This window comes from Gobius niger (assembly GCF_951799975.1).
Source record: "Gobius niger genome assembly, chromosome: 13".
NCBI classification, from domain to species: domain Eukaryota; kingdom Metazoa; phylum Chordata; class Actinopteri; order Gobiiformes; family Gobiidae; genus Gobius; species Gobius niger.
In genome coordinates this window covers 12,640,007-12,712,095 of record NC_136864.1, presented here as the reverse complement: position 1 = coordinate 12,712,095, position 72,089 = coordinate 12,640,007, and the positions used below count along the sequence as shown (strand labels likewise).

Sequence of the window (72,089 nt, the reverse complement as noted above, 5' to 3'; positions counted from 1 at the left end):
GTATTTGATCTCTTATTTGTAATAATATTATTCAAACTCATCTTGGGGGCCAGAGGTTCTGTGCTGGAGGGCTGGATTTGGTCCCCGGGCCTGACGTTGCCTACCCCTGTCATACTTAAGCTCATACCAAAAGTCCTGAAAATGTCAATGTTTTCCAATGCATACCTTGCTTAATGCCAACATAGAAGACTGGGCTGCAATGAAACGTGCCTGCAGCCATTACAAGGCACACACAACATTTATACTTTTGATTTCAAATTCACTGTCGAGTTTGAGTCAATTTGAATGTGATTTTTGCCCTGTCTGATTTCACGAGAGAATGTTTGACCTGCCAAACTTACAAAAAAGAAAGAAAATCAACAACCAAAAATAATACAAGGGATACATATAGATTTTCAATACAAAATTTAAACAGAAAAATGTATTCACAAAACAGCATTGAGTCTTAACACATGGCCAATGCAGGCCTACTTGTACTCACTGGTGTTGTTATACCCATAAAATAATTCCTGTTGACATACAATTGGTGGGATTACAAAGCGTGACACGTGAACTTACGAAATAACGCTGCCCCGCGCCCTTTGCTATGAGCCAATTTCATCTGCAACACTCAAAATTATCATGTCACGCTGTGGCGGGATCAGCGGGTTACATCCCACATTAGCAAAGGGTTAATTACAGTTTAGTGGGTCAACACCATCGCATGTATTCCTATGGAGAGGGGCTTGCGCTACCCATGTCTATAGTTGCACTCTGGGGACTTCATGGCGTTCATCCACCCCCGCCAACATGCCCTCGTCCTGGGGGCTAATGAGTGACCTCGCACTGATGGGGCTGCAGCAGTAAGTACTCGTGTTGTATCTGCGAAACCAACACCTTATGGAGGGAGCAAATATCAGCGCATCGTCGTGCTGTTTGTGTTGCCTTGGAAACTGAACAGCCAATCGCAGTTCAGCATGTTTTGTTTCCCATCGGGAGTTTGTAAACACTGAGGGAGATTTTTTTTTATTTTTATTAATTACTGTTGAGTTTTTGTGAATGCACGAGAATGGTGCGTCTACACTGTTCACCAATTAAGGATAATGCAGACAAATGTGGACACTGTGCACTCAGCAGCCCAGACATGTTTGCTGGTAGAGTGGCTAAAATATTTACTCAAGCCATTTTAATTTGAAATTATTTTACTCAAGAAGAAGTGAGCAAATGAATTACTCAATAGAGTAAAACAGCACCTTTGGGAAATGCACTGTTGGAGTAGTTACTGTTGGAGAGTAATAATATAGTATCTATTATAGAAAACGCTATCTCAATGGCCGCCGCCTGGGCGCCGCCATGTTTATTTCCCATACCGACTTTGAAGCTAAGCAGGGAAGTGCCTGGTTAGAACTGGGATGGGAGACCGTTCCTCGGATGCTAAGCAGGGAAGGGCCTGGTTAGGACTGGGATGGGAGACCGTTTGGGAACACCAGGAAGCCTGGTGACAGTACTGAGTGTGTGCGTGGTTGGTGTTGGGGGGTGTTGGGGGCAGACTGGTTGCCTGTCCATGAATAATGCACCAAATCGTTAGGCGACTTTGAGCGTCTGGAAAAGCGCTATAATGCATTATTACTCTTATTATTATTATTATTACATCCGCTGCCGGCCCCCACGTGACGGTCCCACCGGCCGCGGGCATTGGCCACGGGTCCATATGGACCGCGGTGCTGCTGTCCGAGGACAACCCGCTGTCACAAAAACGCGCCTGCACGAGATCTGACTGCCGTGCGTGTGCGCGCATCCAAACAGGGTGATGTGTGTGTGTGCGCGCGTGTGTGTGTGTTCGTGCGTGTGTGTATGTATGTGTGCGCGCGCGCATCCAAACAGGGCGATGTGTGCGTGTGTGTACGTGTGTGTGTGTGCGTGCGTGTCCAAAACCTGCTCAAACACGAGCCTCTAATCAAACGCGCTGCTCCGACTGATTTATCCTCCGTGTGAGTAAAAGCGACAATGAAACTACAACTTTACGAGCGCATGGCCTGCACTGCGTAGTTTTTTTTCTTTTTTTTTTACTTTCCTGCTGCACCATTTGTTTTCTATTTTGCTTTCACGTATTGTGAGCCCAGAGGTACATTTTATTCTAAAGCAGCTTTGAACGCATTGACAATTTTATTGTAAGGTTATAAAAACTGTCTAATAACGATCATTAGGCTACTTCAGTTCAAAACCTACTCATTATTTGTTTGATTGTACACTACCGTGATGCACCAAACCACGGGACCTGCACCGTGAACCAAACCGTTAGAGCTGAACCCCTAATATTTATCCATAATTATTCCACTGTCTCTTGAATCCTGTTCCCCGAGTTTACCGAAAATATTGTCGTCGTTTATAAGAAAGGACTGCGGGTACATCAAACACTCCAATTGCAGTTTGTTAGAATTTTTTTTTAGCATTCATTATTTTACTCATTTGTAGTGGCCATAGTTTTTGGAATGGGTTGGGAACCACTGGTCTACAGCTGAACTGTGTGACGGGTTGGACATTTCTTTGTAATCACTCACAATCTCAGAATATCTAATGTGGAGACTAGCGAGGCCCGGCCGAAGGCCGGGTCTCAGCTAGTAATAGTATAATCCAGTATGACATAAATCATGACAAACAAAACATGAAGTTATGTAACAAGCCTAGTATTTCCAAAGGAAAATTAGACAGAATATACAAAACAAATCTTTCCACGCTGATATATGTTCCTACCTGAGCTTAGACGAGTTGATGTGTACCTGTCTGGTCTTTGTACGTGCCCTCAGTCACGCAAAAAAACCAAAGACATTAGCATTTAGCCTCTCCCAGCTTATTCCTATGGACCCAAACTGGGGTGAAGTTAGAAGCGACCAAGCTTTTCCATGTAACACGATCCAAGTATAGTTACACATAGTGAAACATGTCGATTTTCTAAGCCGATAAAAAGGGGCACAATATTGTAAGGGATAATAATACCTTAGGATCACTTTGACTTTGCTGCGCGGACATCAAAGTTTAATTTTGTGTAACTAGGCTTGGATCATGTAACTTTTCACATAACTGTATTTAAATAGGGATAATGTGGAAGAGCTTAGTAGCTTCTAACTTCCTCTCAGTTTGGAGCTATAAGAATCTGCTGGGAGAGGCTAAATAAGATAAAATAAGATAAGAGCCTTTATTGATCTCACAATGGAGAAATTTACTTGTGACATACAGCTCTTAGAAACACTCAGGGTGTGCAAATAGGCAGAAAATGTGAGAAAATAAACCAAAAACGATGCACTAGTAAAATAGTGGTATCTTATGTACAGTGACTACCAAGGACTTTGTGGGGACAAAAGTATAACAAGTGCTAACGTCTTTGGTCTTTTTGCGTGTCTGAACGCACACACAAACACCAGACAGGTATGTATCAACTTGTCTAAGCTCAGGTAAAGAACATATCTCAGTATGGAAAAACGGTGGTTTGTTCCTTTAAGTGTTTTACTCAAGTAAGAGTACAGATGCTTTATTACACTGTAATACAGTAGATGTAAAAAGTACCATATGGTCAAACTACTAGGTGCAATTACTTAAAAACATTACCCAATGAAATGTACTTGAGTAGATGACTGAGTACTATAACCTCTGCTTGTTGAAAAATGAAGGAAAAGGAAAATTATTTAGTCCTTTTCACATGACACAAGTCACCCAAAGTGCTTCACACAAGGAATGGGAATTCATCCATTCACTTTGGTGTAGACCAGAAACCCCCCATAGAACCTGTGGCCTCCAAGATGATATTGAGAAATGCTAATATTAATATTGCACAAATCCGAGATCAAATACGTGATAAAGAATTCTCAAAGCAGTGTCAACATATATTTCACATTACCAGGCAAAAACACCCCACTAGATCATTCAAAACGGATATTTCTACAACACTTGAGAGCTTTGGCCCTTCGAAGCTCTGATGAGATTGGGCATTCACAGGGTTGAAAAAATTACAGTGTTAGACCTAATCCTTTAAATGACAAGCAAACTTATATTTCTTCATATTGTACATTTGTTAAACACTTGCCATTGGTCACGCGTCAGTAATCAGTAGTGTATGTTAAGCTAATATCAGTCCATAGTCCACGTCTCACCGTTCGCACCGTCATACTGAGTGCAACATCCAACCACAAAAGGAAGCCAAAATTCAGTCAAACCCCGGCCTTCAAAGCGCTTTTTGAAGTATTTTTGTATATGTGCATGTCCTATCTCTCCTCTCTCCTCATCTCTCACACACGGCGCCGTCTCTGTGGCATTTTTTTCTTTATTTTCATTTCATGTGCATGTGCGTCAGACTTTCTCCATGGCGGGAAAGCAGAATAGGGCGATAGCTTTAGCCTGTGATCTTTTATTCATCCTCTCGCGCGTCCTCTCCTCTCTCCTTCTCGCCGCCTCCGCACCAGGGAGCGGAGCATCTGACAGCCCTTTTCCCACAACCACCAGCTGGAGTGACAATGAGAGGAACCCGGGGGGGGGGGGGACAGATACATTTGTTTGCGTTATGAGCTCATGATATAGGCAGAGAGTGAGGGAGAGATGGAAATAAAGAGACAATGAGGAAAGGGTTCTGGTACTGACCTCGCCAGAACAGCAGATGGTCAGGGGCAGCAGCAGATCACAACCTCGCCGCTCCAAAGTCACAGGCTTTGAATAAGAACGACTTCATGTTTTATTATGGGCCTCGTTAGAAATGCACTGAAACACAACACTGCACAACTTTCAGATCAAACTTGAGGAGAACCTGAAGAATTGGCAAATATATGGTAGTTTACAATTATGGATGTTCCTCTTAGATTGGCTTAGAAAAAAGCTGATCATTTGGCCACTGGCGTTAAAAATGGCTACAGCCTGAAGTCCGCCATATTCCCCAGCCACCAAATATATGTACAATAGTGGAGTTCTTTGAGTATGAACTCCACTGCTTAAATAAATAAGATAAGACTTTATTAATCTCTCTCAGGAAACACTCAGAGGGGTGGAAATAGACAAGGAAAACACACTGAAAACACACTGAAATTTGTTTTTTGTTGACTTAGTTTATTAGGCGGGTAGTACTTAATGTGTACTTATGTGACATCATCACATTCTAAATCGTGAACGCTACCTATTGCAGCTTTCCCTGCTCCGATCCGGAGGCCCCAATAATACACACTAATGGAATCACGAAGAAGAAGCTAACAGGCTAACTGCGGACAAGTGCCACTTAAACAGTATTTACAGCCAAGTGCGAGTGAAAAAAATGATCTCCATTGTGTAATTGGATGTACAATATCCCTCTCTCCCTTTGTCTTTTCTGTCAGCGTAGTATTTACTACTGGACTACGGCAGCTGCAGTGGCGCTTATGGCCTCTAGGGGCATGAGTTACTTAGTGCTGCTTTAACTTTTTGAAGAAATTGTACTTTTTACAGTAGTTTTATCATACAGTAATTTTTGCTTCTACTTGAAAAAAATAAAATAATGAAGTATCTGTATTTCACTGGAGTAAAAATACTACTTTTTCCTCTGTTAGTAAATATTTAAGTGATCAATGCTTCAGTTTGATCTATAAAGTCGTCTAGTGCTCTTTGTTTTCCTTGACTTTCCTTGAATTATCTCGATTTCCACATGATTTCATGTTTTGTTTCACACTATATATGGCGTCATTGAAAATAAATCAGACTTTTTCCGCTGAAACAGTCACTCAGTTACTCACAGTATTCATGTAACATTTTCTCCAAGCACTTTTTTTTTTACTTTTACTTGAGTAAATATTTGAGCCACTACTTTTTACTTGTACTTGAGTACAATATTTCAAAGTAACATTACTCTTACTTGAGTAAATACTTTGGCTGCTCTACATAATGTGGTAACCTGGCAAGAGTCAGATCAACATTACAGTGCCAATAACATTAGCGCTGATATCAATCCCAGGTTGAATGGTTCGGGAGGAGGAAAGCACTTTTAGAGCTGATTGGATCGAGCACATCTTAAATCCATTACATAAAAATGTTATGTGTGTTTGTAAAGTATAGCCGCACACTACATCGTGTTTTTCCATTTGCTAACAGGTCGGCAGGAGCAGTGTAAGACGTGTTTGTGAACACGAGAATTCATCAAGGTTAGCTCAGAGGGTGGGCTGATTTTTCCTTTCCCTAGGTATTATAAAAAATGACATTGACATTTTTGTTCAAAATAAAAAGTATACGCCGCTCTTAAAACATGGGTCAGCAAGCAAACTCCACCTCTATTATCAACTACATTGAGTGTCTGTTGTCTAGTGTCTATTCAGCAAACCTCATCACAAAACATGTAAAATGGTGCTGTTTAGGCTTATTCAACAGAAAACAAGGCTTTGTGGGTTTAAGTGGATCAAGAGCGAAAGGTCAGACTCCAAATGTCAGCTCTGAGAGATCTTTTCACTCCCACACTGCGGTATCACATTTTATTCTCCTTTCACCAAAATAGAGCAAACAGTTCAGTTCAATTGAGATCAACTTATATGTATTTTCCTATACACTTACCCCAGAAATAATAAAGTGGGTAAATTAAGTTGCCTTTATTAAGCTTTGATTGTGAACTATGTGCATCCCATCTTTAAATAGTCTGTGGTTACTTTTCTTTTGTAAGATTTGCAGAGTTCATAGTTAAAGAAAAACGATTTGCGGTATTGGCCCCAATTTTCTCTTGCGATAATCCCTCTCGTCTAAAAGTCTCGTGGTAATGACACAAATTTTCCTCAAATGAGTTCAACAGTTGTTCTCCCAGTGCGGCCCATTCTCTGCACCTGTGCCCCCCTTTATAATAACACAGCCAGAGATTTTTGTGTGTGCGTGCGCATGTACCCGGGGGTCCACAGTGTCTCCTCCCAGTGGCTGAATGGTGCGCTGTCATAATTAGCCGGGGTTAATATCTCGGGCAGCGTTTGTAAATGAAATATGAACGCTTGGATGGTGCACCTGTTCTCTGTAATCACATAAGCTTCACAGGAGTTGGGTTGAATCAAGGTTGAACCGCTTTAAAGTCACCACTGATCTGACTGGAGTTATGATTTTGTTTGGCGTGCAAAACGGTAGCTACGTTTTTCTTGTGGGAGTTGAATTCAATCATTTTATTCCCCCCACTGTATCTGAGGCCAGGTCGCGGAGGTAGCAGCCTGAGCAGAGATGCCCAAACTCCACCTCCTCCAGCTCTTCTGGGGGGACCCCGAGGCATTTTCAGGCCAGTTCAGAGACACAGTCCCTTCAGCGGGTCGTTCCACACGGCTCTACTCCGAGCTCCTCCTGGGTGACTGAGCTCCTCACCCTGGAACTGGTGGAATAACTCATCTAAAGGTTGGTTGTTGAATTGGCACATTATTGCAAACTGCTGTTGTGTCCATGAGCAAGACGACTCATTTACTTTGCGTCTGAGTGAGATATGATTGAAGGCCTTGAGTGGAGGGTCATACATTAAAGAAAGTCTGCTTTCGCTCAATTTTTTTCCAACAAAGCCATCAAAGCATGGAATGGGCTCCCAGACAATCTAAAGACAAGTCAAAGACTGGCTTCTAGACCACCAGTCCTTCTCACACTAAACGAACCAGACAGGTATTTGGCCACCAGATGATACCCTCGCAGTTACCGTCTGATGGCCACCAGATTACTAGTGTAATAATGTTTTGTTAAGTTTATGTCTTGTATTGACTTTGAGAAAAGTGTTGCACTTTATAATTCTGCACTTTATGACTTGTAACTGCCAATATTGCACTTAACTTGCACTTTGTATTTGCATATTGAACTTGTAGTTGGAAATTGCCTTTTGTTTTGTCATTTTAATTGCGTAGGACTACAGATGGAAATTAGCACAGTGCTAAATCTGGTGCAACCATCTTTTTAATGTAACTGCACACTGTCCTTTCAATAAACTAAACTAAGCAAACATGCTGAATGGGCTAATTGTTTTTTGAAAATTGATAATAATTCATTTCAGTGTCGTCAAGCCAAACCTTTTGGTTTTCTGATGTATGACTATTGCAAAGTTGCCATATGGTATGTTGCACAAACTATCTAAAAGATTAAGAAACAAAAAAATCGAATTAGTAAATGGTCTCAATTTATATAGCGCTTTTCCACCTTCATTAGGGACTCAAAGCGCTTTACAGCAAGGAACCACTCAGCCATCCACACTCTCATTCATGCATCAATGTACGCAGACACTGGAGGCAAGTTGGGTGAAGTGTCTTGCGCAAGGACACAACGACAGTGGGCACCTTCAGGAGCTGGAATTCGAACCCCTGATCTAGCGACCACGAGACAACCCACTCTACCAACTGTGCCACCGTCGCTTCTAGCTACAATACGTAATAATAATTATAATATCATCATCTCTCAACAAAAGGTAAACGTTAAAGTGTGCTCTGAACCTGTTTAAAGTCACAGGAAACTGTTATTAATTCTAAATATGAGCTTTAACTGCAAATAGGGCTGTGGCTCAAAGACCAGAGGGCTTTCATCTTTCTTTTCAGGCCTGGCCTCATTTTTTGTACTTTGGCCCTGGGAGTTTGCTTTCTGTTTTGATTTGGAAGCAGCAAAACATTCCATTAAAATTAAAATACGGATTAAAAAGATAATCTGCAGAGGCTGTGCTGTTTGGATGTGATTCTGTCACTTGTGTAAAATGTGTTTAATATTAAGATGCTATATTTGAGGACAGCGAACTGAAGTCCCAGTTTGAAATGAGACGCTGTTTGGCTGCCATTACCGTAAGAGTTGTTTTCAGAGGTGACTCTTACAATACACAATACAATACAATACATATTTATTTCTGGAGGATTGATTGCGAGGACAGTTGCAGACTTTGTTGATTCTAAACTAATTTAAAACCAAATAAATTATGTATTTTTTGTAATTGATTTCCAACCCTTATGTATACACGCCTTTCAGTCATGTGACTTTTGTTGTTATGGTGGCCATTTTGAATACCAAAGTAGAATTATGCAGTACTACATCATGTAACAATATCTCTACTCAGGATATAAATGAAAGACAACTGATTGACAGTGGCATCACGAAGATAACATTAAAAACACGGACCCAGAGACGCACAACGTTTATGTGAAGAAACCAATAAGTCAGCGTTTAAGATGCTCAAGACGTTTGCATGCTACCAGTTAGCATTTAGCTTCAACACGATAAGCCTCTCCAAGGTAAGGTCCTAAACCACACTCTGAACTCCAAGCCTTGGATACAGCATGTGACAGAGGTCAGAGCGGAGCTTTACTGTAGTATTTCCTCAGTGTTCATAGATGTGAGCCATTGACAGTTGGTTGAATCAACTCAATGGTTGACAGTTACTAACCGGTAGCATGCTAATGTCTTGAGCAGCTTAAACACTAAGGGCCAGATCTTGTGGTTCATAGTGCAGGCTGTCCTGCCCATTTTTTGTCATATCTGGCGCAAAAAATGGGCAGGACAAGAGGAGGGGACAGACTCGCATTGCAATGTCGTGGTGCCGCCCCCTCCCCAACAAGCCGCAGAGTAGGAGCTGACAGTAAAGAGAAGATATAGAGGAATGGACTGTGGTTTTTACCATGTGAACTATAGCAAATGACGCACCTCTTAAAAGAGGAGAAAGTTGGTTGGATTGGGCCTACATTTGTCTGGATGTTCTGGGAAGCTAACAAGTTACAAAAAAGGGTGTTTGCTATGTTTTGGATGGTTTTCATGCTTTGCTGAAATTTCGTATTGGAGCTTAACTGTCTGTCCACCCCAAAACCTGGCTCCAGACGTAAAAATCCACTTTATTTTTTACCGTTGAACCTCTTGACCCACAGTTTCTCCAGTTTGGCTTTACCCACAAAAGCTTCTTGACTGGAACTTATTATGGCCCTATAGGGCAGTGGTTCTCAACCTTTTGGAGCCACGACACCCATTATAACAGTTAACTGGGCTCGTGAACCCCATCCGGTTCACATCATGGGAGACGGGGACATAAGCCTGTATAATTCTTAAAAACCACAGGGGAAAAAAACAATGACGAAATAAAATTGATCAAATTAAGAACAAATGATGGCACTTTGAAAGAAATAACACACACATGCCCCAATAAAATAATAATAATTATATATATTTTTTTTAAATGTATCTACATGATATGGCGACCCCCCAAATGTCTCATGCTTTCCCCAGACCTGCGGAAGGCGGTGGGTTGCGAGGGGGGGTTCTCTTGTACACGCGTAACATGCATGATGCAGCGTGTAATGTTTAATTAAGATTAAAGAAATAAAACTGTCCCTCCGCTGCTGCAGCCACTCGCTGCAGATCCAAGACGAACGGGCGGGGAATGAGAGGCAGCAGCCTCGGCGTTGGACACCGTTCGAATGCGCAAAGCTACGAAATGTACAGGATTTAATTGATCAGAAACTGTCATATCGGCTGCGGAGGAGTTGCAGAGTCATGCAGTAGTTGCAAGAAAACTGTAGCGTATTGGAACATTTGCGCAACAGCTGCAGGATTCTTGGAGCGGCTGAATTGGAAAAGAAAAAGTTGCTATGCCCCCTGTAAAATGCGCTTCTTTCTTTTGGACTGAGTTGTGGCTACACAAGGAGCATCATCAGGAGGTAAAGACTGACACACGATGGAAATGTCACCTTAAAACTCAGATTGGACGTGGTGTTGTGGCACTTGAAGGCATGTCTGGTTTATTTATGGAAAACTGTTGTTGTTTTGGTGTTAGGGGTGTGTGCGTTGATCTATCAAAGTAGGCCTGTGCGTAACCGACGCTCAAACAAACTTTTCAAGGCAATTTTGCTTTTGTTTTCAATTGTGCTGCTTGTAATGAACCACGCCTCAGTCAGCCTCTTTTTCTTAAATAACGCCCTCTCCCTAGTGGCGCAGCCTTTAGCGCAAAACCTGCACCACATGCAAGATCGTGCGTGCACCATGTTGCGTTTAGAGTTGCGCACGGACTGCTCCAGTCACAAGATCTGGCCCTGACTCAGACTGAGACTTTGTTGACATGACAAACTGTAAAAATCCCAGAGTAAGGTTTCTGTTTTCTCTTTGATGTGTTAATTTAGTCTGAGCGAGGCAGATCTTTAGTAAATCCTACTGTAGCTCGACGGTCAGAGCTGCTGCGTCTGTGCCACATTTGCTGGTTATATCACATAAACGTGCACTCTCTGGGGTTATCTTCTTGAGCAATGATTACGAGTACATAAAAATGCCATTGTCAGTCACTTGTCTTGTAGAGATATTGCTACATGTTGTAGTACTGCATAATTCTACTTAGGTATTCAAAATGGCGGCCGAAACTATGCGGAATGTGATTGGAAACGGATGTACAGCTGGATTCTAATAATGCCCCATGGCCACCCCTTGGATACTCCCCTGACATCATAAATCTGCATACTGATGTGATTGTAGTTTGTGTTTACGTGGTGTAGACTGTAACATGGAGAACTATAATGGCGTCTTTCAATCTTGAACTCCAAATGAAGCGGTCTCATGTGTGTTTGGCAGGGTAAAAGCCCAAACGCACCCGTCTGAAACTCCCTTTGTCCTGTGTCCCGTGCTCCTCTCATCTCCACGGCCAATTTGGTGCGACCGTTCCCTTTCGAGACGGCCTCTCTCTGTAAGTATGTGCTTTAGGAGAGAGACGGCCTTCTGAACTAATTGAAGTCAATGACATGAGCGGCGGGAGGCAGCGCGCCGACGGACCGAACGAACAAACTGCGTCTCCATGGAAACGCACAGTCCACCGGGAGGCCAAACGTAAAAAGAAACTCCACCGGTACGGGCACATACGGCACGTGCCCACTCCTGCACCAACCTCTTCCCCCATGAAACCCTTCATCAGGAGAGCGCCGAGAATTACGCCCACAGACGGGAAACAGGGGGAGATGAGGGGTTGGAAAGCAACAAGCCGCGGAGTAGGAGCTGACAGTAAGGAGAAGATATAGAGGAATGGACTGTGGTTTTTTACCATGTCAACTATAGCAAATGACGCACCACTTAAAAGAAGAGAAAACAATATTAAAAGGAATCGTCATTCTACAAAACGTCAAGCAAGCCCCGGTGGTTCAAAATCTGTTTATTCTTTTCATGTTAGAAGAGATAATAATCAACAGTGGAAGTGCCCTGTCAGCCAAACACAAGCAGTTTCTTATTGCATGGCCCTCGATGACAAAAGTTTTGTCCGGGCCCAGTGGGATTTCTACTGCAGTACCACAGAGCTGCCACTAAACCTAAATGGAGACAGGTCTGAGGGGACGGTGCCCTGCTCAGAACTTTTAATACATCCATGAGCACAACCCAGCGGCCTATTTAAACTGACCACTTCTCAGGGCAGTGGTCAAGACTGCCATGACCATGCCTACTGCACTTCTTGTCAACAGATACGTGTTTGTAAAGGACTGGGGCAAAACCGGGAGTTGTCAGGATCCATGTGCACTGACAAAAGCTCATAGACAGTCACAAAAGAGGCACTCAAAACCTCGATACCAGTAATACTAAACATGCTGCTCAGTTAGACATCAATAACACAGTGGGTTATCCATATAAAGCATTGCCCTAATGCAGTGGTTTCTAAGGGGTCTGTGATCTCCTGGGGTTTAGTATGAAAATAACTTTGTGTATTGGTTTGATTATAAAAAATGTTTAATCTATAATCCCCATTTTTTTGTGAAACATCGTATTCTTTGAAGAGAGTAAAATCATGTATTCTGAGGGCCCTGCGGGATCTTTGTATCTATGAAGGGGCTACGCTGCTCTTTGGGAAGGGCTGCCAAAATGTATTTAAAACTCATGCTACCTGTGGTAAAAGCGGGAACATATCCACGAGCTGGCGATGTACCGCTGTCAGTATAGTTATGAGAGCAGCCCCTTTGGCCGAGCATACACACTTCTTTCACTTTATATTTAATAACAGAACAGAACAGAGTAGAATAGGCAGACGTGTCAGGCTACGATACGTTTGTCGAGATATTTTCCCCCTGGAATCGAACAAATGTTTGTATAGCGTGGCTTTGACAAACCCGCATTTGAACTAAATGAGCCTACACAGACCCGTATCTTTGTGTTTTTTTTTCCTGCAAAATGAATCACCCCCAAAGCAGGGATTCGGCTAATCCATTCTATTAATTACCAATACTGTAGTTGCACCGTGGGGCCTTATACAGCACACTCTTCCCAATAACATTGACCAGGTAAACGCCCATTGATCAGTCTGCGCCAATACCCCAATTACCTGCACTATATCTGTGCGCGATAACACGTTGACACATTTCCACTATTATACTTGTAAAAAAAGAAGAAAAAAACATATCTCTGATCTTTTGAGATGTTGTTGGCCGAGATGCTTTCGTGCTCCCTCTCTCTCTTTCTCTCTCTCTCTCTCTCGCTCACGGCGTTGCCATGGAAACAGCGGCCCATCAAGCTACGATTTCACGATGTACCTCCTGATACAAGAAAGGCGGTAATGAACAAGCAATGCCCCCACCTTTCCCTCCCTCCCCCTCTCCACCCCTCTCTCTATAGATACATACAGTATATATGTGATTGAAGATAGTGCGGATTTGTGGGTGGATCAATCTATGGAGACGTTGCGAGTCGCGCGGCTGACATAGTAGGTTGGACGGGTATTGGAAAACCGTAGCGCTGTCTTATGGTCAGCATGTTGTGGTTAAAGCTCACAATGTTGCAATCATAGCCTTTATTAAATGTCTGCGGTAGCCCAGTCAGTGGAGGCTCAGGGCTGCAGGGGGAAGAGTAGGCGCAAAAGCACAAGACACAGTGGATTAGATAGATGCCGCCGGTGATAAAAACAATCTGATTGCAAGGGTTTTGGTGAAGCTAAAAAGCTCGGGATGCAAATGATAGAGAGAGTCAAGGAATAGGGAAACATTATGAAGAAAAAGACCCTCGCCAAGGCATTATAGCTCTACCTCACTATGGTTCAGGTGACTCAGGTGAGTTGTTATGTCTTGCAATAGAGCTTTGTTTTGTGTCGTCAAAGGTCTGAGTGTGCATTCCATAGTAATAAACCATCGGAGATCTGTTTGGTCTGATTTTACTGTAAAGCATCTTGAGTGTTGTAAAGGGCTTTATGAATAGATAAATGTTGGTTTGGTGGTGTTGGGTTGGTTGGGAGGTAGGTAGGTTGGTTGGGTTGGTTGGGTTGTTTGGGTCGGTTGGGTAGGTTGGGTAGGTTGGTCAGTGGGGTAGGTTGGTTGGGTTGGTTGGTTGGTTGGGTTGGGTTGGGTTGGGTTGGGTTGGGTAGGTAGGTAGGTAGGTAGGTAGGTTTGGTTGGTTGGTCGGTCGGTCGGTTGGGTTGGTTGGTTTGGGTAGGTAGGTTGGTTTGGTTGGTTTGGGTAGATAGGTAGGTTGGTCGGTTGGTCGGTCGGTTGGTAGGTTGGTTGAGTAGGTAGGTAGGTTTGGTTTGGTTTGGTTGGTAGGTCGGTCGGTCGGTTGGGTTGGTTGGTTTGGGTTTGGGTTTTGGTAGGTAGGTTTGGTTGGGTTGGTAGGTTTAGTTTGGTTGGTTTGGGTTGGTTGGGTTAGTTGGGTAGGTAGGTAGATTTGGTTGGTTTGGGTTTGGTTGCAAAAAGGACCTTGTTCACATAAAAGCATGAGAGACCCAGCAGCTAATGGAGTTGTTCCACGCCTCCTTTCTCAATTTTTTTATATTGCATGTTTCTATTCTCTTTCTCCACTTTTAAGCGAGTGATTCTGATCAGCTTTTGTGTCTTAACACAGCCACATTACTGTGACTGAAGTTGACAGTGAGGGTCAAATGCCTTCATAAGAGCCTCAATGGCTATATATGTCATGGATGATGGTAAATGAACTGGCAATTCTCTAGTTCATGGTCAAATGCTTAACCACCACATCACTGCCATGAGATATGGTACTTCATGATCCTGTCTTAAGACCTGGAGAAGGGTATTTGATGCTCTGTCCCATTGAAAAAGGACACAATTTCCCCCGAAGAGATGGCTTAAAACCAAGACACAGTGCCGTGAAGGGAAAGCAGCATGTGGCACAGTCCCAGGGCGCTGCCAGCACCAGCGTTACACAATATACTCCAAGTCTGTTCGACTGGAGCAAAGCATAGAGCGGAGAGTGGAGACAGGACCGGCTATTACTGCCACTGAGAGGGGGAGGGGGGTGGCGGATGGGTGGACCCTGGAGAGGATGGAAGTCTCCTGAATCAGCGCACAAATGTAATGTCGCGGTGGGACAGGTGAGGGAAAAAACTGTTTAGGTGGATCCATATTCAGTTATGCAAATGCAGTGTCACCTCGGAGCGGGTTAGGTGAAGGTGCGAGGGGCGCGGCGAGTGAGAACAGGCAGGAAGAGGAGAAGACGTCTGCTGAAAATTCTCTGAAAAGAACAGGTGCTTCAAAATGCTGTAGTTTGACCTGGGTCTTTGTTAAAGATTTATTTCAGTTCATTCTTTCTCTCTGTAATGCAACAATTGGTTAGATTGGGCCTACATTTGTCTGATTGTTCTGGGAAGGTAACAAGTTACAAAAAAGGGTGTTTGCTATGTTTTGGATGGTTTTCATGCTTTGCTGAAATTTCGTATTGGAGCTTAATTGTCTCACCCACCCCAAAACCTGTCTCCAGACGTAAAAATCCACTTAATTTTTACCGTTCAACCTCTTGACCCACAGTTTCTCCAGTTTGGCTTTACCCACATCTAAAAGCTTCTTGACTGGAACTTATTATGGCCCTATAGGGCAGTGGTTCTCAACCTTTTGGAGCCATGACCCCCATTATAACAGTTAACTGGGCTCGTGACCCCTATCCGGGTCACATCATGGGAGACGGGGGCATAAGCCTGTATAATTCTTAAAAAACAAAGGTGAAAAAAACAATGACAAAATAAAATTGATCCACTTGATGGAATTGATGAATTGAACCACTGCTATAGGGTAAAACTTACAAAATCTAAAATGTTTCCTTGCACTGTTGCCACGTCGTCACGTTTTTGTAACTTTTTAGTTGTCTTCTTGATCTTTGTATCGCCTATTTTGTTGTTTTTTTTGTTGGATTTTTGTCACGTTTTTGTTGCTTTTTCATTAGGTTTGTGTCACCTCTTTTGTTCCTTTTTTTTGGGGGGGGGGGTTTGAGTTCTCATCCTTGTTTACGTCTGTTTTTCACCACTATTTTGACTCTTGTGCTCGGTTAAGGTGGGGGTTAAAGGGGCTCGATGCAAGTTGGCCATTTTATATTCACTACTGCCACCTCAGGTCGAAGGTGTAATGGCACCTTCTATTTTAAGCTTGTGCATGACGGCACTTCGGACCCAAAGTAACAACTTTATGAGTGGTGAATAAAACTGAGCTCATTCGACACATTAGGACATTGCTGGAACATGTAGGGGGAGGAAAATACATAATTTTAACATTTTTAACTCAGTATAGTCCCTTTAAACTTGCAGTCACTAAATCACAGGGGCCAGCAGATGCGCAGGAACTGTCTCCATGGTTACATTTAGATTCCATTCAGAAAACCCTCCAGAAATCCTTAAAAACCTGAAACAAATTTGAATCCTGGAGCTTCATAGATACAAATAAATACAAACCAATAAAACGAAATATTAACTATTTCCCCGCATAATTCACCTTTCATGGCAAACCACCAAATTTATTATATATATATATTTTTTTTACAAAAGTAAGGAGAACAAAAAAAAATGTTCACAGAGAGAGAACTACCATCCTTCAATCGGCCTCAAATCTACTTTTCTCCACACATTTTTAAGCAGTTTTATCTGTGTAGCTACCAACTTGTTCCTCTCAGTCCCAGAGGCGGCGACCAAGTCATAAACCTCCGTGTCGCACTTTTATAGATGACCAGAAAATCCCAGGAAACTCACATTTTTAGCCACTAAAATGCTTCACACAGATTGTAAACATTGTCTTTGGCCCATTCGACCAATAAAGCTTTTGCCAATGACCCCGTTGGGTCATCGGACCCAACGGAGGGCAGCAGCTAGTTTTTCCTATTAACAGCATTACACTTTCACAAGTAATAGCTAAAAAGAAAATATATTACTAAAAAAATATATCATTAATATTTTCCCTCAATATAATAGTATAAGCCTTTAGAATGCTGTGATGTCACCTGCAACCCAGCAATTTGAAGTATCCAGCATAATTTATACATATCAGTGCCCTGTTCGTATTTGACAATAACGTGATGCAAATAGAACTTTTCTGAATAACTTTTTCAACGTGATGACCCATGATTGTTCTGTTGTCAACACTGCTTGGAACGTGAATCGAATTAAAGTGTGGGAAATTATTCTCAGCTCGAGGCAATCAGGCGTCAGGAAGGTCCCACTGATAACTGCGAGGGGTGCGGGAAACACAGACACACAGGAAATGCAATATAATGTATGACACGAGGAGGAAAACAGGAGGTGGTGGACGATACGGTACAGTCATAAATCAATCAAAAGGAAGTTTAAACAGAGAATCACATACAAAATGTAACTGGTACATGGCACATATCCCCAAAAAGTGAGTTCTAACTTACAGATTGTGCCACTTTTATGAATACAAAGATAAAACTTGAGAGCATAAACCATTTGGGACACATTTGGAGACAGCTGTTCACGCTGGCCTGCGTTTAGCATGTGGAAACTGATGGGAGCACCGTATTATGTACAGAGAAGTGCAGAATCTCAGCGAGTCCCCTGCTCTGCCTCCGCTCCTTTACCCGTGTGTCTTTGCTGCTTCAGGATTCATTCTTAGAAACTCGAGCGCAAACACACAAACAAACAAGCGGCGGCCGTGGCCAAGGCTATCCGTGTGCAAATCACAGCCGAAGCGAGGCGTCAGGGCGAGAGACGCAGAGAGACTCAGGGAGACTTGGAGAGAGAGAGAGCGCGCTGAGGGATAGAGGGAGTGTGACATGCTTTACAATGAGATCATTAACCTTGGGAAGAGGCCTCTGCTACATAAATATCCCACATGGAGACACACGCTGGACAAGCATGAACCGAAATGCATGTGTGGGGCTGAATCTGTATCATATTCAATTTACACAATGGACTAACCATAGACAACACTCAGCAGTGGTTCCCAAACTAGTTCATCCTGCTGTGGAGAATTCTACAGTCCAAGTCAGGTTTTAGTTTAGAGAAGTGCAATTTTGACTACTTTTTGTTGCTAAAAGTTAGATTGCGGTTTCTTACTGGTTTAGTCCTGTTATGAAATACTTTTACATCTTAAAAAAAAAAAAAAAAAACATAACAAAGACAGATTTTTGGAACATATTCAGCATATTTATTTACCAATGAGCCAGTTATAAATATTTAGTAAATTGTCAGTCAGTTTAATCAATCATTTACAGAGCAGTAAACGAGTCCCTTTGGCTAAAGCAGTAGGCAGTTCCGAAAGCCACAAAGAAAAATGACAACATTCACCAACTGAAACCAAAGCATCATGTGACACTGAAACAAAAGGCTCCTCTCAAAGTTCTTCAGTGTGACGCCACTAGAATCAATAAATCCTATGCTTTTCTGATAGTATTATTCCTATGGGAGTGTCAGACATAAGAATATTTTATTAGTGAATGTCATAAAATGCTGGAAGACTTTGATCCAGACGTAAATTCAAGTCATTAATAGGTTTAAGACCAATCTGGTAAATAGAAATATAAAAAGAGCTAATTTTAGCACAAATGGCTCAGAGCCTCAGAGCCCTCGCGGGACACGTTCAAGTATAAAAGTGATATGTGGACTGTATCCAAGAATATCTCTGAAGCTTGACATGCTGATGTGTGTGTTTCATGTAACAACGCTATGAATGTCAAACAAACAATGCAAAATCATATTTTAAATTAGAAGGATAGCTCTATAGGTCTTGTCCTATAGCTTCCGGAGTTTGCATAGAATCATAGTAAAAGCATAAAGGCTGACTTAATAAAAATAAAGTATTAGTTTTGACGTTAAAATGTAATAGCAAGAGTTACCTTATTATTACATAACTCACACAAATAAACCAAACTCTTCAAGTCCTGTATTCTATACAAATGCTACAAAGGGAAACCTTCATAACCGTTTCGAGACATATGAAAATAAAGTTGTCAGTTCAATAGTTACTTCATGCAGCTTGACCCAAATATTTTACAGTGACCTACAATAACATGCCATTAAATAAGCTGTAGTGTTAAATCCTTCATTCGACAAGAACTCCGAATTCACCCAGGCCAAGATTTAATACGATAAAAGCATTTGAAAAATACATAGAGAGAACAACACAAAATCAATATCTGGGGCCTGATTTACTAAAATGCAAGTCCTACTTAAAATGATCACTTGCTCATGTATCATTAGAAACCGTTTATATTATTCGTGGTACAAATCTGTCTCTAAGAGTTTATCAGAGTCAAAAGTCTCGACTGTTTTTTGCACCACTAAGGCAATGCACTTAGTAAACCAGGCCCTAACTGTATTAGTAGTAGTAGTAGTAGTAGTTGTTAGTGTGCTCTTTGTGCAAGGCCTGGATGAATTGAAATGGTTGGGTTTGGAAGTGCAGTTTCCAGATGAGTGTGCAAATCACCAACCCGAAAAAAAAAAAAAACCTTAACTATAGTTTATAAAAATGGAGCCAAAGCAAGAAAGAAAACAAACTAAAAAAAACGCTGCCAGCTTTCTCAGTAGTCGTGTGCACTTATTGATATCAACATTGGCAAAAAGTTTGAAAAAGTCCCTGTTTAAAAACACCCCACACACCGCATCGCCTGAGTCTCAGTCGCTCCTGAAGTCGTCCTGGCCGTGTCCTACTTCTCCTCCTTTCAAAGCAGGTCACTCCCATCGTAGACCACCGGCTTGTCTACGCTCAGGTGATACAGCACTTTCTTCGAGATGAATCTGATTAACGCATAAAACAAAGTGAGTTCAAGACGGTCTAAAGAAATCAGGGCAAAACCGCAGTGTGACAAGTGAGCTGAAACTCTCCCCTCGGACTGACCTGGAGAAGGAGTTGTCGAAGATGAGCGCGTATTCCCCCGGGTGGCGCACTTTCAGCTCTCCCTGGATGGTCTCTTTGTGAGAATTGCAACGGGTCAATGGGATCAGCACCTGGAGCAGAGAGAAGGGCGGCCATTTTGAAGAAGACAGATATTGAAAGCAGATGACGGCCTTTGAGGAGAGTGACTGTCTGACCTTGGCTTGTTCGAGCCAAGTGTCGGGGCGCGGGAAGTGCAAATTCACGTGTGATTTTAGGCTTTGGAAACAGCAGGATTTCACCCTCTGAGCTGGAAGAAGCCTGTGTAATAGTCGTGATGTATATTGCCGTAATGTACAATAAAAATAGGCTAAATGATGTAATATATCTTCATCATGGGAAGTTTTTAATAAGCCTTGACGACATTGATCATCTGTATGAACTTTGAAAAATAAATACATTGTAAATACAGTTGTGGTCTCCTTCACCAACCTTGTCTGTGTGAATAAAGTCGTGCCAAGTGAGTGAGTGGAAGGGTTGTTGCAGTTGTTCTCTTAACCGCCGCCTGAACCGATCACATTCGGCTTTATATATATAATGTATGAAGGCTTTAAAAAAAAAAAAAAAAAATGCGGCACAAACACAATGAAAAAGCAATGAAAAAAGCCACATAAAAGTGACAAGCAATGTGATGAAAACGCAACAAAAAAGTGACAAAAACCTGAAAAAAAACTTAAAAAGTCACGAAAACATGAAACAAAATGATGAAAAAGTGACAATAACATGATAAAAAGAGACAAAAACACAACAAAAAAGTGACGAAAACATGATAAAAAAGTCACAAAAACATGATAAAACATGATGAACAAGTGATAAATATATGATAAAAAGAGACGAAAACACAAGCAAAAAGCTACAAAAACACAACAAAAAAGTGACGAAAACATGATTAAAAAAATGATGAAAAAGTGACAAAAAAATGATAAAAAGAGACAAAAACACAGCAAAAAAGTGACAAAAACACAACAAAAAAGTGACAAACTTGGCCAAAACATGACAAAAAAACAACTAAAAAATAAAATGAAAAAACAACAAAAACGTTTCAAAAATGTGGCACAAAAGCAGCGATGTTACCATCACCATTCTGTAGGTCTTAGCTTTCAAGTGAGGCATTACACTGTTGCTCTCCAGTTGAGAGGCTTTTAGATTTGGGTAAAGAGGGAGAAAATGCACTCGGTTCAGGCGGGGTAAAAGGTAAATCAACTCGGAGTGGTGTGTTTCAGTCAGATTAAAGGAAACGATAACTATTTGTAATGACCAAAGGAGCCTTTTTACAGCATATATTGATGATTCTGTAAGCACAAGGCATTAATGTTTATCTAATGTCTGACCTTGGCCTGTTCCAGCGGCGTGTCGGGGCTCTCTCTGTAGACCACGCTGAAGGAGATGCTTTTGGGCTCAGAGGTGAAGGTCCAGGAGACTGTGGGGCCGCCGCTGCTCATACTCAGGGGGAGGCTGCTGTAACAACTGGATTTGATGAACAGCTCTCGATAACTGTCCCCGAACGCACAGATGTCGTCCAGTGAGAAGGGGACACACAGTCTGGAGCAGAAAATGTTACCACTGTGAGATGATCGTGACATGACAACGTGAAAACATGCTACAGTACAGGTACAGTAAATGCTGTTTTGCTACACAACTTGTCAACATGAAAAATACTCCAAAGCAATAACACAAAAAATGGATATGATTTAGGGAAGCCGTCAGGGTTGAACAAGTTTCATGTTTCACTTCCAGTTTAGCATTCAAAATGACATTTGAAAGGTTATTGAAAGTGAACCATCACAGCCCACTATAGTCGCACTCACGTGAGCTCTCCAGACTTGAGCAGGCTGATCTCAGCGTCCTGGACTGTGGTGCTGAGGTCCTCGGGCTCCTCTGAGGTGAGCTCTCCGGCACTGACACTGCTGCTTCTGGGACAAACAAAACAAAACAGGATATGTCATGTGTATTATAAGTTTTTTATTTTCTTTTTTATAATGGTGTCTGTGGAGCCCTCATGATACAATGAATATATCAAAAGCCCTTAATAAGAGTTTAAGCTACACCTTATTGACACATAAGTATTTGTTTCCCAAACTCGTATTAGTATTTTTGATTGAAATAAGTAAAATAGCCCTTGAATTTATTGGGTAAGTATTTTTGCATTTAATATAAGAAAAAAAAGAAAAGAAAAACAACCCATTGCACTTTAAATTAGATAATAAATCTCAATTTATCTAGTTTCTTATTTTAAAAGCAAAATACTTATTCCACAGGAGGAATTTCTTCTCGTCCAAATTACTCAAATCATACTTTCAATATATCTTTTTTTGTTTTTGCAATGTGGCCTAATGTACATGTTTTGCGAATATGGAGAAATACGTGACATCCACCCAGACACGGGGAGAATACACTCCCCAGAAAGGCCCACGTGGACCAGGAGTGGAACCCATGACCAGGTTGTGTTGATGTGACATAACATTCTCTGGAATTGAGCTAGTTTACAATGGTAAAATATGTCTTTTAACGGCCAAAAGGCTGATTAACGACGCCCATCCACATTAAACAAAATCTTTTTCAAACTCTACGGGCACATAGTTTTGACAGGTTCGGAAACTGAAGCCAATTTAATATCGATTTTTTTCTAATCTCATCTTAATCAAAGACGTGAGCTCATTTTTACAGACTGATTTTAATGCATTTCAGTGACTAATATCAGTTTAGACAAAAGAGCAAAGCAAAGGAAAAATGAACTGTCTTCACAAATCACATTAGGAGACAACACAGATGATCAAGATTTATTCTCACAACAAGCTCTGAAGAAATGCCAGAAAATAAATGGGAAAAAGTCTGATAGATGATGCTGTGTGTGTCATACTGCAGATAAGAGCGTGAAACTTACAGCTGTGCTGCCCCCTGCTGGCCGTGAGTGGAGGAGCTGGCTGTCAGGAATGAGTCACTGTCGTAGACTCCACTCACTTCCTCTTCAGTGATGATGTCAAACACTCCATCGTCCTGTTTCTCTGAAGCTTCAGCTCCTTCACGCAGACAAAACAGCTTCATTCACAAATATGAAGTTTATAGGTGTGATTGTCAAGTCTTCAACTTAAATATAAAGTGTTTGCAGTTTGACCCTGCCATGGTACAAAATGTCAAAACACATTGACCCTAATGCTGTGCCCACTGTGGAAAAACATTGGTTAAGATCATGTTTGAAGCTTTAGTCCACGTCTGAGTTTGCCAGTTTAGTCCAAAGCTTCAGGACTAAGGCTGAATTCACAGGCTGTTTTAGACCAGATTCAGTTGATGTTAAGTCCTGGTTTCTAAGTGAGATAGATAGATAGATAGATAGATAGATAGATAGATAGATACATTTTAGTAGCTAGTAGCTTTATTTGTCTTGGTTTAAAATATAGCTATTCAATTTTATTTTGGGGTTATATGCATATAATCACATGCATATACGTGATTGTATGCATGTTGTGCTTTTGACATTGATAGTGAGGTTCTCATTTAGCACGCCGTCTGTCTTGAGTATCGTTAAAGTAATGATAAAAGCCGAACGTCCAGTCCTCTGTCTCTGGTCTGGAAATAAATCAAACAAAATGTCCTGAAGTTTGCACCTGTCACCAGACTAGTGGCAGCTCTCCCGGCCTGCAGCAGCCGATGGAGAGGAGTCACTGGGGTGTTGCTGTAGTTCAGCGGCTCCTCCTGCGGGTGGCGCTCTATCACTGCGCTGTGCTGGTTGTAGCAGTCGAGGCAGCAGCGCTCTTTGGTGCCGCCCTGCTGTGTGGTGACGGTGTTGCTGCAGCAGTAGTAGCAGAAGGGACGCCCACACAATCTGCCACACAACAAGAGGTCGGGGACAGTTAGAGAAGCACAGTTCATTTAGAACGCAAATAAATGAATAAATATAGAAGGAAGGGAAAAGAAGGCATTTTGCAAAGCAGTAACAATGCAGTTCTATAGAAGTATGCAAATCTTACGTGACTATATGCAAGAGCTCATTTTTGAAGGCAAAAGTATTCGAGAAAAATACCCTTTTACTAGAGTGAAGGCACAAGTAGTTGTGTAGTAACTGTGTAGCAATTGGCAAATCGCAAACCCTACAATGATTTACAGAATATCATTTCCTTTAAAAGCAACCACAGATCTGTCGCACATTAAGGGCTTTTATTGTTTAAAACCTGCTAACCCCAAGTCCTCTGTAAAAAAAATTTAGCAGATGAAATGAATGCTTCTGAAGTAAATGACGTAAATTCCAAATCTTGTAAGCCGTGCAGCCGTTTTGAATAGTATTTACGAATAGTCTTGCCCTTAATAAATATAACCCAGCAACAGGAAGTCAAATTCGAACTTGTTTGAAGGGCATGAGGCAAATACGCACACACATGGCGGCGCATTGAGACGCAGAACAGTTTGAGTACAGCCTTGTCCTTGTAAATTATATAGTTGATGGTAAATAGGCATAAAGTATAGGGATTCTAGATACCAATCAAGTCAATCACTACAGCCTATTTTTGCATACTTTAAAGGGACAAAATAAAATTTTGACCATACAATAACGTCCATGTGCCTTGTACCGGCAGAAATGGCTGAATCACTGCTTCCCGTTTTCCACAGTTGGTAGCTGTTAACATGGTAAGAGGAAGGAAAATAACCAAGAAAATACTTCCCATGTTTCCTGGTAAAATACATTACTGGGTTAACATTGCAATTAGTCATATCATGTTGAAATAAATTAGATATGTGCACCACATCTTTTCCAGCCCAATACCAAGTGCTACCAAAATGTACGTTATAAACACGAACGCTTTTACAGCAAACAATAGTAAGACGACAATGACCAATTTTCAATACCAGATTGCATGACCTTCTTGTAAGCCCCTCCCCCCTCAGCACCTTTACAGTCAGTAAAAGTTTATTTGAAAACAGCCAACTCAGACTGTGACCAAAACTCTCATCTACGTACCGTGCCCTAATCCATCCTGTGCACTTTCATTATGATCATCTGCATTTCCCCTGTGTATTCACCGACTCTGCGGCCTCACTAATTTGAATTGGACACAGCTCTATGGTTGATAAGGACAAGGACAGTTGCCAAATGCGTGTTAGCGTGTGTGTGTGTGTGTGTGTGTGTGTGCCCGTCCCCATCGCTGACCTGCAGGTGTACTTTCGGAGCCAGAAGCTGAACGGGCTGAGGCAGGACAGGCAGTGGTTGACGTCCCGCTCCGTCTCCTCGTCCCGAAGTTTCTGCTCGAACTCCAGGGCATCTGTCTTCTGCCACATCGCGTCCTTTTCCCTGTGGAACACGGGGGGAGACAAAAACAATGAATATTTACTGCCTTTACTGTATAAAAGACAACACCGTGACAGGGAGCTGCTGCCGCGTTCAGGCGCTCCGCGGATGAACCCAGCGTTAAGAGCAGATGGGGGTGAGCTCAGATGTTGTGTGGTATTTTGTAGCGTTATGTCTTACTGCATGACCTTATTGTTGAGGTTTCTTCAAGGTTCAATGTCAAGAGGTCACACTCAGAAACATTTTACTTCAAAGTGTCTTGCCCAAGGATACAACACTACAAAATCCCTGCAGTCTTTCAGGACATGGATAAATAAATGTCTATACCTGATGAGCTCGATAAGCCTTTCTTCTAAATTGATTTTGGTTCTGTAGAGGTCGTCCAGCTCTGCCGCCGTCTTCAGATCCACGCTCTTTTTGTCCTGCGTGACTCTCCGTAGATTCTCGCTCATCTCCTGACAAGCGTGTTCCAGGGCCGCTCGCGCTTCTTCCGACCTGGAACAAATCCCATACGCAACACGATCAAATGCGTTCCATGGAAGAAAAAAAAAAACAAACAAGAAAAAAAAAAAAAACAGGGCTTTTCAAATTCCCCTTTTGTCGCATTTGCATGAGCTTAAAAGATGATTTCACGAGATCTCGAGCATCCACAGCACAATCATAGCGTGCTACAATAACAATAAGGAAAGCAGTCAATTCTGAATAAACAAGATTAGATTCGTCTTTCAACAGGGCTTTAAATGAGTCCAGAGTGTGTGATTATGAATACTGTATCTCACCTTGATAAATTCCCTTTCAGATAGATTAACTCATTTTCTTTCTGCTGGATGAGATTTTCAGACTGGGCCATCTGGATGTTTTTCTCCTCAATCTGTTGGCAATATCTGTGATTCTGGGCCTGCAATCAGCACGGCAAAGCGAAACATTAGTCCTGCTTCTTTGGATGATACGCTCGTGGCCATAAAGTTACGAGGGAGCCAATAAACACAATGCAACGGCAATTTGCGCTTGGATTTGTCAGGCGAAGGCAGAAAGACTGCATGTAGGTACATAATTGGTTTGAAAATTTATTAGACCATCTGACACTTCTCAAATATTATCCTTCTCACAAAAAAAATGTATCCCATATTGCTGGGTTTGAACCTTTAAAAATAGATCACGCGTGTTGTTGTTGGTGAAGAAAACAGTATATCTTGTACAGCGCAATTACAACTTTAATTTGTTGTTACCAAACAGCGTGTTTAAAGGTGACTGATGTATTTTTTTTAGGATGCATACACTTTTACAGTCGACTTCTCCTTCTCTATTCGTGTTAAAATAACGTTGTGGTCATAATGGTATAGAGGCACTTTTCATTTCCTACCTGTAGTTCACCCAGTCTGGTCTTAAGGTCTGCCACTCTTCCATTTTCCGTCTCTAGCTGTACTTTCACTTCCTGTAATTCTCGATTCAAGCTCTGCAACAAAGAAGATACAACACACCGCTTTGGTACACAAACAGAAGAAATCACTGCACATGTGTTTACACTGAAAAGAGAAGGGAAAGTCATTCCAGTGTTGTTCTAAAAGGTCTGACGTTAAATGTTGCTCTTTAGGGTAGATTTGATTTTAACCGTTTACTATTGTATTGTTTTTTGCAAGTTTAATGTTTAAATACTATAATAATAACAAATTGTTTTTATGGACTGTGCCACTAATCCCAGAATACTAAGTAGTGGGTTTAACGACATACAGTAGTCAGCTCTGTACCTGTATTTGTTTGGAGTGGCTGGTTTCCTGCGTGCTGATCTGAAACCTCAGCGCCTGGACCTCCTCTTCGCTGGTCGCCCGCAGCGCCTCCGTTTCCCCGTGGCTCTGGCTCAGTTTGTGCTCCATCTCGTGCTTGGTGACGCTCACAGCTCCGTCGGCAGCGCTGATCTGATCGAGGAGCTGCTGCTTCTCCTCCTGCAGCTGCTCGACGGTGGCATTCAGAGCGTCCATCTCCTCGTCCATCTCCTCCAGCCGCGAGCACAGGCCCTCCAGCCTGAGCCGGGCCTCTTCGTTGTCGGCCGTCAGCATGCACACGTGCACCCCCATCTCCGCCATCTCTGTGTTGGCTCGGTGCAGCGCCTCCCTGTTGATAAAAATCATACAACACATTACACACAACAAGCCTTCTTGGGGCGGGGATACAGACACAGAAACCATTGCTGTACAATTTTGGGAAGATGCCGCTCACCTCGTATCACTGTGCTCCACACAAAGCACATCATAGCTACGCCTGAGTCTGTCCAGCGCATCTCTGGATGCCGTCACCTCCGCGGCAAGCCCCACTCGGGCCTGAGCCTCTCCGTCCCTCTCCCTTGTCAGCGCCTCCTCTCTCTCTCGTGACCTTAAAATGTCATCCACGTGCGTGCGGTTCAACGCCTCCACTTGACCCTTCAGCTGCTCCTCCGAAACCCTCAGATCCTGCCTGGACGCCTCGGTCACTTTCTGCAAGGCCTGAGCTTTCACTTTCTCCTCCGTGCATGCCTGGAGCTGGCTCCTGAGCGACACGACCTGCTCTTGCAGCCTGTGCATCTCCGTCAAATTCATCTCGAGCTGCGTTTCGGCGATCACCAGCTTGAACGGCGCTTCGCTGGTTTCCGCCTTTTGCGTCTTTTCGTTGCTTTCCGCCGCGCCCTTTTCACTGTGCAGCTCGGTCATTCTCCCCTCCAGCTCCACCACTCTGGCCTGGAGTATCCCGCCTTGCACCGTCTGATCTCTTAGCTTATCCTCCGTTTGTTGTAATTTTTCAAGCAAACTCTCATTACCCTTTTGAGACGCGCTGACATTTCTTTCTAGCATCGTCTCCCTAGCAACTAATAAATCCCGCTCATCCCGAATCACCGCTAACTCTTTTGCCAACAAGGACCTTGCCTCTGAAACATCCATTTTTTCCTGCTCTATTCTTTTGAACTGTACCTGTAGCTCATCTCTTTGCATTTGCATCTTTTGTGCACTCTCCTCTAGATGTAAGTTTTCCACTAATAACTTCTTTTCTCGATCTTCCACGCTCATGTTGGCCATATCGAGCCTTCCTGACAAGTGCTTTTCAGACGCTCTCAACACGGACAGCTGCTCCAACATTACGGCCTTGCATTCAGACAACTCTTTTATACCATCTTCGCTCTTTTTAACGGTTAGTAGCAGCTTGGCGTTTATTTCTGTCAGAGTGCTACACTGGGCCTTATAGTCCCCGATACCGTCTCCACTTGAGGGCATTTCTGTAGCGCTATGACTGCCTACATCGACATTTAGTTTTTCTAATTGTTCCTCTAAATGCTTGATCCGCTCCGAACTCGCTGACAGCTCTTTTTCTCTAGTTTGAAGTGTAATCTTTAAATCAACAACCTGTAACTCTAAATCGTCGTTTAGACTATGGCCGCCCCTTTGCTCCACTTCTTCTTGCTCCTCTTGTAACCGCCGCCTCAGCTCCTCGGCTTGCCTCTCTCTGCTCTCCAGCGACGCTTGCAAACCGTGAAGCTGTGCCCTCAAATTTCCCGCCTCTTTCTCTTTCAGCGTTAGCGCCCCCTGGATGCGACCAACTGCTCCTTGCAACTCCTCCAGCCGCTTTAGCGCTAGCTCCCGCTCGCTTTCCGCCTTCGCTTTCACTTGAGCTAGCTTCTCCTCGCAGTTTCTCAATTCGCCTTCTTTGAGCTTAAGTTCATGGGACAGGCGTTCGGTGCGTTTCATCCTGTCCTCCGCCTCTCTCTTGGCCTCTGTCCTCTCCTGTTCAGATATTTTCAGTTTGTCCAATAGTTCCTGCATCTTCCGCGCTGAATTGCAGTAGCTCGCCGTTTGCTGGCCCTTTTCCTTTAGAGCCTCGTCGAGTTTTGTGATGAGCTCCATGTTTCTGTTCTCTGCGGCGCAAAGTCGGTCTCTGAGCTCACATTTCTCTTGAACGTTGATCAAATGATTTTCAGTGTATTCCAAAGACGACTGCTGCACTGCCAGTAGCTGCCCTTTAAGATCCTTTATGACGCTTTTCAGTTCGCTAGCCTCTTTGTCGAGTTCTTGGACTTGGGCCACAAGCTCTTGCTGCCTGAGTTCAGATTGGTCCAGGTCGAAGCGGAGGTTCTCTGCTAAGCTACAGGGTTCCGCTAGTTCGCCCAGGTCTCCCAGAAGACTGTGGCCAATGTCAGGGATGGCAGGAAACTCTTGGGCCTGACAAAAAATACATAAAATAAGAAATAAGGGGAAACAATTATAATAGAGACAGCATGGAGCCATTCTGTCAGAGTAAAGCTCATTCATAATTCACAAGACGTACCTAGGGCTGGTGTCTGTGCGATTTTCTTTGTCTTAAAAAATGTTAGACGTCACATTGCATGACGTTTGGATTGTAAAATGTTGAGCTGCACAATCGTAGCTACGACCAAAGTTTATCGTAGAGAATATCACGCTACATACAGAAGGCGTATGTTTAGCTGAGGTGAGTGCCATATGCTAGCCGTGTTTATTTCTGCGGAAAAGTGCAGGGAAAGTGCTGTAAAAAGCGGAGTCAGGTCCGCTCATGCCTGGCCTCTGTTATCACTTGTTCTTGCATCTCAGGGTGCAAGAACAAAGTTTTTAAAAAATACTACAGATTCCCTTCTACAGACGGATGTTGTGAAAAAGCTGAACAGCACCGGCTTACATCTAGTAGATAATCTATTATTTATTTATTGATCAGTCACAGTCAAATAAAATACAATAGTAACTCAGCCTAAATGTAAATATAACGTGGCACCATTTAGCCCATTTCAATCTGATGCATGACAGTGAAAGAAGTGGAAAGTGGAAAATGCTATTTACAAAGAGAGTGAATACATATAGTATGGTCTATATTTTGTATTTCATTTTCTACCAGTTGCTTTATTAATTAACTAAACATATCGGCAACATGTCAACAAGCGAAGAATGTTTATGTAAGGTATGTTTACCATTGTGCTTCAGTACAAATATGTGATTACCTGAGACAAACTGCTGACCAGACTGTTGACACTAGAGCAGCGGCTGGGAGGCCTCCACGAATAAGCACAAGCCGACCCTAACGTCCTCCTACAACAAAACAAATATCACACAATAACATGAGCCATTCTAGTGTCTAATTGAATAATATTAATGGTGCAAGTCACAGAGAACTCTATTCAGTGTCTGCCAAGCGATTAGCCCTCGTGTATGGGATTGATTGCTAGACCATTTGTAAGGTGTTTGCATGTTCCCTGCATGCTGCACAGCGGTCGCTCAATGTTACATTTAGAACACGCTCTGGCGAAGTTAGCGCAGTCCTAGCTTCACCAGAGCATGTTCTAAATGGTGAATCTTCCTCGTTGCCTTCAGAGCGTAGCTATGCTTTACTGCACAGTAAAACAAACCGCTATCTGAAACCATTTATTCCAATTATCTGACTCCCAAAGTCTCTGTGGTTTTATCTTGTCTGTAACTCAGGCTTTTTACTGTGCAATTTACTATATGTGAGCTCTATTTGTTTGTCATTATGTGACTGTTTTTAGTTGTGTGTTTTTCTCTGCAGCTCTAAAACAATTGCCACAAGTGGGATAAATAAAGTTGTTTGAATCGCAGAGGACCAAGTTTTCTATATGAACAATAAAGTGTATTAAAAATAATTCTGTTGTATAATCCTTTTAACAAATGGTATTCAAATGGTGGTGTTCCTTTAACAAAACAACAAAGTAGTATCACAGTATCAAATGTGTGCTGTGCTAAATGTATCATAGCTAATTAGTCATTAATAAAGAAAACAAAATTATTATTATTCCTCTTGATGAGAAGTCATGCAACATAAAACCCTACATCTAATTGAAAAAAACATCTCTATTGACTTTTTCCAGGTCAGTAGCTCTATGTTGACAGCGTTACACCACAGCGGCACAAAGACAACACACGGCTTTGACAGTGTAAGTAACACACAAACATAAAGATAACAATGGTCTGTGAATGTTGCACAAATTGATGATGCGGAAGTGAAAAGTTTGACAAAGGTGCTGACAGCAGAAACAGGGATATTACTAACAGACTGTCAGCACCTGCACATTTTTACACGCTGCAGCAAAACGGAGCTGTGAATGGGATCAGATAATTAACTGTTACTTCAGGCTGTGAAAAACCAATAGTGATTTCCCCACTTTTGACATTTCAAATTAGCTGTTCTGCAGAGACGTGTTATTATTAATTATTACGCCCACCGTCAGGTCTATAGTGCAGCGCGTCATCTCAACCAAATGGAAGTATTACATTACAAGGGATCACACAATTGTATTAGTAAAAATTTGGACTACTATCTAATTGCATGTTTTCTGACAAGTATTGCAATTTCAATTAGAATTGCACTTTAAGTGAAGGTTATATGTACAGTTAACAGTACATATATTTAACACGTCGAGGAGCATTATTATTAATTGGAGGAAAAAGAATCCCATGCATTTCTGAACACATTTGTAGATAAACAAGGTTTTGCAGCTTTTACAGATAATAGGACCCCATGGAGGCGCCGTTATGTTTCCCTTTAAAGGAATAGGCCAGCATTTTTACATACTGAGATATGTTCTTACCGCGCAGTAATCTTCACTTTACTGTGCGGATGCCACATTACTCCTGGTATTACTACGCCTTACAATATAGTCCCCCCTTTTATCCGCTTAGAAAATCCACATTGTTTAATTTTGTGTAATTATACTTTGTAGTGTAACACTTCACGTAACCATATTTAAATAGGGAAAACGTGGAAGAGCTTGGTAGCTTCTATCTTGATCTTTGGAGCTATAGTGGAGAGGGGGAGAGGCTAAATGCTAACGCCGTCTGCGCTGTGTTTACGTGACTGAAGGCACGGGTGAAGACCAGACATGTCCTAAAGAACTCGTCAAAGCTAAGGTAAGAACATATCTCAGTATGTAAAAACGGCCAATTCCTTTAACTGAATATTCATGTAACATTATTTTTGCTAAAGTAACAATATATGGAGCTTCTTTCACCTCTGTAAGAAGGAACTCGTTGACTCTTCTACAAGCAGACATAGTGTACAGTTGATTACCTAGCGAAGCTTGGCCAGTCGGCGTCGAGGTCGTAGCCTCTCGCTGCAACGTCAAATTGGATTTGGTTGAGCTCATAAAGGTGGTTGATGATGTCACTCGTGAGGTGGGACCTGAGGAAGGGACTCCGGGCATAGTACCAGTCACTGTAAAGACAAGAAACATGTAAGTAGCAAATGCTTATGACAACACTTTGGGCCCGATCTTGTGCTTCTAACACAGGCTATAATATTTTGTGCTTGTGTTGCTGCCCTTCTTGACCCGGTCTCTCTTGTAAAAGAGATCTCCAGGCCGGTGAGATGGGTCCTTAAGATAAGTCCACATCGATGGGCTGAACTAAATAATCCACTCATCCAAATCTCGTGCACAAAGAGAGGCCAGTGACACGATTTGCCAAACACAGACAACAGCTATATAAGGTTTTCTGCACCAGTTGGAAACAATGGTGGTAATGCTATTAATCAATTAACTTAAAATACATTGACTTGTTCTATTTTAGATTCTTACGCTGAGTAATACTTCCTATTCCTATTCAGAAATACATCAGTAAGCAAATACTGTACAATACAACCACAAGAAGTTTATTTATTGCATGTAAATCTGTTCACGCATAGTATGCAATAATAATCACTATATTTTGCTAAAAAATGTATAGTACACTAATCATGAAATATATAACAGACAAACATAAGACAGTGTAAACATTACGGCCAACTCTGTTTTCTGGAAAACAAAATTCAAACCAAGAAGAGAGGCTTTTCACTTCCTTTTACTGTCAAACCAAGTAAGAGTTTATGACAAAATGGAAACTGAAAAACTGATGTGTTTTACCTAGTGACCTTCTGATTGATGAGACACTGCTGGAGCGTGTCGGCGAGTCGCTGGTGAACCAAACAGTAACGTATGAAGGCTCTTCCTTTACCCAGAGACGTCTTCAGCTGGAAACACACAAAAATCACACATTACATCAAAAGTCATCCCTCTCCAGACCACGTCACAATGTTATGACTGGGAATCATTAAAAGGCACTGTGTTTACTACATAAATAAATGGCAGAGGGAGGAATTTAAAAAAAAAGCTACAATTGAAAAACTATGAGCTGCCCCAAGTTCATTATCAACTCAAACACAAAACACACATACTGTAGAATCCTAAATAAAACAAACTGACATGCAATCCTGAAGAAACTTTACCCCCTCCCAAAATGAGTTCAGCAATGATCATCTGCATAATGTAACTGCCTGTAAAAGCAAAACTTACAAACTCTGTAATTAGGCTGTTTACACTGAAGTGCATTAGCCAGCTAATTTGCCCATAAAAATGAATGATTAAAGCACAATGCCATATGGTACAGTGGCGTCATTAATTCAGAAATAATTAAGTCAAACAATGCCCATGTAAATTGTCTTTTTAATCATCTACACAGTACAGTATTTAAATAGTTGAAGCTGAAAGTCGGCCACGAACATACTAAAAACCCCTTTTTTTAAGCTAATTGCATTATTTTCTTTTTTCTTCTGAATACATTTTCCAACATGAAGACAATACTACAAATGAGGTGGGATTTTGACGTGTGATTGATAAACAAGAAACAGTTAGCAGTGTAACAGGCTACATGTGCAACAACCAATGTAAACAAAGGCACAACATTAGAAGCATCAGTCCATTTCTCTCTGAGCGATATTTTTGAGCTAGTTGCTATATTCCCTGTTTTATAAATGTGCTATTATAAAACATTAAAATCACAAGGATAAAGATGCTATTTTCACATATACAGACCACTTTCAGGTCTGTAACTATGGCAACACACTGCACTGAACTGGCGAGCAGATACGTTTTAGTATATTAAATAAACTCTATACAAGGTGATCCATACAAGGCTCTGTCTGTTCCCTTGTTTGTTTGTTTTTCAGTAAAAAACAGTGAGTGACTAACAGTTTGCTGACACTGTTTCCACTGTTCTCTGTGATGAGTGATGAGTATGTAGAACCCGAGCCAAGACTTTTGTTTAACTTGAGTAAACAATGTTGCAGAGCATGAAGGAGGACCATTAATCCGCAAGTCTTCCAAGCATAATAGTAAGCGTAAAAGACTTACCACATCCGAGTCCTGTTTCAAAGCAATGAAATCAGCACTATACTGTATGTCAGGACAAGCGCAAGGCGGCAAGGAAATTAGCAGCAGTGTTACAAGACTGACCAAAGGATTATCACTTTTACAGGCGGTACAGTATGGTGCTTGTGTCGGGTTGTGTGTGTGTGTGTGTGTGTGTGTGTGGATAGGAGGCCAAAGGAAGACGAGCAGCGGGATTACCTCAGGGATGGATTTAACAAAACGGATGCCATCGTTAGCTCCTTTGATCTTAATCAGGCACTCGCTGAAGTAATCCCAGTAGTCTTTCCTCTGACCAAGAAACGTACTCTTCTCTTTCTGGTCAAACTTAGAAAATACAGATATACAGAATAAAAGATTAAATGGAAATGGCACAGCAAATCTCAGATGTATAGCAAAGGGAAATTGAGTGAAAATGGGTCATTGTTTTCAGATTACCATTACCTGCAGTAGATATTCGAATTTATAAAAGAATTTGCGCAGGTTTGGGCTGTCATCTGTTATCGGCTCACCACACTCTCTGTGCTCTTTACTCAGCTCCAACACAGCTTCTGCAATTAGTAGATTCATCGGATTAGTACTGATCAGTTTTGTGAGGACAGGGATTGTCGACTGATATTACCATAGGATGACAAGGCCCAAAATAGGGTGATTGAAAGTAAGGGTCCACACAGCCGTGAAAGGGCATGTGGCCCGAAACGTCACATAAACCTATGGTGTAAGAAACTATTAAAAAATTGGGAGCTTTCACTGTTGTGCGGACCCTTACTTTCAATCACTGTATTCTTATTATGAATCCAGCACACAGGTTTTATTGCCTTTGGATGTACGTGCCTATTTCTTTTCATCCAAAGGCCCAAAATAGGAACATTTCTTTGACCCAATAAATAACATTGAATCTGTTAAAATAGAAGATTTTTTTCTTTTTATCAAATTATACCAAAGCAGGAGGAATTATGAATCCTAAATCAGCACCAAAATAAGGATAACTGGAGCAAAATTAAAGCAGGACTAAGTAACTCGTGCACCCTAGAGGCCATAAGCGCCACTGCAGGTGTCGTAGTATGTTGCGTTTTAACTTAATAATTGTCCATGAGAGTAAACACTATGCTGACAGAAAAGACAAAGGGAGAGAGGGATATTGTACATCCAATTACACAATGGAGATAAAAAAAAAATCCTCAAACGTGGCTGTAAATACTGTTTAAGTGGCGCTAGCCCGCAGTTAGCTTTGCTCGTTAGCCTGATAGCTTCTTCTTCGTGATTCCATTAGTGTGTATTGCGCCTCCGACCCGGTGGCAGTCAAGTTGCAAGCATGGTTTTCTGGCCAGAGACACCAGGGGGAGATGAAAGACCCCCAATCATCCCATCAACACTTGTATGACCCCCAGAGGGACTACGAAAGGGATTTATTAAGGTAAATAAGTTACTTAGTTCTGCTTTAAGAAAATTGTGAAGTAAAACTTTTGTAAGTTGTCACGCTTTTTGTTGTAGGCTGTAAGCGAAAAATATGTAAAACTTAGTCAGATGGAACTTTTGCACATTTGCAATACTGTGGGTTTTTGCAATATGGATAATGCTTAACCTAATATTGCAATAACACAAACTTGCCAATATATTGTGGAGTCTTAGGCAACCTTTCATGTTTCTGTCCATTTTTAGTGCTCTTGTTTTTGCTATATTTACATCATAGAAATAATCATCAATTATTAATCAATCAAATGGAAGTATTACATCAGTTGTGTTTAAGGGAGGATTAATTGTGTTCTCAACAAATGATTTGCATCTTGTTCAAGCTACAAATGTACCTGCTTAACATAGTATTAACCCTTTGAAAAAACCAATAGCTACAAACTTGTTAGACCATAATAGAAATGTGTTTAGTGTTTACCTTGGAGATCTCTGATTATCCTCTGCAGCTGATTATCTCCAACAGAATATGAAGCCATTCTCAATAACAGGAAAGAGCTACAAAACAGCATTACACATTTTTACACATGATACCACAAAGATCAGCAAACGTAAAGGTAAAGTACTGGCATGGATAGTGAGGTTATAATAAAAACAGCCCAGTAATTCCTCACTTTAATAGTCTCCTTAAAAATGGGAACTCTTTCATCTCTGTCTGAGCAACATTTAATTAATGTTTAATTAGCTAAAGCATTAACGGGTAGTTTCCGATTAAAATGAATCATTGGCTGCACTGTAGGACCACATGAGCTAAGTTAAGTTAGCAAATTATACATCACTGTTAGGCTGAAATGAAAAGGATAAAAAGAGTGACAGCATTCCCAGTACAGGCAAAAATGTTCAGTGCAAGGTTTTCTACCACCACGGCCCAAGAAGTATAATAATATCTCATAAAAACAGGCTGAAAAGGCTTTACATACAACATAAATATCGTTGTACCTAGCAACCAGCAGCCCACAGTTGCTAGGACATGGCACCTGCTTCCAACCGCAAGTCTAATGATTTTTACGAAATATTTGAACATCATATTACTCCGATCTAGTGGCAAACGATGCGAAACATGTAAATTCCACAAAAGGAAAATAATAATTAGAGAGAACACCTACTTGATATGCAAAATAGTCCGAGGTGTAGTAAAGCTTCACGGTGATACAGCACGAGCATGCTGTCTGTGGGGCGGGACCAGCGGATGATTGACAGCAGTGTCAGCCAATCGTGGTCAAGGTTTGGTTGCGCGACAAGTGTAAATAAACAAACGTGTTCTCAGCGTAGCATAATGCTCTGAGTGACCTAAAACCTGAGTCAACAATGGGTTAAAAAACACTTAAAATAGGGGTAATTCGAAAGGAGTGTCTGTGTATTTTCTGTCTGAATCTTATGGCCCACAATGCTATGTTATTTGTGATTTTATTTTCTCATTCTCTAACTCAGAGGTGACTTTAAAACCACAATGCAGAACATTGTTGGTCATATGTTGCATCATCACAAGAGCCATTAAACTGCAGTAAAAGTCACAACATAAACAAACATACCTGGGATACCAAAACGCTCCTAATGATCAGATAGAGACAGTGTTATTTTTTGGCTGAGTTATTATAATACTTTTTTTTTAGGCATTCAGGCAGTTCTTAATTTGATCCCCCGTTTTTTTCAAGGTAAAGGATGTGGGAAATATTTAGAAGGATCTGACAAAAAGAGATCTCATATAATGGTGTTTAATGAGAGTGTTCTGGCAAATGTTTTGGCCTGAATCCAACACATCAGACCAAAAGTGTTGACAGGGGGGCTGACACTTTATTTTGCACACACCCTTGATACTTTGTACCTACCAAATTTATTACAATGTAAAGTGCTACAGTATGTAACAAACTGTGGTAAAGAGGTTAGATTTTCGGCCCGAACCCGGCCCAAATTAGTTTAACCCTCGCCTTAAGCGAGCACATTTTCTCCAGTTCAGCTTTACCCAAATCTAAAAGCTCATAATGGCGAGAAAAAATGAGATGGAAATGAGGATGGAAACGCAGCAAAAGAAGCATCAAAAGAGCAAACACAAAAAAAATGGACAAAAAAGTGATGAAAAAGCAAAAACAGATACAAAAATGCTAAATAAACGCAATGAAAAAAAGCAACAGAAATGCAGCAAAACAGGCGACAAGATAGTGATGAAAAAGCAACAAAAACGTGACAAAATAGCACCAAAAATATGACAAAAAAGATACAAAAAATCTTGGATCGTTTTTGTAGGTCTTAGCTTTCAAATGAGGCCTTACACTGGCAAGCTGTAAGCTCCAATCGAGAAGCTTGTAGATTTGGGGCAAGCTGAACAGGAGAAAATGTGCTTGGTTCAGGTGGGGGTTTAGAGGTTAATTAATACGAAATCTGATCATAACCTACTTTAAAATAGAGGAATAGTTGACTACCCTTGTGGAAAGACAACTTTGGTAACAACTGTTGTTACTGTGACTGAGCGCAAGGTTAGGGTTTCTGTCTTATGCCTCACAGGGATGCGCCGAAAATGAAGGCAATAAAACAGAGCAGTAAATATGACACTGTGAAGTTCAGGTGAGTTAAGTATCCAGGCAAACAGAATGTCCAAATAAGCGGCGCGGGTGTCCCCTGCATGGCAAGGAAAAACTCAAAAACCCTGGGGGAAAAACGAGAAACAAGAAGGAGAGATCCACTCGCATGGACGGACAGGCTATAGACCCAGGGCCAATGGGAGTCCTTCAGCATTTGACGCTTGGATGAGATGCCTGACTTTTATGCACTTTAATTTTTCACATATTTGATTCTGCATGCATCTTGTAAGGCATCTTGCGTAGTCATGCAGGGTGTGTCTCTTTTTTGACGATCTGAAAAAAGCAGGCAGGCCAACTCTCTGTTCAACTTTTCTGACAAGTGAAAGCAGTCGGTGTCTGTTCCAGCTGTGTGTCCCTTTGCTCGCAACCAGAGTGAGTATTTTCATATTTATTCGAGGATTATCACATGCAACGTAGAAGAAAAATATTTAGAGACAATAAACAGCTTTTCTGCATATCGCTACACATGCAGTTTCTGTGGTTCCAAGTAGCAAATGAAAATAACTTCTCACATGAATCATTGTCTTTATTTAGGAAATGAGTGGAGCCCCGTTATACGACTACGATGATGATTACGCAGACGAAACGTGTAACAGCTCAAACACGGTGGAGTTCGGCAAAATCTTCAACCCCGTATTCTTCTCCATCGTGGTCGCCCTGAGTGTCTTTGGCAACACTTTGGTCATCATCATCCTCATCAAATACGAAAACCTCAAATCCATCACCAATGCCTTCATTTTCAACCTGGCCCTCTCAGACTTGCTCTTCACCACCGGTCTGCCCTTCTGGGTCCACTACCACTGGACCGGTGCCTGGACCCTTGGAGAAGCTGCCTGCAAATTGGTCAACTTCATCTTCTATGTCGGCTTCTACAGCAGCGGCTTCCTCCTCATCCTCATGACCATTCACCGCTACATAGCCGTGGTCAATCCCCTCTCGGATGTTGTTTCCACTACAGGCCTGTACTGCGTTTTAGCACCCATTGTTGTCTGGGTTGTGAGTGCCGTTATAGCTGTTCCATATGTCATTTTCACTCAGAAAAATGAAGATGGTTTTTGTGGTTATGTTACAAATACATATCCCTTAAGCTTTTGGGGGATCTATCAGCAACTCGCCCTGTTCGTAGTTACATCGTGTGTCTTCGTTTTCTGCTACTCGCAAATCATCTGGAGGCTGCTGCATCCGACTCGCCAACGCCGACAAAGTAAGACCCTCAAAGTGATCTTCACCCTCATGATTGTGTTCTTCGTAGGCTGGGCACCGTACAATGTCGTCACACTCCTGCAGTACACAGGCGACGACGACTGTGCGAGACACAACACGCTTAATTATGCGCTGAATATTTGCAGACTTGCTGCTTTTTCCCACTGCTGCCTCAACCCTGTGTTTTATGTGTTTGTTGGAGTCAAGTTTAAAAACCATTTGATGAGATTTGTGAAAGATTTGGGACGTAACAAAAGCTCAGTGCGAAACAGCAGCAGCGTCCGCAGCCGACAGAGCAGGATGACAGTTACCTCCATCACGAGCGGTGAGGAGATGTCACTGTGATGTCACTGTACGCTTTTGATGTACAGGACTTATCAATCCCTTAAATAGCATTAAACGTTGTGTGAGTGTAGTAGCATGATCAGAATGAAGATGGTCTTCTTTTGCTTCAGAGAAACATTTCTCATTATTATGCAGTGTATATTATTTTCTCTCCCTTTGCTAATGTACGCATACATTTTTATGCTTGAGAATGACTCAGTTTTACATTCACTCACTAAGCCTTTTATTAATTAAACAACTTAAATGAAGTCTGTGTAGGTTCTCAGTCGTACAGGAGTTATCCATCCTCTATAAAGCTTCTTGAGTCCTCTTCTGTGCTCTGTAGATGAAGTGTAGAACGTTTCGCCTCTCATCCAAAAGGCTTCGTCAGTGGACTAAATTCTAATCAGTCCGCAGACAAGATATAGACCACAGGGAGGAGTTTAGCTCGGCTAAGTCCCTTCCCTCTATTAACAGCTAAGACTGAAACTCAGGTGTGAGTTAGGTCGACAGTAGCCTGGTTTTACCAGACCCTCGTACTCATTGCGTTTCGAACAAGGGTCTGGATCTTCACAATTGAGCTCCGTTATCAGGTGGGAGGGGTAAACTCCTTTGAAACGATTGGATCGGACTTTCGCTAGCGTTTGGTCGTGATGTATGTAATGCGCCCGAGTGAGTGAAGCAGCTCAATCATAACTCTATCATAACTCTATCATAACTCTATCATAACTCTATCATAACTCTATCATAACTCTATCATAACTCTATCATAACTCTACCATGACTCTTGGAGCATTCCTTGCACATTCCAAGGCTTCAATTTCAATTTCGGTATATTTGGGAGCTGAGCCAGAACGGATTGAAGAGCTTCCAATACTTTCGTATCCGCCGCCATTGCCAAACTACAACCAGCAAATGCGGCACAAATGCTTGACGTCACCTACAACACCCGCCTACCCGCTCGCTGAATGGTAGGTTGAAACCGATGTAACGCGGCCACTGCGATCAGACCCAGACGTACATGTAGGGAAATTATAATTCAGTTTACAGATGGCTAAGGCCAGGCTAGGCCGACAGGATTTAGAACCACAAAGATGATCACCTACAGGTGAGAGTAGCACTTAATAAAGGGGAGGGACTTAGCCAAGCAGAACTCCTCCCAGTGGTCCATATCTAGTCTGTGGGCTGAGCTTAAACTTTAGACCACTGATGAAGCCTTTTGGATGAGAGGCAAAACGTTCAACACTTCAACTACAGAGTACAGAAGATGACTCAAGAACCTTCATTGAAAACTTGAATGAAGATTACAAATAACATCTGTTTTTAGCTTGTTGTATAGACCGATTGTAAATGTTACAAACTTGGAGCTGATTTCTTTACAAATGCACGTACAAATCATCTTTTTGTTTCTTCTGTGTAAAGTGGTCAATGTTCAAAACTAATATAATCTGTCTTTATGGTTTGTAATACGAGCAATGACAAATGAAAGTATGTTCTTCAATATGACTGGGAATAAAATATATAGCACACACATAAAGCACTCTCTCAGCCTTGTGAACAGGAGACAGTTGTTTGCGACTTTTATCATGCAACACCGTAATAAAAAACAATCAAGATATAATTTATACTTCCCACAATGCCAGTAAACGCAAACTCAGCAGCATCGACGGTAGACAGCACGTGGGCATGCAAATGTATCAGTCCGGTGTCATTCGTGTGTCGTACTGTAAATCTTTAAACATGCATAAAGTGTCCCATTGGAGTGGCTTGTATGCGGGGCTCTATGGGGGGCCTCATTGAGGGAAGGGGGGGGCCCGAGAGGAGCGGGTGGGACAGCTCACTGTAACAGCTCTCAGATGTGTCTCTGGGGGTAGATTAAGCTTAATTAACTAAAGCATCCAGCACGCTTCAGTGGATGGATACAAGTCAAGGGCAGAGCAGTCGCACATCCCCGCCATGGAGCACAACAAAACACAATTTCACACGAGTGTCGAAAAAAAGCAGGTAGAGGAACGCTAAAAATAACGCATTGATGGCTTGGCATGAGACTCTCTTCTGTTGCATAACATTTTGTAAAACTAAATTTATGTTGGACGCTTTTTGCACCTGCAGGGACAAACAATAACTGAGTGAAAATAATGCTTTGGGATTTGTTAAGCACTGTTTTTATTAACTTTACTGAACCCAGGCCAACTTGGATTCTTTAATTAATCACTTGTTTGTTAGTGGCCACATAATCCCATCCCACATAATATGACATTTACCTGCCAAGAGTATAAAGGTAAGGGGTAAGGCAGTCTGTGTGTTCCTTATCCTCTATGTAGTTTAAACATATGCCCATTGGATAAACAGGTCTTGGACAAAGCTATAACTATAAAGTTTGTCGCCTCTCACAAAGTGGCAATATTATCTTTCAAAAAGACTAAATATCGGCTTCAAATTGTGTTCCTGTTGTAATGCCGCCTTATAGCTTTGCATTAAAAGCGCATTAAGAGTGTGAATTAATAATGCATCACTGAAATAAAGGCAAAAGACAAATAAAAAATTGAGCCCGAGCAGATCATTTAAAGGCTCCCATTTCTTATCTCAACGTCTATCTCTTCCCGGATCATTTTCTTAGCAAATGATGTTGTTGTTCTCTCCTGTTTTTAGCCACGAGCTAAACAGCTGTTGTTGTTTTCTTATGCAGCATGCTAGTGGCCTCCTCTCCCTGCTCCTCCTCTCTCCAGGGCAGACCAGTATCCCGCCTTTTCTACATGCCTAATCCCCCTTATCTATAACCATAATTACTGCTACCATATGTGAAATTAATTGATAGCTCGCAAATGTGTAAATGTGTGTATTTGACTGCTAATAAAGGCTTATTGCGAGTTAATCTGTACTGTCAGGGAAGGCGCGTGCAAATCGATTAAGTGTGTCAGCCTTATCATTACAAACAACTGTTTTCATGAGCAAATATAGATGACTTAATCCCTCTCTGACACACACTGGCATGTATGACATTCTGGTGAAGCAGCTCGTTTTAATCATGTTCGTCGTGGGAATCAAATGTATCTGCAGCAGGGATCAGGTCCAGTGTAACGGCACAGGCACGAGCGTCAGCCTGTATGCTCTCAGTCGTACAGGAGGGATCCATCCATGAAGGTTCTCGTGTCGTCATCTGTACTGATCTGTGCAAGTGTTGAAGCTTGTAATGATCTAAAGCTGCTATAGTACCACCAACTACCACTTTCATAAGGAAGGTAGGCTAAGTGTATTATATAACACTAGTTTTTTGTTTTTTTCAACTATGTTGTCTTGTTGTTATTACAATCAGCCATAAACAGTAAAAAGTAGTGACCGAAACAATGACTCAAGTAAAAGTAAAAAAAAGTAAATTGTGTTACCTGAGTACTGTGAGTAACTGTTTGTGATTAAAAAAAGTCTGATCTATTTATAATGACGGCATAAATTGTGTGAAACAAAGCAAAAAATCAGGTGGAATTGGTGATATTTACAAAGAGAATTCCAAGAGAAAATGAAATCATTCTAAAGAACAAGGAGCACGAGACGATCTACATCTATTGTAGCTCATAATGAAGCCGCTTAAATATTTACTCGCACTCAGAATTATTTTTACTCAAGTAAAAGTACAGATACTGCATTACAATTGTACTTGAGTAGAAGCAAAAAGTACCGTATGATAAAACTACTCTAAAAAAGTACAATTTATTCAGAAAATGCCTCTGGCTAAACATTGTTGCTGTTTTTTAGAGTTAATTCTTTTTATAACATAATTTACTCAAGTCTGTTTTTACTTTATTTTCTCAATTTTGTAAACTACTTAAAGAAACGATACCTTTATTTGTTCTAGTTGTGGAATAACATTTGTTTTGTCTTTCAGTATATTGTTGACTCAGACATTTGTATTAATAATAACAATAATGCATTTGTTTTATATATAGCGCTTTTCTGGACAATCAAAGATGCTTTACATTGCATTCACTCTATACTTGGTGATGGTATTTGTAGCCACAGCTGCCCTGGGGTAGACTACGGGAAGCGAGGCTCCCAAGCTACGCCATCAGCCCCTCCGACCACCACCAACCACTCACTCACCCAACGGTCTCCCATCCAAGTATCGACCAGGCCCTTCTCTGCTTATCTTCCGAGGTCTGACGGGATCCGGTGTATCAAAGGCAGTGTGTCCATCAGATGTGGCCATTTGTGGGAAAAGCATCTAATTCTAAAGCATTTGCATCAATTTCATGAACTTGCAGGCGAGTTTTCCTGCCTTTCTGTGACAGTGACGCTGAAAACTAATTCCTGTGTAGAATTCGGATGATACGAAGTATGTTATCAAGTTAGAAATGAGTTTGAACCATAGCTAACATTTGAAGTGAGTGGCTTCCTCTTTCATTGTTTGTGTTTTTATTATTATTTATATACAAATGTATATACAATATTTTTAAAATCAAGTATAGGGCCTTTAAGTAACTATTTTGTACATTTACAACGTGCCCAAACAGCTGCTTTAGGTCTGGATTGGCGTGAATATGCAGGCCCGCATTTCTCCACCAGAGGGCACATTGTATTTATCATAGACCTCCTCCATGATATTTCTCTAGCGACTTCTTTATCAGTTTATTTAATCAGAACAAAATCACAAATGCTCGCACCTGTCTTATTAAAAGACAGATAAACTGATCCAATTAATCTCCCTCTTTGTTAGAAACTTTTTGACAGACTGTTCCTTCACTAATACCCACCAAATCCACCTGCATCTTACCTGTGCTGTGCGTTGTATTTTTTTTTTTTTTTTTTTTGTAAAGCTCGCCTCTCGCGCTTATCCTGCTGTCGTAGTGGTGATTAACTGCCACAGAGACTTAATTAAGCGCTCACACATCTGGTTCGTCAGACTGGAGCCAGTGCGGAGGCTCGTGCTCCTCTCTGTCCATTTGATGTTTCAAACCGAGCGGCCGCATGTCTCTCCATAAACCTGTCCCATCTGCCTGTTTGATAACTTCATCTGCACAGTCTCACTCTTTTTATTTCATGCTGTTAATTTTCAGGTGTGGTGCTGATTTTTAAAGGAATAGGCCTATATTTTTTGGGTCAGAAAGAAGCCGAGCAAGAGAAAGTTTATCTATAAATCTATACACAGGGGGAAAGAAGTTGTGTTTGAGAGAACACTCAGTAAAGGAGCCTTTTGTAAAGTTAATTCAGTGTTTCCTTATAAGAGAAAACTAGGTGGCCCTTGACCCGCCTGTCTAAAACATAAGGTATGTGATGTATGCTCTTATGATAAAAAGAAGCTTGCTATAAATTATAAAGATATCATAAACAAATCATACTACTGCATTTTTCGGACTATAAGTCACTCCGGAATATAAACTGCACCAGCCAAAAATTGCATAATAAAGAAGAAAAAACATACATAAGTCTGTCCGGAGTACAAGTCGCACCAGCCACCTTTTTGCACCGTTGACAAGCCTCTCCCGGCAGCACGCTGTTCAAGCACCCCTTTGTGAACTCATGCCACTAGCTGTGTCCATCTACCTTTTAGCCTGTGATTAGCTTTTTATGTTTCTTCATTGCAGTAAACACTTTTCGCCAGTCCTTCACAAGTTTCTCTCTCACTCCAAACTTTCTTTCTCGATTACTGTTTTCGGCTGCATATATTTCACTACAGCTTCTAATCTACAGAATATGATTTTCTTTTTTAAGGCAGACTCAGCAGATACTGGTACAGAAGCCTACAGCGCCCTCTAGCGGCTGTCAGTGTGAAAATAACGAACAGGTGAAATTATATGTTTTGATATATAAGTCGCACCCCCAGCCAAACTATGAAAAACATGTGACTTATAGTCCGGAAAATACGGTGACACAGATAAAAGCAGCTGGATAGAGGCATTAAGTCACATTTTTACCCAGGTAATTGTTGATCATCATCATCATTCTTTATGCAGACTCTATTCATTCAACCATTCACCCGTCACAGCCATCATTCCCAATAGAATCATGCTAAAATTACTACAATAAAACATCACTAAAGGTCATATTCATTTACAGTCATCAGTGCTGACACACCTGCAGTAAACTACCTTTGTGGTCTATTTATAAACTCCCGAATACCACACTTTCAAACGCCTAGCCTACCTAAACACATAGAAATTGCAGCAAACTTTAAAACATATGAGGATACAGTAGCCCTAAAGTTTACATTCACAGTACAAGTACATCATAAACTATATTTATTATTTTAAAAAATTCTCGCAGTGGTTAGTGTCCAGTCGTGTTTGATGGGACCTGTCTGTGTGGAGTTTGCATGGTCTCCCTGTGTCTGTAAGTTTCACCAGATGCTCTAGTTTCCCCTCACATTGAAAACATGTACATTAGGGTCCGCTTTGAGGTCAGGACTCACCCTAAAGAAATGTGTCTCAGTGGGATTTTTCTGGTGGGATAAAGGTTGCATGAAGTAATCAAATGTGCCGCATTTCCCGGCCTATAAGTCGCTCCGGAGTATAAGTCGCACCAGCCAAAAAATGCATAATGAAGAAGAAGAAATATATATACTGTATAAGTTGCACCGGAGCATAAGTCGCACCAGTCAAAAATGCATAATGAAGAAGAAAAAACATATATACAGTATAAGTCGCTCCGGAGTATAAATCGCATCAGCCCAAAAATGCATAATGAAGAAGAAACAATATATATAGGCTACAGTGTAAGTCACTCCGGAGTATAAGTCGCACCAGCCAAAAAATGCATAATGAAGAAGAAATATTACACTGTTCAAGCTCTCATTTGTGAACTCGTTTTTCTAGCTGTGGCCATTTAGCTTTTAGCCTGCGATTAGCTTCCTTTGTTTCTCGCTCAGTCCAAAATCTTCAGTGGTACAGGAGTAGCAGATACTGGTACACAAGCCTAGAGCGCCCTCTAGCGGCTGTCAGTGTGAAAAAAATAAACATGTGAAATTATGTATTTTTTATTTATAAGTCGCACCTGAGTATAAGTTGCACCCACAGGCAAACCATGAAAAAAAGTGTGATTTATAGTCCGGAAAATACAGTAACTAGAAGGCAGGGAGGGCATCATTATTAAGACTAACTCACAATAGAAGGGTTAGTCCAGGTGATCATGTTGCAATAGCTGACCAATATGAGAAAAAAAAACAAAAAAACATCCCCCCCTTGTTTCTCACATGACCTACTGTGAGTAAAACCATTTTGATCTTGTTTGGGGCCAACGAGAGCTGGACCTCAAACACTGCCCCTGTCTGCTCTCCCTCTCTCTGAGCTAACCCCCTCAGTGTCTGTGTTCCTGGCTTGTCCCGCTGTATCCCCAGGCCTCACCAGCTGTCTCCCTCCACCCCTCGCCCCTGAAAACATCGCCCTCTTACCCCGCACCTCTCACCTCTCTCCTCCTGAAGTCCCTCTATATCCCGCTCGGTTCAGGCCTCTCAAAAGGTGAACCAGAAGTGATTTTTTTTTTTTTTTTTTTGGTGGCGCAGTGCATGACTAATGGTGGAAACATGTTAAAATCATCGCCGAAATGTCCTTGGGAAGACAAATGAATTTTCAGCAGAATAATTAACTTAATTAACAAATTTGCATGCATATTCATCAGGGCCATTGAAGTCTTTCCAGCCCGGTTTGATGAACGTTGCTGTGTAATAACCAGCTCATTTACATTCTGCCATCCACTGCCATTTGTGCGGATTACTCCAATAGGCCCACTCCAATCCTATAGTGCACCACCAAGCACCGTGGAAATATTTGACATTTGACTATTTGCTCTAAACATTGATACGATCACCTTTAGATGTTGTTGTTTTTTGTTGCATTCATTTCGCACTAATTGAATGAAGGATTGGGGGTTTGAATCCCAACCACTGATGGTGTCATATAAGACACTCATTGAATGTTTCAAATACAATTTTTGTGGCTGAGAGAGGAATCCCATCCTTTTTAAAAACGACAGTACACACAATAAGGGCTTAACATTAAAGCTTATTTTTTCAAGTTGTGGCATTTGTTTTGCCCTCCTTTCGTACAGTGTGAAAGCAGAGGCAATTTGTGAGAACGAAACCGCAAATATACTCTAATTGTAAAGTATTTATCAATTGTGAACTGGCAGGCTTGTTGTTATCGTTACTCACTTTGGTCACTGAAAGTAGTGAAACATGCATATAAAATGATCATTGCAAAGAATTGGGACGTTAGGAAGAAGAACAGAGTAAGTTGGGGGTAAGTATAGACCAAAAAGTTTATGTGATCCCTTTTAATGAAATATCCTATGCCAGATTTTTCATTACACAAATTATTTTTAAATTTACAATATACTAAAGGAGGACTAGACAATGTTTGTTCCACTACTTGGAAGAAAGAAAAATCAGGTATAGTGCCTTGAAGGAAGGGGGGGGGGGGGGGGGGGGGAAACAGAGGTATTTACAGCTGTTGTGTCACACACTGGTAGATTTCTATTATACAGTAGCTATTGCCACTCTTTTACTCTCGACGCTTTGGCCAGTTGAGCTTCGATCTGTTTTTTGAAAATGAAGCATGCACGGTGCACCTGCTCTAGACTTCATATTCATTTAAAAACAAATTGCATTATAAAAATACCAGCAAAAATGTTAATGTAAAGACCAGCAGACAGCGCTCAGAATGACAAAAACAATCACACACAAGATGGTTGTTTAGTTTTTGGTTCAAATATAATTTTTCCAATCTCATTGCCGCGTATTGTATTGGATGCCAATGCAAATAACTCATAACCATGGCTAGTTTTAATTACATACGCAGCACAACACACGACTAATCTCCCTGCCCCTCAATATGTATTCGCCATGACGCTTGCTTTATACATTGATAAAGTGACATTTGTACACATAGTCATGCAGTGCGTAACAGGGGCCCGACTTGTGTATGCATGTGTAATCCAGACTCATACCTCCGCCCCCCCATACACCCCTCCTCAACCCCCCCCCCCCTCTCTCTCTTCTCCCTGGTGGGCAGTTCTTGGCACCGCTCCTCTGTCGTAAAGCTCCCGGGGTTGCCAGACTGTGAGTTGTTAAAAAATCGCGAGGCCCTGTGCGTGCTTTACACCCCGACTGCCCCCCCCCTCCCCTCCACCAAACATCCAACCAACCAACCAGCCTACCCCCCGCCCCGGCCCCCCCCTCTCCCAATCTCTGCAGGGCAATCTTTAAAGGCACCAAGGTGTGACGGCGCAGACTGGCAGCTTGGCAAGCCCTGCCCGAGGACACGCCGCTCCGTCAGCCGTAAACGGGCACCGCCACCCAAACCGCCATGGCTGCGCGGGGTTTTGCCTAACGAACTAATGCCTCATCTGTGCCAGTCTGAAACAAAGGAATTCATTAAGAAATTTCACGTGGCGCTGTTGTTTTGCGTTTTTCAGAAGGGTATTTGTAGTTAATTGGGAATTTTGCACTGGCTAAGGTAACTGTGGGAGAGATTATCCAAATGAGTCGGGGAAAAAGTAATTACACTCACTTTGGCGGTATGATCCGGATGGGAAGGGAACAGCAGGAAAATTTGTATTTCCAAAACAATATGTATCTCATTGTCATAATGGGTTTGTTCAACAATGTCGCCAGCATAAAACTCCATTTTCAGCCGAGGTGAAAGAAGTACTCCAAATGTGTACTGTATTGTAGTACTGCTGCTCAAAAACATCAACTCATTTGTGCCATCATTGCTCACTCAGTTGCTCTAGATTTCAGTTCCAACTAAAATGAGTACTACTGATATATTTGTGAGTTAACTGCTAGTGTACTATCATGAATAATAACGTAAACATTGGCAATGTTGTTGAAGTTGGAGCCTAGTACCACATCTACAACTAATAACATTAGGCCTTCTGGTATGTCTACTCTTCCACTGTGATCAATGTAACTTTATGTCTGTGTTTATTTAATGGTAAATTGCCACAAATGGTTCCTCCCGTAGACCCACCACCTGCAGGAGGAGCCATGAGGGGCTGGTGCAATGTGATTTGGGCAGCCCCCATGACCCGGAAACGGAAAAGTGGAAGAAGATGGATGGATGGTCACAAATGGTCACATTTATATAGCGCCTTTCTGCCTGCTTTAAGCGCTTCACATCAAAGAACCACTTACCCAGTCATCCATACACCAATGTACACAGACACTGGAGGCAAGGTGGGTGAAGAGTCTTGCCCAAGGACACTGTTAGAGAAATAACAATGGTGTTCGAGAGGATAGATGAATAACAGGCAGCAGTCTGGATGTCTTATGCAAGAGAAGTTTATTTACCATCGGTGCGGGACCCGGAGACATGAACTCGAGACATTGCGCTAGTCCTACCATTCAAGTCTGTCTATGCTTCCACAGAAGAGGGATAAAGACCCTCTCAGAGCGTCATACTGATACGCAAGCATTCAGTGGCTGAGAGTGAGCGCCTGAGCACCACAGTCAAGGCTATGACAGAGATAGTATGACTGTACAGCCTGACCCAGTATGATAAACAGCGATTTAATGTTATCCTCTAACAGACACAACAACAGTGTGCACCCGCAGAATTTCCGCTGACCCTCTACTATCGCTCCACCGTCGCCCCATTGGTTTATTTGATTGGGACAGCGCATGTTAATGAGCACACATGTGGGTCTCATGCATGTAACACGCCACACCGGATTGTAGCCATAGGTTCATTTCCAACCGTCGTCCCTCACTCGCACTCTCAAACACACCCTCTTTCAAACATTTAAGCTAAATAACAAAAATGCTAGCCTGGTTTTACCATACATTCATACTCATTCTGTTTCGTACAAGGGTCTGGATCTTCACGATTGAGCTCCGTTATCAGGTGGGAGGGGTGAACTCCTAGCGTTTGGTCATGACGTATGCAATGAAACAAGCTATCATAACTCTTGGGAGCTTCCTTGCCCATTCCAAGACTTTAATTTTAAGTTCTGGATATTTGGGAGCCGAGAGAACAGATTGAAGGGCTTCCATTACTTTCGTATCCGCCGGCATTGCCGAACTACAACCAGCAAATGCGGCGCAAATGCTTGACGTCACCTGCAACACCCGCCTCCCCCGCTCGCTCAAAGGTAGGTTGAAATTCAAACGATGTAACGTGGCCACTGAGATCAAACCCGGGCGTACATGTAGGGAAATTATAATTTAGTTTACGGATGGCTAATGCCAGGCTATGAAAATGCATGAGTCTTTGCATTTTCTCAACGCTTAAAGTCGACATATGCCATTATCTATACAGTATCCACACTCGGTGGCGATAAGCTACTAGTCACAGCTGATGTACAGATGACTGTCAATCTCAGCACCGGCTCCAGAACAAAACAAACAGACAGAGGGTGCATTAGAGTTATAAAAGGGTGCAAGTAGAGATTCTAAAATGCATTGCTACTAAAACTGATGCAGACATTTTAAAATGACGTTGCAATGCACGCTTTTCCTGTAGATCTGGGCCTGGTAGGTCTGCTCTGTAAAGGCCTCTCTGACCACCACCAACCTCACGCAACCATGTTCATATCAATGTGTGTGAAGTGTCTTGCCCATGGTCACAACAACGATGCAGCAGAGCTAAAAAATCCCAAAACAAGTTACTTTCCACAGCGAGTTCTGCTCCTGTCAGGAAGCTGCTGCACTGCTAGCAATATCCCGCCAATAAAAATGAGCTAATGCCTTTGCACCGTTAGCATTACCAATATGGTGCGGTGTCCCGAGATTTCTCAAGAGCAATTAGCACTTATATTCCCTTAAAAACATTGGAGAAAAAAAACAGCATCACCTGACACGTTTGAAACTTGTGAGATGAGCGTATACTTGCCTGCCGATGCCTCCGCGGTCCTCTCTCCTACGCTCCGCTCAGACATATGTGTGACACTCAAAGCTGTGAGCAGAGATGGAAGTGTGAAGGAGAATTGTTAGTAATGTGCGGCTCTTTGAGTGTTGTGACAGGAAAATGCTTTTGCAGAACGGCAGAATTGGCACTTCCAGTCTGGCCTGCTGCAGCGCGTCGCTCTCCCGTTCTGGTAACGCCGCGGCCAAGAACCAACACGGCTCCGAATGTCCACTGCTGTGTGAGCAGAGTTTGATCGTTTTGTGTTCAGTGAGGGACTTGTGGGGGGCAACAGCGTGCTTGAAAGTACTGATTTGGACTGTTTGTTTTTACAAATGAAAGAATTGAATTTAGAAATGCATTAGATAGTAAATGCAAATATAAAAGGGAGATTTTTTCTTTTTCTCCAATCATTTTATGTGCGTATTATTTGTTTAGTCTTCCACTTTGAAGATTGGCCTACTGTACTTTAGGAGGCACACACAAAGCACATACAAGTATCAAAATAAGAGGGAGGGAAGGGGAGAGTTCAGCTTATTGACAGCACTGTGATTGATGTTGTCTTTCAGTTTGTTGGATTATAGGCATGGATCGAGACTGGAGTCTTCTCTCTGATGGCAGGACTGAGGAGGCAGTGAGATGGACATGGTATCTCCCTGACTCACTGGGAGGTTGGCTGAATGGGACCCGTCCGGATCATTGTTGTTGAGCCAAAACACAACATTCTTACCCAGTCCACTGAACAGAGCGTAGTCCGTGCGTCATTATCCATAAAAAGTACAAAGAAGGGACAAGTCTTGTCCAGAATAAACTTGCTGGTTATGAAAATAAAAGCTGTTTGTGAGAATATTATATCAGCTGAAATCGGTTGACGAATTAACTTGAAGTGCATATGCCACATTAGACACAATTTTTGTATATTTTGCTATATCATTTTACCCAGCTTTCCCTAGTTTGACCATTTTTGTGATGTTTGTAGTTTCACTTCCTTATCGGACACTGACAGAAAGTTACATAATTAGAAGACAACAATTTTAAACTGTTGCCATGCCAACCATATTATATCAATGGGAAATGAGTGAGTCAAACTGCTAGATCGGAGACAGGAAGAGAATTGGAGACAGAAAGAGTACATCCGTAAGGATGCACAGGAATTTCTCATCTTGTGCAAAAGGAGTAGTACGCAGTATTGCAGGTAACATACGCAAAAATAAACAATCATTTACTATTGTACTGAAAGTTTTTTAAAAACTGTTTTCAGGACTTCTTTTTTGCCCCTAGTTTCGAGGCTAGCTAACAAATAACCTAAATAATTGTCGGCCTTTACTAATTACAAACACTAAATTACTATTTGTAATTTCATTGTGATAATTTGTGCTGCTCTACATGGATGTTGAGTGTTTTTTGTATTTACTCTTATGTTTTATGATTAGACTGTTTTCATTTTCCATCCATCCATTTTCTTCCACTTTTCCATTGCCGGCTCATGGGGGCAGCTGTTGGAGCTGCCCAAATCCCATTGCCTCAGCCCCTATGGCTCCTCCTGCAGGTGGTGGGTCCACAGAAGGACGCCTCATGATTCTAACCGGGCCTGTGGGTCTCTCATAAGGGGCTTCTGAACCGGTCTTTGTCTGACCTGGGAGTCAGGGTTTCTGGTAGGTTTTCCTTGCTGATGAAACTGTCTCCATGGTTACATGCAAGGTTTTTACTGCATAAAAAGTGCCATTATGCACCTTTGAAGACAAATTGCCATTGTTATCTTACTTTATTATCTCTAAAAAGGTCAAATTTGCCAATGTTGTGGAGGTCTCCAGTCTAAGGTCCATACTGTTGCTCCTCCATCTATGCAATGGTGTCTATACCAACTCAACTGAAACGACATTTTCAGCTCTAGCTTTACAACCGCCGCCGAAGATAAATAGTTAGTGATCAGGAACCCATTACATGCCTATTGAGAGACTTATTTGCGCATTTAACGACATGTTTTACTCATAAAGACCCTCATTTATAGCGTTGTCTGACCCTTTTGAAGCTTCCACTCAAGCACGACGAATCTCAAACACAAACGCACCATTACACTGACCTTCAGACTGGGAGCCCTATGAAAAATCAAACTGCTGTCACTGCATTGATGGGTCTATGTGCAGAAGGAACAGCCTGTTTGCCTGCAGTGGGAACATGACACACTACTCCTGCAGCTAAAGTCGGTAAATCTGTGAAAGCTTTACGATTTGGAGTGAGTTAAAGCCAGGGAAACACATAAAAGGTGTGTGTTTGGTTTGGTGGAGTGTCGCCCGCAGCTTCGCCTCGTCGGCTTGATGATGTTATTGTTTAGCTCTTCTATCGCGTTATTGTTCAAATGGGTGTTTATGATTCACAGACCAGGCTCAGATGCACAAACAACAAGCACGGCTGTTGTACCAGACAAGATAAAACAGACATGGGATAAAACGCTGCCTTCAGGAAGCTGTGAATGCCACTGTAGTAAGTGACGGCAGAAGTTCATAAAATATTGACATTTTTCTCTCTTTTTTTAATTCTTTGTAAATGTCGTCACCCATCCTTAATTGTCACTGGCAGGATCAGTGGGCAACCGCTGCAGCTCCTCAGGCCAGATCTCAGTGAGCAGTGCCTGGCTGGAGGACAAGCTTGTTTCTGCAAATTAGCCCGAGCTCAGAAATGTTGCAGTGCAGTGGTTCTCACCCCATTTCAATCAATCATGGCAAACCAAATACAAATATTCATTTCAGCTTCAAATAACATAAAAGATAATGACAGATGATAATGATAGTCTAATATCAAAATAAAGTATGAAATACGACCATATTAGTCCAGTGCTCAGGTCTCTGCACTGAATTTAAAACAGCTCTGCTTGTGTACAGGTCTTTTCATGGTTTAGCACCAAAGTCCATCTCTGGCCTGTTAGAGCCGAATGAACCATCTCGGGTCCTGAGAACTTCAGGGAGGGGTCTCCTGGTGGTTCTCAGAGTCAGGACTAAACACGATGAAGCTATGTGTCAATGTCATGCAACTAAAATCTTAAACAGTCTTCACGAGGATGCGAGACAGGCAACAACTCTGACAATGTTCAAATCCAAGCTGAAAACAGTTCTTTGTGCCATGACAACTCAAAGTATTTCATCTGCACTCTTGCCTTTTACTGTAATTGATACATTTTTATGTTGATGTTTTATTGATTTGATCTGCTTTCTTGTAATTGTATGCAACTGTGACGCACTTTGAATTGCCTTGTGTATGAATTGTGCTCTATACATAAACTTGCCTTGCCTAAAATTCACATCAACAGTTGATCATCAGGCTGACTATACAGCTGTCAGAACAATTTATCAACAGTCCTATTTGGCAACGGCCCATGATCAACTGAAAAATGCTCTAAGGATTTAATTTTGGGTCCTGACTCCTGACCCACAGCTTATTGCAGTGGATACCTATTCCTACCCAATAGAAAATTTTAAATATTTGATGTGTGTGAGAAGTGTCTATCAACATCTGTATGTGTTTCATCCCAGCAGCCACTAACACTTTCAGTATTCCCTTAGCAGCTCTATACCTTTCTCTCCAAACTTCTCTGTACCTTTTAATCTTGTGTTTTCCTTGTGACTGTTTTCCCTGATATTTGTGCATGAGTCTCCAAGGGAATCAATAGTTGTTTGTCATACAATGTCACTAAACATCAGCTCTTCAACTTCTTGTCCAGGTTAAAACTCATAGAAACCTTTCTTTCTCAATGGATCGATGAGCCTTCCCGTTTCTGATTTCTGATGGTGCTGTACCTTCTCCAGTTTTGTGTCTCCTACCTACAGCCCATAGTAGCATGAGACAAACTCCTCAACATCTGCACTAAAGCCATGAAGCAACCCTGAAACATTACAGGAGTGTGTCTCTCTTTTTTTCTACAAACGCTCATAGAATTAAATCGCACTTCTTGACGATTCCTTGCATGTCGGTCCGGGGGTGTTGGGTGGGGAAGGTGTCGGGTGTGTGTGTGCGTGGGATTTGGGGGGGGGGGGGGGGGGGGGGGGGGGGTGTTTGCTGGGGCCGTTTGATGGTGCAATTGATGGGAAAGTTCTGAAGAAAGTCCCACAGCCTCCGAGGAATTTGATTACCTCCATCCATTATCTGCACAGTGAGCAATCGCGAGGCTCACCATCTGTCATCCGTTTCATTTGCATCGTCAACACCTGCCCTGCCTGTTTATGCCTCCGCCATTTTTTTTTTTTTTTTCTTTTTACAAGCCGCCTTTCATGGCAGGAGAAAATGTTGACTTTTCATCCTAAATGCATTAATTCAACCAGTTCAAAGGGATCATATTGGGAAGGAAGTACTCGGTTATGTCTGAATTTGGGAAGCCTCTGCAGTGTTTTATGGCGACTTGATTGAAATGTGTCGTAGCTGAAGCGGCTTTTACAGTTTACTGAACAATAAACGGATTCATTTCATGGGTAAATGACGAGCGAGATGGCAGCATATGTAACTCATGGCTTGTAAGATATCTGGATTAGTAATGCAAAGCAGTGATGGAGCGAAAGGCCACTGTTGATGACTACTTGTTGGCTGGCTTATTGATCATCATTTACAATGACATAAAACAAATCTTGTCAAATTATTGAATAGAATGCACTAACTGTTATGTAATGGGTTCAGCAACACTATGTGCCCAAAGAATGAGATCAGCTGACGACCTGAACATCCTTAAAGACCATGTTATTCCATTAATGGAGTTCTTCGGGCATATTCCAAGATGACAATACCATAATTAATCCGGCTCACATTGTCAAAGAGTGTTTCAGGGAGCGTCATTTTCTCACATGGATCGGCCGCCACAGAGTCCAGAACTTGACCCCGGTGAGAATTTTTGGGATGTGCTGGAGAAGGCTTACGCACAGTGGTCACATTCTCCCACCATTCAGGATCTTAGTGAAAAAATAATGCAACGCTTGGTCTTTTGACATTGCAGAAGCTTATTGAAATGCCAAAGTGAATGTGTGTGTAGCAAAATATGAAATTGTGTAATCGTGAAGACATTTTTTGGTCAGGCTGTGTAGTATTCATGGGTTTCAGTCACAGGAGTTTTTTTGTTAACCACTTTTAAAGGCACACTGCGCAACATTTGGGACTATAGTGTTGCCATCAATACAAAACATGCTCCTAGTGACACAGAAAATGCTCTGACTGTCAAATCAAAGAATATATTTGGATGACGACCTAAACTATTTAAATCTCAAATTCTGCTGACAATAATCACATCGCCATGGAGACGAGCTGTCATGTCTAAGGAAAGCTGAGCTACTCACAGCAAAGGCACTTGTTTGTTTGTACATTTATGATGTATTTTTTAATGAGGAAAATATCTCATGAAATAAATGCTTGTATTTCAATGTTATTCATTGGGTAAAATACCACACAGTGTGGCTTTAACCACTTTATGACAATGGTACTTATTTTATAGCACCCATAGATAGTTGTTATACCAGCATATTTAATGATTGGTCATAGTTAGTTTGTACTTATCATATCATGGTAAACATTGATAATTTTCGTAGAATTTGAGATCATTTTTAAAGCAGTACTAAGCAACTTGTTTACCTTAATAAATCCTTTCCGTAGTCCCTGTCGGGTAATACAAGTGTTACTGGGATGATTGGGGGTTCTTTCATCTCCCCTTGGTGTCTCTGGCAAGAAAACCACAATTGCAACTTTGCTGCCACCTGACCGGAGCAACCAATACACACTGATGGAATCACAAAGAAGAGGCTAACAGGCTAACAGGCAAAGCTAACTGCTGGCTAGCACCACTTAAACAGTATTTACAGCCAAGTCTGAGTGAAAAAAATTATCTCATCGTGTAATTGGATGTACAATATCCCTCTCTCCCTTTGTCTTTTCTGTCAGCATAGTATTCACTCTCACGGACAATTAATGAGCAATAAACAGCACCGTACGAAACCTGCAGTGGCGCTTATGGCCTCTAGGGGCATGAGTTGCTTAGTACTGCTTTAACCACATGCAGTTTTTAATGTATTCCTGCCATTGGGGGAACTGCAATTGTATACTGCCATAGTGTCCTTGGACGAGACACTTCCACCATGCCAATATGAATATGAATAAAACAAAAAAAGATCACAAACTCTTCAATATCTCCAAAAAGCTAAGTGATTAAGTAAAAAAGTTACATATTTTTAATCTGACCATTTGCGTAGACGAAACAGCACCAACATAGCTATAGACAAGTCGACAGAACATTCTAGCTCTTTCGGTTTGTTCCCAACACATTGTGCCTCCTCGTTGCCTCCTCTCCCCTTGTATCTCTCCTTCTCTCTCTCCCCCTCACTCCCCCACCACCCCCCACCCTCTCTCTCTCCCTCGCATCCATTCCTCCCCCATCCATCCATCCCATCTCCCATCCCCAGGTGGTGCCGACGGCTGCGGGGCCCATTAGCGACAGCATCCCAGCCTCCAGCAGGCCATGCGTGTCCCGAGTGACACATTTTTGGACTGGCACCAAGAATCCAACCCAGGCAGACAGCTCACTTTCCTCCACAAGCACCGAGCAATGACTGCGAGTGTGTGAGAGAGGGGGGAGACGGAGAGGGGGAGACAGAGAGAGGGAGGGAGATGAGGCCTTGCAACACAGCAGGAGTCCCACAGGAAATGCTTGAAAGGCAGTATGGGACAGATTGGCGATGGCACAGAATGGACTAGAATACTAAAAAGATTCGCAAAAGATATTGTGCTGTACCGAGATCACATGGACTCGACTTGTGTGCGGAGCTGGTTTCTGTCTAGGGTGCAAAAAAACATTTAGACCTAATTCAACTTTGGAAAAAAAAACTTTTGGAGGATAAATTTCAGAGGGGGTACACATCTTATCAATAAATAAATCAATAAATCAATAAATATGGAGTAGATTCACTTCCTGATTTTAATGCAATCTCCCCATAAGCCCCTCCCACACCCTCCTCTTGCTCCCTTTCGCTGTGCAGCTGTTTCAATAAACAGAAAATAATATATAGTGCGTGGGGGGTCGTGTGGCTCCAGTGAGTGCGACGAGTGCGTTTATTTTGCAGTGAAAGAATCAAGCATTTCCTGGATATGTAGGACCTCAGCAGGGGGCCTTGTGGGAACAGGAGGTTTTTTAGGAGCTGCCGCCATCACTGGAAAGATTAAAAGATTACTCAAAGATGCAAGAGTGAGTCAAAACAGAGCTCCAGGTGTGTTTTGAATCAGTGGTGCTCAACTGGTGGGCCGGGGAACAATTTTCAGTGGGTAAGAAAACATTTCTTTAAATATTTATGTTCAAAAAAAGTATAGAATCGCCTCTTGAGTCTGTTGTTTTTTATATTAATTTCTGCTGTTTTGGCTTATTTAATGCTCATTTAGCAACCATTTTTAAGAAAAGCAAACATTTTACATTATATTTTACAAGTCTAAGTCATGTTTGGGTTGCGGCTTGTCATCCCAGAGTGATTACGGGTCCCGACACCATATAAGTTGAGAACCACTGTTTTAAATGATGGAACAACATTATATGATAAAATATAATATAATATAATATAATATAATATAATATAATATAATATAATATAATAAAAAAATATTATAAAAAGCTCTAAAATGTCAATTCTACTTAATACCACTATAAATCAAAAATATATCAAAATGCCACCCTCTGATGGCTTTTAATATCCATCCATCCATTTTCTTCCGCCTTTTCCGGGGCCAGGTCACGGAGGCAGCAGTCTGAGCAGAGATTCCCAGACTTCCTGATCCACGCGCACCTCCTCCAGCTGTTCTGGGGGGACTCCGAGGCGACACCAGGCCAGCTCGGAGACATAATCCCACCAGCGTGCCCTGGGTCTTCCACGAGGCCTCTTCCCAATAGGACATTATAAATATTATAATTATAATACATATATTTGAATTGCCTTGTGTGTGAAATGTGCAGTATAAATAAACTTGCTTTGCCTAATTGTCCCCTTCAAATTGACACAAAGGCCCACTTTTGGGTCCGCATCCACCCATTGAGAACCACTTTTATAGGGGATATGGCACGCTTCCTCCAAAATCCCCCACTGCGTCTACTGTAAACTGTGAAGAAGTTTAATATTGTGCCTAAAAATGAGATTGGAATTTGTCAAAGAACATTTTATTTGTTCGGGGGCCGCGCCAGCTGATGTCTGTGTACCAAATCTAAATTTACAAACACTTCACGAAGAAGAGGGAATATTTCAAGAAGATTGCAGTCAGTATAGCTCTGCGCTGTGGTCCCGGAGCCCAAAATTTATCACTGATCATTTTATTTTTGACACTCTTTTGGGGGGCAGAGCAGTTAGCACCCCTGCCTCTCAGCAAAGTGATTTGGGGTTTGAGCCCCTGGATGACGGCCAGTGTGTTTCTGTGGGATCCTTCCAGCTTTTCCGCTCCAAAGACATGCATGAGCTCGGTGAATTAGTGAATCAAAAATCCTCCCTCATCAATGAATGTGACACAGAACAGGGATGATCATTTGGAAAAAGGACAATATTATCATGAAGTTACAATCATTTCTCGCTTTAAAATAGGATCTTGATTTAGAACATCAGCTGTGTGAAAATACAGTTCATGCAATATGTTGTTTGCCGCTATGTGTGACTTGGACTTTCGCACTTTTTCCTCACAGTAATTAAATTTGTGACCTGCTGCATGTTTTCATGTTTTTTACATATGTCCAAGCAGTAAACTTTTCTTACAAATACAGTATATGAACTGACACCGGGCTTAAAATCAAGAATGAATGGAACTGTATGTATTACTTCAAAGTCTGGCAGCTCAATCACTTTAAAGCAGTACTAAGTAACTCGTGCCCCTAAGAGGCCATAAGTGCAACCGCAGGTGTCGTAGCAAATTGCGATTTTTTTTAACGTATTAATTGTCCGTGAGAGTAAATACTACGCTGACAGAAAAGCTGAAGAGAGAGAGGGATATTGTACATCCAATTATACAATAACAATATTTTTTTTCACTCAAACTCTGCTGTAAATGCTGTTTAAAGTGACGCTAGCCTGCAGTTAGCTTTGCCCGTTAGCCTGTTAGCTTCTTCTTCGTGATTCCATTAGTGTGTAAATCGGGCCCATATGGATATTTTCTCACAGCAGATTGTTCAGTAGATGTGACAAAACAGCAGTGGTAGCTAGCGCTAGCTAACCGTTAGCATTAGCCCGATGCTAACATGAAGCATCAAGTTAGCATTCTCTGTTATTTATGCATTTATGGGCTGTTGAACCACTTTGCCCCTCTCCATGTCTTTGTATCTTTATTTAGTAGAAAACTATATTCATATTTCAGCGAAAGAAAGAAGAAAGTTTATGAATAATTAAAGAAAGTTTCGATTTTCCTCCAAATTGTTTTCCCCTTAACTGTTTTCAAACATGACCATATATGGGCGACTCCAGAGATGCCGTCTGTATTAGATTTCAGTAGGTTTGTTCCTCATCCAAATCCATTCTTTCATTATCCACTGCAGAAATAGCATTTTCTATGTCAGGGACTACGAAAAGGATTCATTAAGGTGAACACGTTACTTAGTACTGCTTTAACTGGTGATGCAAACTGCTGTAGTGCCACTGAGCAAGACACCGTCCCCAACGTCGGTGTCTGTGTACACTGTTTAAATCCCGTTTTCGTGTGTCAGACTGGGTACTTATTGTTGGGATCAGCTTTAGAGTCGCCCCATGACCGCTACCGAGCACTAAAGGGTAAATCAATTCTTTTTTTTCATTTTTTTTATCATAACACTTTGGCACACGCAGTTTTGAATCCATTCCACTTTTCCCCCGAGTAGCAACATTCAGGCTTCAGCGATGGCCCACATTTGGACCCCGGCCCACCACTTGGCAACCGCTAACGTCGCACACACGCCGGAGCTAACCCCGCCGTCCTCACAAATGGAGCGCTATTTGATGGTTGATCAAGGGTGGTATTAGTCATGAGGGGAAGTGATTATAAAACAATACGGCTCGAGTTAAGAAAGAGCAGTAAGTCCTTTTGCTATGGATATTATGAATGGATTCTTTCTTCATACTAATAGATAGTTAATTATGTACCTAATGACTCCTCACAAAGCACTATATAATTAGCCTAGATGAGGCGAGAAAGTTCCTACTTGTTCTTACATGTTTAATGTAGGTGATTTCTCATTTCCAAATGGGAGTCGGGGGCTGATGGGGCCGCAGCATCAGTCCTGTGGCCTGGGCAGAGGAGCTGACAGAGCTGCATTTATCACAGCAAAGATAAAGAAAGTTCACCCCTTTACTGTAGATAAGAAAGCAGACATATACACTCATTTGACCTTGAAGCCTGTAATTTACTGTAAAACCTTAATGGATTAGAGCGATATTGGTTCTATATGATGAGCATCTATTTATAAGGGAGGGAAGGTAATTATGCCCATTGCCTTTTATAGAATTGAGTCATGTTTGAAATTCATGAGCTGTTTTATGGTGATCCTTTGAATATATTTATGTTTATTATGTTTCCTCCAGACACTCAGGCTAAAAAAAAAAAAGAGTGTCCACTCTGAGTTTGGAAATAGGACCTTCCTTATCAAAAAAAGGTGCAATTTCTTTTTTCCCCCCCTTGACCTGACACTTGTGCACTGCAAAAAGTTGTCTTGAAATAACTACTTTTGTCCTTGATTTGAGAGTCTAATTCCACCGCACTTTAAGCTAGATAAAACATAATAATACTTAACGTGTTTTATCATAATTTAAGAGTAAATATTTTGCCCCATGGAGAGATTTTCCAAAAAATGTCACTTATTTTAAGATTACTTTTTGCAGTGTACATGTTTGATGGTAGTACTCTAATGGTTGACTTTTCCGTGTGTATTCATGGCTAAAAATAGATTAGACATAGAATTTAGAGAGATAAATCACGTTCATACATGGCAAGGCAAGGCAAATGTATTTATATTGCACATTTCATTCACAAGGCAAAACCAAGAACACATAAACACCATAAAAACACAATAAAACAAATACAATAAATATATACAAATACAAATATATATTAAAATGTGTTAACATACAATAAATTACCATAGGCAGCAGTAAATAAGTGCTTTCAGCTTGGACTTAAACATAGTAAGGGTTGAGGTTGTTGACAAGTATTCAATAAAATCAAAGGGGCTAGATGCAAGATTGCCATTTTATACTCACTGCTGCCACCTCAGGTCACACATGTAACTGCACCTTCTATATTAAGCTCGTGCATGACGGCAATTCGGACCCAAATTTAAAACACCTTTTTGAGTGACAGTGCAGGATTTTAGAGGCAGTTGTGGTGAGCAGGTCTGGGCTCATACACATTAGGACATTGCTGGAACATGTAGGGGGAAGAAAATACAGAATTTTAACATTTTTAAGAGATTTTTAATTTGTTTGTTTTTTTAAAGCTGTGAGCCATAATAATCAAAATGATAACAAATAAAGGCTACTTATCTCACTTTGCATGTAACGAGTCCATATTAGTTTCACATTTTAAGTTGAATAACAGAAGTAACTCCAATTTTGTATGATATTCTAATTATATGACGAGCACCTGTATACATACTATAAAAGTTAATTTTATTTTTTTATTGAATACTTCTTAAAAAATAGATGCCCCCAAAGTTTTGCTGAATCTAAAGAGTTCTCCTCTGTTTGGTGTAGTTAAGAACTGACAACAATCTCTTTACATAACAAATCCTGTTATTAAGGCTCCGTCTCTACCTCCTACTTAAAGGCACACTGCGAAACATTTTGGACTATAGTGAATCAATACAAAACATCCTCCTATTGACCGGCTCAATGGGAAATTATTTTTTTGCAGTGGGTTATAAATGAACTGCCTTTAGTCTGTATCTCCATGGAGACGAGCTGGAGAAGTCCCATTCCCAGTAAAGTTACAGTCAGGTATAAAAAAAAATGTAATAAGATAAATGCTTTTTATTTATTCAGTAAGATTTGAAAAAAGTCAACTTTACTTGGGTTTGTTTCTTAATGTTGTCGATGACACACAACACTCTCTTTTCTGCAGTGAGCGTGTCGACCCAGGTGTTGGCGAGCGCGTCACTTTCAGGTAAGTGCCTTTAACGCGTGGCATCTCCGGGTTGTGTTATGGATGTCATGCCTGGGGGAGATACATGTTCCTGCTGTTTTTCAACAACACGAACGACGGAGTGGGAGGAGCCGCCAAACGAACGCCGCGTGGAGCTTTGTGGAAACATCTTGACGGAGCTTTATGCTTCCCAAAAGGACGATTGTTTTTGATAGAGCTGACCCCGTGACCCCTCCTCGAGTGCCACCCGGAGGCCTATTTGTACAAATGTCATTCCACCAGTGACATGAACGGCAGCGAGGGGCCCGACATGCATTTAGATGGAGTGATTGAGTTTATAATATGCGCTCATTATAGGCAAAAGCAATGAAAACACCTCAGTGAAATCAAAACAAGGCAATTATATACCACAGCAAACATTTGTTATTGTTGCTGTCAGAAGGATGACGTCTGTTTGTTTGGCATATTGAGCTTTGTTGATTTGGAACCAAACCTTTATTCGAGCCTTTGTTACATTGAAGGTAAAAGTCACCGACAGAAAATATAAATGAAAATGGTTATGAGTAAATAAGAATGGCAACACGATTGGAAATTGGATTTTTGGCATTTTGACTGAAATGTATTTATGTTATTGTTTTATGTTTCATGTTGCACAATCGACCGAGAAAAAAAATACTAGTTGTGAACCTGTTCATAACCATGGTAATAACAATTTGAGTAATCGTTTCCATATGTATATTTTGTTTCACACAATATGAACATGGATACTACAATAATATCGTTGATTGTGATAAAAAATGCGGCAATTAATTGATCGCCACATTTTTGGGTTATCGTGATTATCGTTCTAGAAAATAATCACTAAATCCATCAGACAACCAGTGCCGGTAACTTTACCGGGAGTGGGCCCGTCTCCGTGGTGTGATGTGACTAAAGTCAGCAGTATAAATACAGACGGCCTCACCAAGGGGGAAAATAGAATCTTTTGGGATTTTTGCCATTTTCTGGCAAAATATAAACGCATTTATCACATATAAATAAAGTTACGCCTAAATCGGGTCCATATGGATGATTATTCATAGCAGATTGTTCAGTAGATGTGAAAAACCGCAGTCGTTGCTTGCAATAGCTTGCGATAGCACTAGCACGATGCTGACATGAAGCATCATGTTGGCATTCTCTGCTATTTGTGTAATTATGGGCTGTTGAACCACTTTGCTCCTCTCCATGTCTTTGTATCTTTGTTTAGTAGAAAACTATATTCATAATTCATCATTTGCTAAAGTAGTTTTGAATGATTAGAGAAAGTTTAGATTTTTCTACAAATTGTTTTCCCCCTTAAGTGTTTTCAAACATGACCATATATGGGCGAATCCAGAGAGGCCGCCTGTATAAGATTTCAGTAGGTTTGTTCCTCATCCAAATCCATTCTTTCATCATCCACTGCAGAAATAGCATTTTCTATGTCAAGCTGCTCATTAGCTGCATGTTTAGTCCAAAATGCTACACAGTGTGCCTTTAAATACTTACTTTATGTCTCACTCAATATGACATTTACAGCAGACAATGAAGAGGAATATTTAATAACTACCCAATCCCCATTATTTCTGCAGTTTCGATTATTATTTTTAAACCATAGGCAAATATCGTGATTATATTGTTAATCACAATTATTTTGGCCAAGATAATCGTGACCCCAAATTTCATTGTCGTCCCATCCCTAATAGATACATGGGATACATGATCAAACTTATTTATACGCTCCAATGGGAGTGGGATGAAGTAGCACTTATTCATTCCCAACCCCGTTCCTGAGTCTTTCCTATGAATCATTTTTCATTTATTCACACACTCAAGGCCGAATAGAATTTGCACATTTGCAAACTCCCCTGTTCTACACTTTGAAATGATAAATTCTTTATGCATTCTTTATACTTTTGCATTGCTAATCCTCATTCTCAAACTATTCTTTAGTTCAACACTGCCTTTTGTCTTTGTAATGATCAATGAGTTATTTTGTGCAGCACCTTGGAAAATGTTACATGAATCTAGAACAGACTCAATACACTTCTCTTAAGGTGCTCTTTGGCCCCTAGTATTATTGAGTTTAATTGTACAATTGCCAACCCCATCATTCCCCCCGTATTCCCCCTGGCTGCAGTCTGTTCCTCTGAGCACCCATGGGTGCACCAGCTGCTCGGGTGACGTTGGATATGGGAGCTCCCTGAAATAGTGGTGTTGCTGTGGTGTCGCAGGATCACACCCTGTAAGCTCCCCACCTGCTCCGGCTCGGCACCCATGTGAATATTCTTCATATTCAGCCTGTAATGCACATTTTTACCCCCGTTTTTTCACACGAGGGGATTCTCATAGGCTCAGACAAAGAGGTGATGTCGTGACAGATGCTCCCAGCGCCTGTTTAGCATATCCCCATCACTTCAGGAGCTGATCAGGCCCACGTTTAGAAGATGAGTGTCTTCAATGTCATATTCACCCGTGTTGGAAGATATTTATCAATCACTATTATTAGCATTCGTGTAGGATTTGGAATTAAAAATGATTTGATGATCAGTGTTCTCCCACTGATTGAAAGGTTTGTTGTCGTGTCCTTGGGCAAGACACTTAACCAACCTTGCGTGCAGTGTCTGTGTGCACTGGTGTGAGTGTGAATGAGTGAGTGGTTCCTTGATGTAAAAGTTTTGAATGCTCTGTGGAGAAAAGTGAACATTTTAAACTGCACATATATATATTAAAGTGACCATATTAAAGTGTATACAAATATTAAAGTGACCATATAAAAGTGTATATATATATATTTAAGTGGCCATATTAAAGTGTATATATATATATATATATTAAAGTGACCATATTAAAGTGTATATATATATTTAAGTTACCATATTAAAGTGTATACAAATATTAAAGTGACCATATAAAAGTGTATATATATATTAAAGTGGCCATATTAAAATGTATATTAAAGTGACCATATTAAACTGCATATATATATTAAAGTGACCATATCAAAGTGTATATATATATGATATTATATATATATATATATATATATATATATATATATATATATATATTAAAGTGACCATTTGACACCGAAAGTGTGGCAGTTTACCTATGAGTCGGAAAAAAGCTATTTTCGATAGAGATGTTCAAACTTTTTCACTCAGCCATGAAGACACTTGTTCTTCTGGCTGATGTTATATCCTGTTTGATGGCACTACTGTTTATTTCAAAATAACAGCCCTGTACTTATGGTTGCGCCACATGACATTTTATGATTACAAATTATCGGATATAAGTTTTTTTTGTGATCTCAAAAACTTTCAAACTATTAATAGTCACGAATGAAGGCTTATTTAATATACAATTATGTCATGATGTTTTATTTTTAACTTGTTACCCTGCAAATATCATTTTCAGAAACTTTATTAGTCTGGTCATTTGCTCGGACGGTTGCAGCCCCTGACATTTCAGAGGTTTGAAAACATAAACACGTTTTGTTATTTAAATGTGATGAAAATGTGTTTAAACTAAATAGGTTTTGTAGAATAAAGTGGTAATGTATCGATCAGATTATTTTTTAAAGAAATATAACACTCTGTCAATGGCCCATATTAAAGTGACCATATTAAAGTGTAGTTATGTTCAAGCGACAATATTTGTTTTTGTATTTATCCGGTGTTTATTTATTTTTTATTTTTTTATAAAGTACTTTTGGTTCTAGTTGAGTAGTACAGTTTAACTAGATTTTAATAACCCTTTTATTGTGTTGATAACCCCTTCATTTCTGCTCCCAAATGGATAAAACACCACTTGAAAACCCTCAATCCTTTACAAATATTTGCTCAGTCTGACCAAATATTATAATTATAGCTTCCTCCACTCCTCGCACCATCCCGCGGCGGCTATAACCTTTCCGTGCCAAATCTGTGGATGGAGAGAAAGTACTTCCTGTGAGAGAGAGAGAGGAGAGGAGAGGGAGGAGAGGGAGGAGAGGGGTCCCGGGACCGCTGCCAGGGAGACTGATCCTCCAATCTGACACGTTAATGAGATCTCGGCCCGTAGTAGCACCGTGTCAGGCCCAGGCAGCACCGGAGTCTGCGGGCCACCTCCAGCGCGCTCCGCAAAAACCCACACAGAGATGGAGAGGAGCCGCTGATGGAGGGGCGAGGTGGGCGGGGGGGGGGAGAGGGTTCAGCTCCTTAAATCTGTCTAATTAAAACACAAAATCCCCCACGCAAATACGCACAGATACACGGGCACAAGTACACACCCCGCACCCCACGCCCCGTCCCGCTGCCACCCCCGATCCGCCGGAGAAATGATTATTAGGAATTTAATGGGGGAGCGTTTCCCATCCCACACCATCTGGGGCTTGGGAATGGCACGGAATTCGAGGATGCTTGCCGGCGTGGAGGCATTAATCTAGCATTTTCCTGACTGCTCTCATTCGAAGTAAAGTTTTCTTCTTTTCTGTCTTTTCAACTTTGGGCGTGAGTTATATCATTAATTAATTAAACTGTTCAAAAACAGACTTTTTTTTTTTTTTTGACAAGCGTCCTGTAGTCCAAGAGTTTTGATCAAATCGGATATGAATGTCTGGATCTGAGTACGCTCTTCAAAGACTGAATCAGAAAACTGCAGTCTGTTGTCGATCAGTTAACAAGCCGAGGATCACACGGCAATGTTTTGCGAACAAGTGGATTCTGTTCGTGTTTAATGCAACAAAAACAGTCTAAAAATAAAAAGCGCTGAACATTGAGGCAGTTTGGATTTTTTTTTTTTAAGCTTGACAAACATTTGCATTCACGCGATCATCCTCAAGGGCAAATACAGGAGATGGGTTTCAGTCACATGATTTTTACCAATATTTTTCTTTACAATCGGAAGGTCATGGTCCTTTTACTTACTTACTTTACCCATACTTTGTTGTGTAGGTTAATGCTGCATCAAAACATTTAAAACATTAAATAACACCATTGTGATTGTAGTGGACCACAGAAGGCAACTTCTCCGCTCAGTGACAAATGAAGACGTGTCTCCTTGTATTATCCTGATCTCACTATAAGATTAACATGGCAGGTTTGTCTTGGCCTTGTCCAAATGGCTTTGACCTACATCAGGGGTAGGCAACGTCAGGCCCGGGGGCCAAATCCGGCCCTCCAGCACAGAACCTCTGGCCCCCAAGAGGATTTTGAGAAATATTATTATGCAAATAAAAAATCAAATACCCATTAAAGTAGTCTAAAAATGCGAGAAATAGTGTCAGGATTGTAAAAATGTCCAGTCAGAGCGTCCCTCTTGGTCATATAATGTTAAATAGTGATTCTCTACTGGTGGGTCCAGACCCAAAAGTGGGTCACGGCACCATTTTCAGTGGGTCGCGAGTCGATAGGGAACTTTTATTCAATATTATCCATCTGAAACTGTATGGAAACACTAACTGTGTCTGTTAAAATTAATGTTATTGGGTTGTTTTGATCATAATTCCAGTCTTAAAGGGAAATCTACTGCTTGTTCAACAAAGACTTGTGTAGAAAATACAATATTTTATACGGTATATGACAAATGACAGTTTTATTTGGGTCCTCTGCTTGTCATCCGAGGGTAATCGTGGGTCCCAAAGCCCACACTTCACTCATTTATGTATTTTGATGTGATTATTTAGGCTCCTGTACTGTAAAGCACTTTGAATGACTGCGTAGGCTACAAATTGCGCTCTACAAGTAAAACTTCCCTCGCCTCTCAAAGTGGCATCAGTTGAAAGGATAAAGCCATGAGAAGAATATGGGATTGTGCAAACAAACAAACTCATATTGGTGGATTTCTTTCAAGTACTGCGGAGCCACTGCCCCTCTCTTCATAAAGTTGTGAACGCAACTTTGGAAAATGTCTATGGACTTCTTATGCCATTATTATTCATCTTTCCTTGACAAACGTAGCCTATATGCAAATGAGTCAGAAGTTCCCACCTGTCACAATGTTCTATGGATGGAAGTCTCTAGGTATTTGAAGACTGCCAATTATTAGGCCCCTCTGTATATGTAATGGTTGGATAAGTTTAGCATTTTTCTTCGACTGTTCTTCTCACAGGAGTCAGGACTGATGCGCGTAACGGAGTAAACTTCCCCAAACTTCCCATATGCTCATCGCAAAGGGTCCTATAGGGGGAACGCTGTTTGTTGTGAACTAATTACGCTCGCATTTCTCTATACATAGGCATATATATACACGCCATCTCACCTCCCACACAAACCCGGCCATATGCTCCCTCCTCGATCCCTCTCCTCTCTCTCCTCGGCTCCGCGCGCCCCGCCTAATGAGCTGCGTGAACGTGCGATCGGCGTGTACACGTTTTGACCCCCGTGCTAAACTGCCGCGCGCCGCCCCCGAGACCCCCGTGGGCGTGATAAAACACACCACTCGCTCCTCGGGAAGACGAAGAAGAAGAAAAAAAAAAGGTCCCCAGAGGGATTTGAACCTCACTCGCGCACAAGCACGTATACCCCAGGGGGCACACACACACACACATACACGCGCGCGCATACAGGCTGGGGGAGCGGATGGCGGCGCAGCCTGGGATAAGGGCCAAAAACAAGCGCGCGAGTTCAAAGGCCCAACGGGACTGACACCGCGGTCCACACGTTTTTGCGCACCACAGGGGGGGGGGGGGGAGCACTTCTCTTTTTTTGGATTGGATAAATTGAGCTGTTTAGTGTCGTCATGTTACTCAAATGTCAGATGAGTAATAGGGAAAAAGCCACCGAGTTACTAGATTTCACAAACAAAATATAGGCTAAATAGACAACCAAGGTCGAAATTAAATAATAGGCCAGAATTGACAAGGAAAGATTAATAAAAACGTATCCAAGTTTTCGGGAAGAAAAAGTTTCAAGTTCGTTGGACCTGTGCGCAATAATAACGCTGTTTACACGGTGTAAGCAGAACATGGTGTAGGCCTATATCGTTTAGGCTCAACCTCTGCTGCGGCTTTAGCATTAAATAATGCATTTCAGTGACATTGTTTGTATACAGAACCGGCCTACACCGTGACACAGGTTTTATATGTATCAGCGTAATCAGTCAAGAAGATATTTTATCTCTGTTATTGCTTTTTTTTTATCATTCTAACGTTGGATACATTTTATTTAGGCCTATCCGTTTTATTGGAGAGGGACAAAATCTAGAAGCAGCTTATGAAAATGAATAAACTATTTTTGATATTCATAAGGCGCCATAGTTATGGGAAATATGTCGGCACAAATGTGATAAAATTGTTGTCAAAATACAGCACAATTTGAAAAGTGCATTTGACAATTACACTGCTTTATTTGTTGGCGTTTTGCATCTTCTTCTCCGGAATTTTAACTCCCAGAATTTCAGGCCTAAACAAACCACTCCAAAACGCAACTTTAATGAATTTGTCTTTCCCAAACAAAATGGTCGCGGGGTCACTTATTTTTTAAAACATCATTTTGGACCCTTACTTTAAATATATATTTTTTTTTGAGCGGAGACGTGCTTGGAGCGCATTTTCCTTGGAAACGAAAAGTCTCGGGAGATTTGGGTTTTCGCTCTGGCTGTGGATTGGGGGGGGGGGGGGGGGGGGGGATCAACTGTCTGCGCTCTCTGGCTCCGGTCCAACCCGCTCGTGGGCATTTGTGTCACAAATCAAGCATCTGATCAAGTCCCAGCGACGAGACAACGTTTGGGGACGCGTGCGTAAAAGCCGTCCAAATCCATTCGTCTGATGCCATTGAATAAAAATGAAAACAGCTCAGATATTCACTGTTTTAAATGTTATAAATGAATGGCTAAAAGCTGGAAAAATATGAAACACTTTTTCGTTTTGTGTAATTTAGACCAGAAAATAAACCAATGCTTTTTTTTTTTTTTAGGACGTTTTCGCTCCGTGGCTTATTTTGTTCTGTTTTTTTTTTTTAATGTCCATCTGGTGTCTATCACTTGTCATAAAAACCTGTGGAGATTGTGTCGGTGCGCCTCATGCCTCGTTTTATTGCGACAAACACATCACAAACATGAACACATCAGCTACTTCACGAAAGAGCTCGATCCATAACAAGTTTCCTTTTTTTGTGTGTGTGAAGTGCATCC

The 72,089-nt window shown here is 41.5% G+C and overlaps 2 protein-coding genes across 2 annotated transcripts; one reads left to right on the top strand and one right to left on the bottom strand.

Annotated features, from left to right (window-relative positions):
- Window positions 1–18,484: 18,484 nt before the first annotated feature.
- fyco1b (FYVE and coiled-coil domain autophagy adaptor 1b) lies at window positions 18,485–37,111 on the bottom strand. Its single transcript, XM_079569672.1, has 19 exons — window positions 37,030–37,111; window positions 36,345–36,421; window positions 34,898–35,004; window positions 34,655–34,780; window positions 33,173–33,279; window positions 32,344–32,487; window positions 30,263–30,350; window positions 27,508–29,474; window positions 27,039–27,402; window positions 26,654–26,746; window positions 26,070–26,188; window positions 25,618–25,785; window positions 25,153–25,293; window positions 23,615–23,832; window positions 22,894–23,029; window positions 21,818–21,922; window positions 21,341–21,551; window positions 19,974–20,083; window positions 18,485–19,873 (listed from the first exon to the last, which is right to left on the bottom strand). Exons 2-19 carry the CDS (start codon window positions 36,400–36,402, stop codon window positions 19,798–19,800), a joined length of 4,338 nt encoding a protein of 1,445 aa, XP_079425798.1. The 5' UTR covers window positions 36,403–36,421; window positions 37,030–37,111; the 3' UTR covers window positions 18,485–19,797.
- Window positions 37,112–38,812: 1,701 nt separating this feature from the next.
- LOC306973054 (chemokine XC receptor 1-like) lies at window positions 38,813–40,050 on the top strand (the record flags this gene model as incomplete). The annotated part of the gene is made up of 2 exons (XM_079569862.1): window positions 38,813–38,874; window positions 39,037–40,050. The coding sequence occupies exon 2, from the start codon at window positions 39,040–39,042 to the stop codon at window positions 40,048–40,050; it is 1,011 nt and encodes a 336-aa protein (XP_079425988.1). The 5' UTR covers window positions 38,813–38,874; window positions 39,037–39,039.
- Between the last annotated feature and the right edge of the window lie 32,039 nt (window positions 40,051–72,089).

Bases quoted from the DNA above. Each gene is read 5' to 3' on its own strand.
- fyco1b (XM_079569672.1), bottom strand. From the start codon at position 36,402: ATGGCTTCATATTCTGTTGGAGATAATCAGCTGCAGAGGATAATCAGA. The intron at 33,280-34,654 runs GTAATCCCGCTG...GTGTGTTTCCAG, and splicing joins TTGTTAAATCCATCCCTGAG to CTGAAGACGTCTCTGGGTAA. The intron at 20,084-21,340 runs GTCAGACATTAG...TCTCTGCTCCAG, and splicing joins CGCCGCTGGAACAGGCCAAG to GTGCTGATCCCATTGACCCG.